This window comes from Rattus rattus, chromosome 4 (assembly GCF_011064425.1).
Source record: "Rattus rattus isolate New Zealand chromosome 4, Rrattus_CSIRO_v1, whole genome shotgun sequence".
NCBI lineage: Eukaryota > Metazoa > Chordata > Mammalia > Rodentia > Muridae > Rattus > Rattus rattus.
In genome coordinates, this window is record NC_046157.1 from 3,295,557 (window position 1) to 3,366,000 (window position 70,444).

The 70,444-nt window shown below is 50.0% G+C and overlaps 2 protein-coding genes and 1 long non-coding RNA gene across 4 annotated transcripts; 2 read left to right on the plus strand and 1 right to left on the minus strand.

The window, feature by feature from the left end:
• Positions 1-14,144: 14,144 nt before the first annotated feature.
• LOC116897782 lies at positions 14,145-17,994 on the plus strand. Its single transcript, XR_004387625.1, has 3 exons — positions 14,145-14,755; positions 16,735-16,813; positions 17,442-17,994. It is a non-coding gene; the product is annotated as an uncharacterized LOC116897782 (long non-coding RNA).
• Positions 17,995-27,439: 9,445 nt separating this feature from the next.
• On the plus strand, positions 27,440-32,513 carry LOC116898659 (protein DGCR6). Of its 2 annotated transcripts, none has more exons than XM_032899893.1 (5): positions 27,440-27,608; positions 27,693-27,853; positions 30,630-30,730; positions 31,318-31,467; positions 32,052-32,513. In XM_032899893.1, exons 1-5 carry the CDS (start codon positions 27,499-27,501, stop codon positions 32,133-32,135), a joined length of 606 nt encoding a protein of 201 aa, XP_032755784.1. In that variant the 5' UTR covers positions 27,440-27,498; the 3' UTR covers positions 32,136-32,513. The 2 variants fall into 2 exon arrangements, with proteins under 2 accessions (XP_032755784.1, XP_032755785.1); XM_032899894.1 differs by having other exon boundaries at positions 31,327-31,467.
• Positions 32,514-32,937: 424 nt separating this feature from the next.
• On the minus strand, positions 32,938-50,077 carry Prodh (proline dehydrogenase 1). Its single transcript, XM_032899895.1, has 14 exons — positions 49,797-50,077; positions 45,350-45,558; positions 42,140-42,174; positions 41,632-41,781; positions 41,165-41,229; positions 40,864-40,980; positions 40,619-40,698; positions 39,827-39,908; positions 38,459-38,551; positions 38,040-38,186; positions 36,912-37,087; positions 34,540-34,638; positions 33,573-33,661; positions 32,938-33,480 (listed from the first exon to the last, which is right to left on the minus strand). The coding sequence occupies exons 1-14, from the start codon at positions 50,064-50,066 to the stop codon at positions 33,293-33,295; spliced, it is 1,800 nt and encodes a 599-aa protein (XP_032755786.1). The 5' UTR covers positions 50,067-50,077; the 3' UTR covers positions 32,938-33,292.
• Between the last annotated feature and the right edge of the window lie 20,367 nt (positions 50,078-70,444).

The following is a 70,444-nucleotide window of genomic DNA, read 5'->3' on the forward strand; positions in this document are numbered from 1 at the left end:
TAGCTTCCCCTTGTTGCTATGGTGGTGGTGGCATGGCTAGTAAGACATATGACTGCTGCTGAGCTATCTGGAGACGGAGTGTCCGTGGGGGAGCATACCAGCATCCATCATGCTTTCATGATGTGATATGTGAGTTCTGCCATGCGCATGTGAGGACACTCTGGAAATGGCTGGAAGACTCGAAATTGCATTTCCTGAGTAGCACAGAGTGGGGGAGGTTGCCCTCAAGCCGTCGCTTCAGCTGTGTCTGTTGCCTTGTATAAGAAGACATGCAGCCTAGGCTGAGAGGGTCGCCTAGGAGAAGTTTGCTTCTGTAGGGAGGAATTACAAGGGAAAAATGGGTGCCATGGCCATGCTCCACCTTGGCCTGGGCTTGGAGGGTAAATGGAAGAGGTGTAATCCTGGATCATTTGCTGGAGGTCTGAAAGCACAGGCTAGGTCAGTGCTACAGAGCCAAAGACGTGGACGGCATGAGGGGAGCCAGGTAGTGAGAGGACAGTGGGTCAGAGCCTTGGCACGGCCAGAGGGCGCAGCGTGTTCAGACCCTGAAATAGCTCACTGCACGCTTTTTGGCTTTTGTGGTTGGAAATGGGAAACCTGGGGAGAAAAGGATATCCCTGCCTTTGTGAGTTGTTTTTCTTGTACTGATTTTAGCCTTGTTTATTTTTGTTTTCATTGAGACAGTCTTTCACCAGGTAGCTCTGGGGGTCCCGGAATTCACTAAGTAGACCATGCTGGCCTTGAACCCACGGAGATCCAATTAACTCTGCCTCCCGAGTGCTGGGATTAAGCCCAGCTTTACTTTGTGTTTCCACATCAGGACTACACTGCGTCGTGGAGAGTTTCTCCCCTGCTCTGTCTGCTCAGGGTTCTAAATGCCTCTTGCGTTTGGACGCCTACTCCATTCTCTGGGTTCAGGGCATTTTCTGTTATTTCATTGAATAGTCTGTCTATTTCTCTTGATTTTTACCTCTACTCTTTCTACACCTGAATCCTCAGGTTTGGCCTCTTGAACGTATCCCAACCCTCTTGGAAATATTGTTCACACACTCCTTAATTTCTCCCTTTATTTCTGTCTTCTGCTTACTGCCTTCATGTTGTTCTTCACCCACGGGATCCATTCTTCTGCACAGACCTATCGCCTGATATGCTTTCCGAGGTAGATTTCATTCGAGTGGCAGTTTTTCATTTCAACTATCCCTGGGTGGTTCTTCTTCAATATTTCAATCTCCTGGCTGAATTTTTCCTCAATATTTCTACTTTCTATTCAATGCTCCACTCACTTTGGCGACGGCTTTATCGAGGTCTTGAATAGAGTTTTTTGTTTTGTGCATCTGTTTGCTCGGATCTTCTACAAGATCATTAACTTATTTAAACACCAAGACTCCAAATGAACACCCACCCGCTGTCACACATCCATCTGCCAACACAGCTGTCCGTTCTCCTCCCTCACATTCCGGCTGTCTCTGTGATTCTGGCCCAGGGCAGGGCAGCTGGCTGGGAAGTCATTCTCCTTCCGGTGGTTATGTCCTGTTCTTTGCTGTGCATCTGGGGAGTGAATTCTCCTTTTGGTTTTGACTTCCCCGTCTTTTGAGTCCATCCGGATGTTCTGCTTTCCTGACCCTGCCTAATGGGATAACTACATGGAGTTCTGCAATAAGGTCTGGTGGAGGGAGCTGGCTTCCACAGAGCCCCTGAGAATATCCCAAGAATATTCCAACTTGGTCAAGAATCGAGCTGCACACTAAACACCTAGAAGACAAGACGAAGTCAGAACCCTGGCCATGGTTTGGATTATGGGATGCCACTGGGGACACTGGGGGAAGGTCAGAACCACAGGCCAATGTGGCTTCTGGAACCAGTAGAGTATAACTCTCAGTTCCACAGTATCACGATACCTCAGAAGTCAAGACGGCAGTTCCACACCGATCTCTGGGATCTCTGGGATCTCTGGACCCAGAGCTTTGGTCTCTCGGGGCACTCTAAGCCCATTGAAGCTGGAGCAACATCCCTGCCCTGACTGCTGGAGCTGCTGATACCCGGGGCCTGGTCATTTGAGATGGGAAGACCTGTCTTAACTCTGGGCCACCCCTGCCGGTGGCAGCCCACAAGGAAGGAAGCTTTTGCTTTTTGCCTGCTTGCCTTCCCTGACGCTGGCGAGCTGTCACATTAGAACTTTCTTCTCTGGGATTCCAACAGAGTCTTACAGGCGGCTCTCTAGGACCTCCTGGGACTCCAGCGCCAGACTTGCCGGAACTGCTGAGACATCCAGTGTTGTGGAATGAACAACTATGGGGTCCTTGGCCTCTCCATCAAGAGACAGCTGTTATTGGACTACTCTCTGCGTCCTGTTCATACACACACACACACACACACACACACACACACACACACACAGGGAGGGGGTGTTGGAGGGAGAGAGAGTTTATTTTGAAGAAAGAATGTCTGTCTTGGGAGTGGTGGCACGCTGCACATCCCTTTGGGGGTGTGAGCACATGTGGTTCAATGGATACATGTATGGTGATGAAGACACTCTGTACATACGTGGCCCTGTGTAAATTTGAACATGTATCCCCCTTTTGTGGAGGTAAATCTGACGAAGGGCTACCTCCTCCAGAAATGTAGGATGTTCAAGTCGCCCTGCTCACCGTCCTGCATTATATAGAGTAAAACAGGGCCGAGGTCCTGTGGGCAAATTCTGGGCAGGAATTTTCTGGTTTGACTCTGCAGCATCCCCCATGGGCTCACATGTTCAAGTCTTAGTCCTCGCCTGGCGTTCTGTTTGAGAAGGCTGTGGGAACTTTAAGAGGCAGAGCAGCCTGGCTGAAAGAAGACCGGCTGAGACACGAACAGCCTGTTCACTCTCTGCGTCCTGTTCACTTCCTGTTCACTTCCCGTGCACTTCCTGTTCACTCTCCACTTCCTGAGTATTGATGTTCTCTTTCCCCCACGTGGGTCACAGGGATGGAGCTCCACCCATTGGGCCATCTTGCCTGTCCAGTTACGTTTAGGTAGATTGACGCCTTCATACACTAGCTTAGCCACCTCTCTCACTGGATAAAATACAGCAACCTAATGAAGCTACTTAAGGGAGAAATGCTTACTACAGTTCCTGATGGATGCCGCCTATCATGGTGGAAAAGACATGGCAGCTGTCCGGAAGGAGCAGAAAGCCGTCTGTCTGGTCATGTAGCACCTATAAGCTAATGGCGGCAGCACCCCACCGTCTGAACCCTGGTCCATCCCGGTTTCTGGAAGCAGCTTGTCATCCATCTTAATCTGTGTCGTCTTTCCCAGCCTCCGTCTCCGCCGTCTCTCCACATGCACACCTCGCCGACCTCGCTGGGCACCTGCCATCTTACGCAGAAGCTCTTCCAGGACCTTCTCCGTGACCCAGGGAGTGGCGTCTTGTTTCCGTCTCCTCGCGTCTCATTCACCATTGGCTTCCTGCAACGGTCGCTACCCTTCCATAAATATTGCTAACAGCACATCATCTCCCTACAATTAGGTCATGGCGCTGTCTCTGTGGAATCAAGGAGCCTCAGGCACTGTGCACTACAGGGAGCGGAGGAAGTCCTGAGCCAGTGAAGTCCTTTGCAGTGTGTGCGGACGTGGGCACAGCCATGTGGAGGATGCTCGGGGCAAAGCCGTTACCCATAAGGCCCAGGCTCCAGAGAAGCGGCAAAGCCTTCATCCCTAGCCTGAGGGTTTGTGGGCGACTGATCACATCTACAGTGTTTGCTTCTTTCTCCTGGATGTTTGCAGTTTGCCGCTGTCCACCTCCAGTAACCCCTCCCTCTGTAAACGCACTGAGGTTCCAGGCTGTGGCGATGGCATTAGAAACTCCTACCTGATCCCAGCTTCACTGTACGCATGTCTGTCCTCTCTCTATTCCTTAGTTCTGGGGAACCGCAGCACACCGCATGCAGCAGTGCATGGTGGTACTCACCTGTAATCGAGGCATTTTGAGCTGGAGGCAGGAGGGCCAAGAGCAGGAGGCCAGCCTTGGCTCTGTTAGAGTCTGAGGTCATCCTGAGTGTCTCAGCCACTGCTCCAGTGCTGGGAAGGGACACCATGCCCACGGCAACTCCTATCCTTACAAAAGCATTTAACCGAAGGCTGGCTTACAGTTTCAGGGGTTCAGTCCACCGTCACGGCAGGGAGCCTGGCAGCACGCATGGCGCTGGAGCAGTAGCTGAGAGCTACAGCATGATCCACAAGACGAGAGAGCCTGGGCCTGGCGTGGGCCGTGAGGTTCCATCCCCAGCGACACGCTTCCTCCAACGACGCCACACCAGTCCTTCTAATTCCTTCCAAGAGTTCCACTGCCCAGAAACTAAGCATTTAAATATACGAGCCTAAGGTGATCCTTCTCTTCAAACCACCACGCTGGGCTCTGGAAGACCTTGTCTCAGAAGGAAAGGCAAAATCGGCCTTTTGGGTAGCTTCTCTTGGAGCCCAGTTTTCTTTTACCCTGTACTAAAACACCAGCTTTGTGCTGGGGCTGATGCATGGGTTTAGTTTTGTTTTAAGGAGCTGGAATCCTGTCACTAACAAGCTAGATAATAAACCCAGTTTCTGTTCCTTAGCGCAAGGGGGGCAGAGGGACAATCCCAGCGCTTGACAGGTCCTTAGAGGAGGTAAGTCAGCAAAGGAGGAGCGAGTCAGGCACAGGGTCAGGAGAATCTTGCAGCCTGACTGACTGGCAGTCAGGGTGTTTTCTTACTTATACAGAACTCAGTAGGCAGGATAGATCCATGTTGTTCCAAAACATAGACCGTATTCTTTCTGTCCCCAGACGCATGCTAACTTCCCCTTGAACATCTGAGCTCCTAAGTTTAGTCATTGATGAACCATACAGAACAGCATTGTCTTTCACAATCGACCTCCCCTATCAATCCCGTAACCCAGCCTTTAAGGATCCGGAGCCATTTTGCCAAAGTATGGCAGCCCGTTCTCAGGCTGGTAGCCCTTGTGGTCTCAAGGGCACCACCAGACGGGAAGAAAATCTCCAAGCCAGCCTGGGCAGGTTCGCTGTGTCCCGAGCAGTATATTGATTAACTCTAACGGTCAGCGTGCTGATTGTCATTAGGCCCAAGGGAAAAACTTCAGGCCAAAGCCGCTGCTGCCGCCGTTCAATTCCTGGCACGACAGGAATTGATCTGCTTGTCTTTCAGATCTTTGTAGAATTTATATGTCTCATCTCGACATTCTTTTGTTCTTGGTCATCTAACGCCACGGCGGCCTGCATGGGCCAACCTTTCTAAGAAAGAAGAGTCTTAACACTTCGTCCTTTTATCATTTCCTACGCAACTCTTTGTCCATTAGTGTAAGCCCCTCTGTAGGGCAGAGGTAACTCCAGCCAATCTAATGTCATTGCTGTCTCCTTTCCCCGCGGGGCATCCCGTATGCAGCACGCGATCCGATATGCTACATGGGCGTGTAGTAAAAGAGGCTTTAATCGCCTGCTGAATCGAGTTTACCTTTTTAAGGTTACTTTTTTTTTTTTTCCTGATTATCTTGTTCCTGAGTAAGTACAGGGGCAGATGCTCCAAGAGTATCTTGGAGCCGGAGCCGCGTAAGGAGACCTCTGGCGTCTTCACGTGAGGCACAACCTCCAGGGCGCCAGGAAGACTTTCAAGTAGTGCCAGACGACAGGTGTGTCCCTAAAAGGGGGAGGGGTCGCATGCCCGGGACTTTCCGAGGGAAGCTTAGGAGCCTTCCTGGAAGAAGGCACACATGATCCATAAAAAGAATTTCCCACCTATCCAATATCCCCAAGTTGTACAAATATTAAAAGTCCCACAGGCGTGCAACACGTGGAAATCAAGACCTCGAGTGGAAGATGGAGCCGCGGCGATTCACCATGCTTCTTGGCCTTGGCTTCAGCAAGCATCTGTACTGCCTTTATGATTGTCACAGTTCCCGTTACCTATGGCTGTGCCACCGTAGGTTGGGAGAACACTGAGCAGTTTTCAACTGTGATGTAAGAAATCCACAGTCGGGCTTGAAATGACTGTCTTCCTCCTCCTTACCACAACCGACTCCACAGTCAACGCGCCATCCGGGCTGTAAAACCCAGCACGCAGACAGCACCGCCGGCCAAAGCCAAAGCGCAGGCCTAACCCATCTGAGCCCACAGACTGGGGGAGTCTCTAAATGTCCTAACCTTGCTTTTTAGCTTCTATAGTTCTGGTTCTGGCTAACCGTGTGTTAACGGAATTCTGTCAACCCAGGACATGGTGTTTGCGCTTAAAGCTCACCCTGAGAAAGGCTCGGGGCTACACTGGGATCCTGAACACCCAGTGCAGTCACCAGCTAACAAGTAAAGACTTTTCTTGGCTTAAACGCGTGCCCAAGCAGCCTTCTGTGGTGACTACCGCACAGCATAACCATATCCTCATACCTTAAACTGGGGCGGCCTCTCCAGCTCACCAAAGCTTCCAGGAGATCTCCCACCACACAAGCACATACAGCCTCCCTTTAGCCATTCTCTGTCCTGTGCACTTGTTGACAAGAATCTTTTTTTGGGGGGGGGTATTTGCTCACTTAAAGATCATCTTTTTAATGCCAGTGGGGCTGTTCTGTGTCCACCACAACCACAGTTCTTATGATGTCTCAGAAGCACCTAGAAGGTAGCCTCCCTTGTCACTCACTGCACAAGATGTTCTGGATGCGTGAGAGCCTGCGGCGATGGCTGAGAGGGATCACGGTCAGCCCAGCCCAAACAGCACTAAATGTGTTCATTTGTTGCGGCCAGTGCTTTGTCCCGACTTTCCTCAGGGCCATCCTTTATTCCGATTAGAGGATCAGGGAAGCACTGGGCGACTCTGAGAAGCCAGGTTCTCTGGCCCAGTCTTACAAGATGGATACTCAGAGCAGGTGGGGAGCTGGAGCCAGACAGCGTCAGGTCGGAGTCCGTCTGACCAGGAGGGTCTTGACACCCGTGCTTACCTGCATTTCAGAGCCCGCCTGCCATACAGATGTGTAAGCTCTTCCCGGCTCTGTTTTGTGGTTCCTGAGGCTTCGCCTGGGCAGAGGTGGGCTTGTCTCCAAGACAAACACTTAGTTTTATGTGGTTCCTCTCCCCATTACTGAGGCAGACACCCTGAGGGGAACACCTGGCTTGTGACATGGGAGGCTTCAGCCCTCGGTGGCCATTTTACTCTGCATTCTCAGGGATGGCTCCTAGTCTTCGCAGGCCCGTGGCTGCTTTTGCGAAATGCCCACTTACGAGCTTGTCTTTTTCCGGTCAGAGTGTTCATTTATTTGATTTTTTAAAAAAAATTTATCTTGGGTTTTGTTTGGGTTTTTTTGTTTTTATGAGGAGATGAGGTCTCACTGTGTAACTGTGGCTGGCCTCTAACTCTCCATGAAGACCTGGCGGGCTTCAAATTAATGGAGACCCATCTGCCTCTGCCTCCCCAGTGCTGGAATTCAAGACATGTGCCACCATGGCCAACGTGATCATTACCTATTTAAAAATATTATCATAGTTTTGATGTCAAGCCTAATTTTTTTTTTTTACTTACCCCCAGAATCATCAAGTTTTTCTTATATTTTTGTCCTTTCCTCTCTGCTCCGCTTGTCTCTCTAGGGTGAGCCAAAGTCCCCCTATCTTAGCTCTCGCTCAGGACTCTTTTTGAGTCTTTGAGGAAAATTGGTACATGGCAGATTCACAGGAGAAATGTATTCAGGTTTCTAAATTTTAATTACTTTTATTTAAAATTTTTAAAAAGATTTTACTTTTAAAAAATTGCGTGTGGGTTTGTGCACGTGTCTGCAGTGCCCAAGGGCCAGAGAGGAGCATCAGATCTCCTGGAGCTGCAGTTACAGAAGGTTGTGAGTCAAACTCTGGTCCTCCCCAGGAAGCAGCTCCTGCTTTTAACTGCTGGGCGGCGTCTCCAGCCCTGCTTGTTTGAGACAGGTCTCAGGCGTCCCAGTCTGGCTTATATAACTGAGGAAGACCTTGAACTTCTGAACCTCCCACCTCCACCCCCCTCCACCCCAGAGTGCTGGGCTTACAGGTTTGTGCCTCTCTACCTGGTCTTATTCCGTGCTGGATGTCCAACCCAAGGCCGCGTGCTTGTTAGCCGCTCAGTTCTACCAACGGAGCTACACCCCAGCCCCATTGTCAAGAGCTATTTCTACATGCATATGGAAACCTTCACAAGCACATAGAAACAGAAATGGTCAAATCATAACACTTTTCCACAAAGATGAACAGAGGGGGGTTGGGATACGTGAAAATCTATCCTAGGGAGGTCTCCAGAAAGCAGATGGAGCCTATGAAATATTCCCGAAAGACAGGGACGACTTGAGTAAACTAGGCAGCTTTATCCCAATGGCGGTGAGTAAGGTAGTTGGCGAGCAGTGATCCAGAGCCTGAAGCTGGAGTTTTGGTCTGCGTTGGAGCGCCACCTTGTGGTCTCTTTTATGCTTTTTTTCTTTGAGGCGGTTGTCTGGTCAGCGTAGGATGGAGCCTCACCTAGTGCCCCAGGCAGAGCTGCCTGAGGTGGGCTACACTAGGTGAATGATCTGTACCACCACAAGGCATGGGTGCCCCATCTGTTCCTAAGGATTGGTGAGCAGCTAAGAAGGTTGTGAGGTTGAGCCGCCGTTGGTATCTGGCCAAGGGACACAGTTCCACACTGCCACCCTTAGCATCATGGGGACTTCCTCTACACTTTTAAGGTTATCAACTCCGGACAGAATGGGCCTTGTGACTTCAGTGCTGACAGAAATGTTCTCCCACACGTGCATTAGCCTTCATGAGAGGCGTGGAGACTTGGAAACCGCTGCCTGATCTGAGGTGTTGCCTTGAGGAACAACGTCAGGTGATGACCCGACAGGATTGACTTCTGCTTTCTGAGAAACGGTGTTGGTTTGAGGCTTGTCTTTATAAATCAGACCCCACTCAACCCATAACTGAGTTTACAGAGTGCTTTGAGGTCATTCACGGCTATACTCAATCTGCTCCTCACATGCTGTGAACCCAGCCTGTTCTGAACGAACTGACCTTTAAACAAAGCAGCCTGGGAGCTGGAGAGAAGGTTCAGCGGTGCTGTGGTGCTGTGCACCGCTCCTCCAGAGGATCCGGGTTCAACTCCAAGCACCCTTATGGCGGTTCACAGCTGTCCGAAACTCCAGTTCCAGGAGATCTGACACCACTGAGCACCAGGCATGCAGGTAATGAGCTAATGTGCATACAGACAAGACATCCGCATGCACAGAATAACACTAAAACTGAAACTAAAACCTGAAGCGAAAGGCTGCAGTGTGGAGTAATCCTACTGGGTTTTGTTCTCTGTGTTTAGTTTTTCTCTATTTACTCATTCTTCACGGCCCATCTGGGCTCTGAACGGTGAATACTTGCTTGAGGTGTGGCAGTCAGACCTAAGGCCATTTGCTGGAAGCAGTGAGACATTGAAGCAGTGCCCCTCCCACACTCACAGGGAAAGGTCAGGAATACCTGATTGTGGTTCTGTGCTCTGTTCTGAGTCAACAGGACCAGAGAAACATGGCCAGAGAAACCATTTGCTCCCTCATTAGACTCCTATAGAAGATTAACACGAAAATTCCTCATGTCCGCATCTGGCATGTTGTCCAATAGAGAGGACAGCCGTGGAAGGAGAGATCAGGATAGATCAGGATAGCTCAGGGTAAACCAGACCCACTCTTGTGTAGACACTAGCAAGGATTTGTTTCTTATTTTAGGTGGCACGGCCTCAGTCCCACTACCCTTATGAGTATAGAGACGGGGAAGAATTGCTGAGCTCACCTTTCCCAGGGTGGAAAAGCAGAATCTGAAACGCTTCTTAAATCTCCAAGCACCACCGGCAGCAAACAGTTTTTGTATTGTTTTAAGCCCAGGGTTTCCCCCACTATAGACCCGCACTGGGGTGTACATGAGCAGGCCCTCGCCTAGAGGCTGAGGCAGGACCTGCGAGCCTGCCCCACAGGGTCACACAAGCTGCTCAGAGTGAGGTGTTGGGTCAGAACCTGGGTCCTGACAGCACCGCCAAGCTAGGCTCTGCCATCTGTCCTCAGTGGACCGATTGAAGAGTCAAGAAGCATCGAGAAGCAGAGGTTTATGTAATGTGACCCTGATGGTAAAAGGGGCCATGTCTGTCTTCTGGGACATGGGAAGTGAACGGTTTGAACAGAAAACCAAGAGGCACGCATGACTGAGCAGGGCTGCTCAAATGTGTCTGTTTGCTGGTTCAGGGTGTGTCCCTTAGGTTGGTCTGACAAGTTGTCAAAACTGTGAAATCTCTTTCCCAAGACAACTTCCCCCCTCCAGATGCCACCAGGGCCCCAGCCCTTTCTGTCCCCATCATGAGACACGGGGCCCATTGCCTCACTCTGATGGCCAAAGCCAGGGACAGGACTGGATTGTTTTGGCAGATCTTAACTTCAGGAAGGTTGCAGAAGGATCTCGGGTGTGCGGAGACAGCTTGCAGTGGAGACCTCTAAATACTCTGGCCATGGCCCTAGGGACTAGGCCAGAGGATAAAGGTTGTGTCACATGTTGGCACCACAAAACAGAACTCTCACTTCTAAGAGAGAAAGGGATCTTTTTTCCTGAGGTCAAATATGAGCGACCATGTCCTGGGAACACAGATCACCCCGGATATGAAAACGGCTTTGTGAAGTTGTTACAGTGGAAAAGAGAGCCGGTGTGGAGCTTTGGATGAGAATGGAATTGTTTGAGAAGGATTAGGGTCTCGAAAGAGGCGTGTCACTGGGGACTGATTTGAGGTTTCAAAGACTCACACCATCCCCAGTGTGCTCTCTGCCTCCTGCTTGCAGATCAAGATGCAAGCTGTCGGGCTGGAGAGATGGCTCAGTGGTTAAGAGCACCGGCTGCTCTTCCAGAGGTCCTGAGTTCAAATCCCAGCAACCACATGGTGGCTCACAACCATCTGTAATGGGATCTGATGCCGTCTTCTGGTGTGTCTGAAGACAGCTACAATGTATCCTATACCTAAAATAAATAATTTCTAAAAAAAAAAAAAAAAAGATGCAAGCTGTCGGCTGTTCCTGTCAGCATGTCTTTGCCCTGCTATCCTGGACTCTAACCTTCTGTAAATGTAACTCCAAGGAGATACTTTCTTTTATAATTTGGTCACTGTTTTGTTATAGCAATAAAAACCCTAATAAAACTGTAGATCAACGCATTCTCCAATACACCAGTGAAGCACTAAGTAGATAGACTAAGGTGAAGCAGGGAAATCCCTGTGGGTTTCAGACACCACGCAGTAACATTCTTACCCTTTGGATTGCTGGGAGCTTGTTAGTACATCCCAAGGTGTTTCCCATGGCAGTAACAAGACTGTTAGGTTAGGAGAGGTGGCAAGGTAATTTAGTTTGAGATCCACAATATTCCAAAACTCACCACAGTCACAATCCATCAAACAGCCTTATAGGATCTTGAGCATGGGTGTGGCTTCTAGAAATCGTTAAGGAGCTGAGAAATGTAGGTTGGTGGTTTGCTAAAGAAGGAAACTGAATTTCCTTTCCTGTCCAAGCTTTATTAGGAGAGGGAGCCTCCACAGCTGTGAGGGTGATTAGGCCTTGAACTGGGAGAGCAAGTGGGAGGGATTGCATGACTGTGCCTTCACTAAGAGGGATAGCTTAGAGGAGCAAAAAACATGGTGGAGAAACCTAAAGAGGAAGAAATTGGAAAGAAGGGAGGGAGGGACAGGTAGAGGGACTGAGGGAAGGGCAGAGGAGGAAGCTAGGAGCCACAGGGGTCTGCTATCTAACACAACTGCCACCATTTTCAGGCTGGCATTAATACCTTCCCGTGAGGAAGAACAGTGTGCCTGCCCTAGAGACTGTCAGGGCAGGACATTGCCACACCACTCTCTTGAGCCACTGAGCCACAGCTGGAGGGAACTGCTGAAAACCAGAACTCAGGTCCCTGGTCCTGCTCACCCTGCTCTCTGAGTGCTGTCACATGTCCCTGCTCCACTCCAAGCATTCTGCTTCTTCTCTCATTTGGTGAGGTGCTCTCTGCCTCCTGCGTGTAAATCAAGATGCAAACGTCAGCTCTTCCTGTCAGCATGTCTTTGCCCTGCTATCCTGGACTCAAACCTCCTGTATATGTAACTCCTATAAATGTAACTTCTGTAAATGCGCCTAGATTAGCACCTCCACCACGTCACTGAGAAAGACAAGAACAAAAACAGCAACCTTTGCTTTAAAAGTACTCAGAACACCAATGCACACAGCAGGCCAATCCAGCTGAGGGTAAGTGGTTGTATGGGAAGGGTTGGAATCAATGTGGTCCCTAAGCCAGGCGCCACAAAGCCATCAAAGTGGTAGCCTAAAGCCTTAGTAAGATGCCTCAAAAGGAGCTGTCAAAATGGTGGCATTACAATACCTCTGCCTGAAGCTAGCCACAAGCATCTCTTTTCCTGCCTCAGCATGGGCCCTTTGTGAAATACCACCTCAGGAGCTGTCCACAGTGGCAGCACCTTCTCTTCAGCCTCCCAAGCAGTTCCCAAAAGCCATCTGTGGCCAGGAAGGATTCCCTATCCCAACTCATGGGCTGGATGCAGGGGAAAGGAGGTGGAAAAAAAAAAAAAGGCCATCAATCCCTGAGCTCCCCAAACTCAGGACTTGAAATCTCACCAATCCTCAATCTGGAAATCTCTGCCTTGAAAAGCTTCTCCCCCTAAGATGTCTGATATAAGCCCTGCCCTTTGTCCCTGCCTTGCAGTCTGCTCCTGGGAGCAGAAGGCAGTCACCCCTGGACTCATCCCTCCATATCCTGGACCCTCAAATCTCTTCTATGAAATTTGCTGCTTGGTGTGACTCTCTAGTTAGAAGGAAAAGAAGCAATGAAGAGAAAGGAAGAAGGAAGTGGGGCAGGTTTTGTGGTCGGGTGGGGGTTTGATTTGCTGTGTTAGCTGGTTTTGCGGTTGGCTGGTTGGCTGGTTGGTTGGTGTTTTGGGTACTAGTGTCATACGTAGACAAAGCTGCCTTGAACGCTCTATGTAAGGAAGGCTGTTTTCAAGCTCCACATGCTCCATCTGACTTCTCCAGAGTTGAGATGATAGGCTCTGCTCACAGTTATCATGATCATCGTTAGCAGCCTGGACCCGGGGCAATCCCAGCCTTCAGAGGACCTTCGAAAGCTCGCCTGGAGCCACTGGCTTTCGCACAGCGTTCTCGTTCTCCAAAGTCAGCAAGCGAGGACAGAGGTCTATGGTGTAGTGGCTGGGGCGGGATCTCACCAGAGACATCGGCGAGGCTAGCAAAGGGTACCAGCAGCTCATATATGCACCCACGTGATTGGCAATCACCACTATGTCTATAGAGGGTGTCCATCGGGTCAGGGTGGTCCTCGTGTCTCCATGGACAAGACACTGCCTAGTGGGGTTCTCTGAGTTCCCTGTGGAGGCCTCTAGTTCCCTACTGGTTCTGTGGCCAAAATACAGATTGCATTCAATCCTGCCATGTTTGTGAGGACAGCCCGTGGAGGTCACCAGCAAGATTCAGATGCTCAGAAAACAACCTTTAGCCTGTGGTGCACAATCTAGGCATAGATTCCCGCCTTAGGTTCCCACCACAAATCCCTTAAGTTATGTCAAGGGGTACAACCTAGGTTGCTGTCCTTGCTGGAGTATCTCTGGGAAATTTTCCCATGTCTCAAAGTGGGGCAATGAACCACACAGACTTGGAGGAGGCAGGCTTCCTATACAGGAAGTGGGTATCTGCTGGCCAATCCTCCTTAAAGGCTTCCTGGGGACTGCTTTGGTAGTGTTCCAGAAGGTGGACCGGATGATGAGAGGGAACAGTGCTACGCGAGTCATGAGGACAAAGGAGTGAAGCTGAGACTCCTCAGAATGAAGGCCAGGAGCAGGTCTGAAATGTACGACCAATGTGATTTACAGTAACTGACAGGGTTCACCCACTCCCTATGTCTACTTAACGGCAGTCACAAAAAACTCAAAAATGTATCCAAAAATGTCAGACTATAGACGATAAAAGGCAGCTTTCAGCCCTTGGAGTTTTCTAGTGCCACCCGCAAATCTCAGCGCTGCTCTGGGATGCCCAGCCACCCAGAGACCCCTGAGCATGCTCAGACGGGGACTGATCTGCAGAAGAGGAAGATCGCCCCGGCAGAAAGATGCTAATCCGTGCTTATCCATAACAAGGAACAGGTTCACAGAGACTCAGGAGTGCCACTTGGTCCTGACCTGGTACCGAAGCTGGAGCTCTCGCCACTCAGGTTTCGCTCTTCCTAATGCTCTTTCTGGGGAATGGTGCCAGGTGTGTTTTCTGAAACACCTGGCCATTTCTTGGGGGCAGTGAAGTCACAAGACAGAGAGGAATCAAGGCTTCAGTCACCTGCAGAATGTCACTGTCTGGAAGCAGGAGCCAGGTTCCTGTATGTCCCTGTGCTCCAGTAAAAGAATCCAAACAGAAATCTGGGATGCGGAAGTAGCTGGAAATGGCCGCCAGGGGGCGCGCAACAAGCCCGCAAGCATCTTCCTTGCTGGATCTGGACCAAGCTGCAGACATGGGAAAGCACCGCACGTTGCCTTTCTGAGCCTGTGAAAGAGGCTATTTGTATCAGGCCGCTGGCATCTCCCATTAGCGTGGCCTGCCAGGCGCGACCCAGGCAACAGAAGGCACAACTAGACAGCTAGATCTGACACGCCCCTCAAGGCTCCCGGACCACTCAGGAGCCAGACAGAATGTCTGTAGCTACCTATAGAGGACAAGCAGAAAGGAGTGACAGGTGGGTAACAAGGAAACAAGGGGGAGGGGGTGAATACTTTTGGGTAGACCCACTAGGTGAAGCTTATGTAGATTACAGGTCTGGATTAGCGTGTGTTTGATTAAGGTATGCTTAATTAGGTTTATAAATTCCTAAGATTATAAAGGTCTACTCAGGTTAACAGAAACTGACTTTAAAATGTGTGTCCAGCCACTTATGTCCTTGCTGACTGTGTTCAATGCCAGGCTTCTAACATTTTAGATAAGGATAAGGTATGGTTGATAAATGAGGTTTAAGAAGTCCTAAGGACTATTCAGGCTGGTACAAACTAATTTGAAAATATTCGTCCAACCTCTTTGCCTTTGCTAACTTTGTTAAGCTTTAGATATTTAGATAAATTTAGTTAGACAAGAAAATGTGATGTTCTATAATGTTGTACTGTAAAAGGATCTGTGGTTCCTGGTTCCCCCCTCTCCTCTGGGGTGTCTGGATGCCACTCACCAGGTAAAGAGGACAGGGCAAAGTGTGGAACAGGTGGGGTCTGCAGTCTGCCCTCTCCAGGGCATCAGATGCCACTGCCTGGGATGCCGGAAGGGGGAAGTGGATCCCAGGACTAGCAGGATCCCAGGAAGAGCAGGATCCTGGTCCGGCTGAGAGAAACTGCTGGGGGAAGAGGGAAATGGGGAGGAGAGAGAAGGCCTTGAAGAATCTTGGCGTTACACCTCTTTCAGGCTAAGGCCCTCTCCAACCATCTTTAACGATGCATCCCTCTGATATGTTCTTAGCTTGTTCATATTTCGTTATTTAGGGTGAACCAAGGGTTATGTAGTTTTGGGAAGGGCATGAGAATATCCAGGGAGGGAAATCATTGGCTGAAGGCTAAGACTACTCAGATGCCTTGTTTGCATGGAGAAGAATTCCAGGAGCTGTGCTATGTGACTGACTACTTGTGACCACCTGGTTGGAGGTCTTTGTGTTATATGCTCTGAGACAGGCACAGAAATAGAGAGGGGGTTAGCCCCCACTTCTGCCAGGGTTTGGACATAATCTACCTCACCCATTCTGTGCCAATTCTTCTGGTGGCATGGTTCACATACCCTACAAGGATCGGGAAAGTAAGGTTCTCAGTCTCTCTGTGGGCTGTATTTGTGGCTTAAGATTTTATTTTGGTGCTAAAGGACCTTGATTTAAACCTTCATCTTAAAATTTTTTTTTAATTTTATTGTATATGAGTACACTGTAGCTGTCTTCAGACACACCAGAAGAGGGCATCGGATCCCATTACAGATGGTTGTGAGCCACCGTGTGGTTGCTGGGATTTGAACTCAGGGCCTCTGGAAGAGCAGTCAGTGCTCTAACCACTGAGCCATCTTTCCAGCCCTCATCTTAAAACTTTAAGGCTAAAACTTGACAGGGATAAAACTATGAAATCCTAATCTTGTAAACAAGAACCTGCCACCTGGTCTTAGGGCTTCATTGATGCTAAGAGACCACAGCAGCTCCTATAAGGGACGGAGAACATGTCATCGGGGCTGCCTTACAGTCTCAGAGGTTTTGTCCACTATCAGCATGCTGGGAGGTGTGGAGGACCACATTTAGATATGGCGTCTAAAGAAGAAGGAGCTGAGAGTTCTACTCATCTGAATCAAGGCAGACCTAGCTAGGGCATCTGCCTTGCCCAAAGCCTGCCCCTCCAACAAGGCCACACCTTCTACAATGCCTCCCCCTATGGGCCAAGCCTTCAAACTCGAGAGTCTCTGGGGGCCAGTTGCATAATGCAAAAGCCCCCCCATGATAGACAGAGCTGCCAGCTCCTAGAGTTAGTCCTAAGATCTTCCCCAAAGAATATGGCAGGGCGCAGACCACCACCCACCTGGATTGTGGTACTACTAACCACTGGGCACAGAACTGCCCCAGGCCTCACCCTCTGCCAGGACTCTGTCCAAACTGCACAGGCTTGGACACTGGAGAATTGACTGCCCCTTTTTTTCCTCACCAAGGTAGGCCCTGACCTCAGACCCCCGTGAAACCATCTTGGCACCATCGTCGAGGATCCTAGGATAACCATCCAGGTAACAGGTAAGTTTCTGTCATTTGCACTGATACAGAGGCCAGTGGATTACTTTCTGCACACGTGTATCCTTCTCCGGTCTCTGATGGTGACTGGTACCTACCTGTAGCTTTATCAGTTTAGCAACAGCAAGGAGCATGTAGATCCTCCACCAAAGACTGCAGCCACCTGTCAGTCCATTTCATATGAAGAAATCAGGCCTCGCAGACTCAGGCAGCTTAAAATTCACAAAGCAGGTTTCCACATGAAAATATTCCTTTGTCTTTTCACGATTTTTTAAAAATTTTGTGTAAGCTTCAGGGAGTTGCAACTTGGATCCACTGTCACAGGTCAGACTCCAGATAAGTACTCCTGTCCGTCAAGAGCTGAAGCTTCCTACCTCTCCCTGATGGTGGGCTCGCAACAGACATTCCCTGACCCACCTCCACGTTGGGGCAGTCTAGCTGGAAATAGGCATGAGGTCAGTGGGCTTCAAAGGCAGAGTTCCTGGGGTCCTGAGGGTGGGCTCTTTCCTTCCCCTGGTCTTGGAACTCTTTTCATTGCTCCAAATACCAAGACCACAAGCCTGGAAGTTTCAAGTGTAAGATTTTCCCTTAAACTTTACCTTCTGATCCTACTCTATATCTGTTTCAGCAGATTTTCGATCAACCTTGGCCTGCAGATCACCAGTCCTGTGAAACCAGTGAGCCCTGGACTTAGCGAAAACTGATACAAACCAGATACTTCTGCAATACTCCAGGCTGCCCCAAAGCAGCCTGCACTTCCCAAGGTGGTCAGTGAGCCAGGTGTCCCCAGCATGTTGCCGGATCAGCCTTCCTGAGCCCACCCTCACCCGCAGCAACAACACCCTAATTTCAACCAAGAAGCAGCTACAGAAGAGATTACATTACCCTTATCATTAACAGATGGCTAGAGTGTCAGGTCCGAAGAAAACTCCATTTCCCCAAACTCTTGTCAGTTAAAAGCCAGCGTTCCTCAGCAATTTATGAAGAGACTGTTTCCCTCTCCCAAAGGAGCCATTTCTCTTACTGCTGGCAGAAGGGACGAATGGCTGTCTGCGGTGCCTACTGGCATCTAAAGTACATGCTGGTCTTCAAGTTCCTCCAGGATCATAACTCCCTGTTGAAAAGCAGAATTATTGACACGTATGGCAGCACACACCTTTAATCAAACCAGCACACTGGAGGCGGAGGCCAGCCTGGTCTACAGAGCAAGGTCCAGGACAGCCAGGGCTACACAGAGAAACCTTGTCTCGATGTAGAGATAGAAATGGAGATAGAGGGGCTGGGGATTTAGCTCAGCGGTAGAGCGCTTACCTAGGAAGCGCAAGGCCCTGGGTTCAGTCCCCAGCTCCGAAAAAAAGAACAAAAAAAAAAATGGAGATAGAGAGATAAAGAGATAGAGATCATATATAATATAGTATATAAGATAAGAAAGAGGGAGAGAACATTTGTTTTCCAACTGAAATTCTCCCCTTCTGCTGCTTCTGGGTGTTAACATAGTAAGTCCCCGTGTCATAAACTGGCTCCTTGCTATGGTTTGCTGTAGAGTGCCTTGGCAATTTGGGGCCAAGGCATGCCACAGAGATTACACCACATGACAGACCTCACACAAGAGACTTGTTAAGAAGAGGGAGTAGAAGGCCATCTCAGAGCAAGAGCATGAGGGAGGAGGACAGACATGTCCGTGCTGGTGAGGACCTTTTAAAGGGCATTTGGTGACTGGCAATGACATCACTGCTGGCACTGAGTCCCTGAAGATGGGCTGGGAAAGCACCCGATCTCCAAAATTCCTCCCTTATGTTTACCATAAAAGGTGGGGAAGTGGGGTTGGGGATTTAGCTCAGAGGTAGAGCGCTTGCCTAGGAAAGGCCCTGGGTTGATCCCCAGCCCTGAAAAAAAAAAAAAAAAAAAAAAAAAAAAAAAGGTGAGGAAGTTGGAAGGGGTGATCTGGTGTTAGGAGCAGCAGCAGGCAGCAGTTGCTGAGGCTGGGCAACTGGACTGGCTGCTTAGAAGCTGTCCAGGATGCAGATTTCAAGGAAAAACCTGGACCTGGCAGGATAATGTAACACACGCACACACGCACACACATACACACACGTGTACACACATATACACACATGTGCACATGCACAGGCATACACACGTGCACACGCGACAACAAAGTGCACACTAAAATAAGAAACGTTATCTCTTTACATCACTGCCTCGCCTGCCCTATCACTTTTGTATTGTGGAGTTTACTAATCATAATTCACATAAATTTTACCTATTAATATAGATGTGAACTTACCTTTGTGCCTTTTGTCTTTCAATACCTGTGGAAGAATAAGAACTGGAGTTGCGAATCAAATTACTCCGAAAGCTTTCCCTCTGTAGCTGTGTTCACGTCAGGAAGCTGACGTTGCAGTGCCGTCTTAGTAAACATCAAAACTTGAAGAACTCTTTAACACTTCTGTTGACTGACTTGGTGGAGCAGAGGCACACACCCTTAATTCCAGTAGTTGGGAGGCAGAGGTAGGTGGATCTCTGTGAGTTCAAAGCCAGCCTGGTCTACATAGCAAGTTCTAGGACAGAGCCCTGACTAAAACTTTTTTAAATTATTTTATTTTTTAAGATTATAATTATAATTACATCATTTCCTCCATCCTTTCCTGACCAAGCCAGCAATCAACAGTCAACAGGTTCTCCATGGCAGGAGTGAGGATTGAAAAGAAAAAAGACAATTAGAAAACATTAACATGACTCCAGCCAGTTCTGAGGCTGAAACCGATGTTTTATTTTCCAATCTGCTTTTATATCACTTTAACTACAGGCACGACGATAAGGTCAGTTCTGAGTAGAGGAACAAGCAAGGTGATAATCAGGTCCTGTAAACACCTTTCTGGGGCTAATCGGGTTGATCAAGACAAAAGGACACACATGCTTCAGCTGAGCCTGGTCTGAACGTTGCCTTAACTCTAATGTAAATGTTCAGCCTATTTCCTGAGTCCAGGCCCAAAGTCAGATTCCGCCTAGAAGCAAGTGGCCCCAGAAGGCTCTCCACACTTTCCCTCCTTCCAAATTCTCCTGTATGCCCTCTTTGCGCTCTTTCAAATTTATGGCCTCTTAAAATCTGGAAGATCCCTGGTGTCCCAATCATGTACATTTCTAACCACAGATACAACATTGAGCGGATGCCAAATGATTATGGAGCCCCTCGCTTCTAATTCTCACTCCACAGAATCTGCCTGCCGTTCTTGGACCAGCTTTCTCTCATCAATTAATTAAACACTCTCTGATTAAAAAAAAAAAAAAAAAGCTGTCGGACCCTCCTGGGCCCCCTCAGTGTTTGCCCCTGCTGAGCCTTGCTGATGCATGTGGAAGCCTTTGTTGTTGTTGTTGTTGTTGTTGTTGTTGTTGTTGTTGTTCTTCTTCTTCTTCTTCTTCTTCTTCTTCTTCTTCTCTCCTTCTCTTCTCCTTCTCCTTCTCCTTCTTCTTCTTCTTTTTTTTAAAAAAAAGATATTTATTCAGCGTCATGATCAGACTTATACGAAAGGAACATCCTGGCCTTGCTGTTTGGCCGATGGGCAGTAACACCTGGTGGTAACACCATCAAGTCAGTTCCTGCTTTTTGTTCTTGTTTTTTTCCTGAGGGGGTAAACTTGTTTTTCCACTCTGCTTCCTGAGATCTTCCACCTAGTGGACTTGGGGTATATATACTGTGAACCTCAGTAAAGCTTTTGCATTCTCTTAGCACGAATGACCTGAGTCTGTGTCTTTTGTTAAATCCTCCATGCCTACACCCGGTTCTCGGTTCCATGGCAGCACAGGCACCATCAAAAAATCAGAACTAGTGGCATGCACCTTTAATCCCAGCACTCAAGAGACATATCCAAGCAGATCTCTGAACCGGAGGCCAGCCTGGTCTACAGAATGAGTTCCAGGACAGCCACGGAGCTACACAGAGAAACCCTGTCTTGAACAATTTTTTTTTCATGACCTACTTTTTCATTAATTGTTGCTACGCCTGGGGCTGGGTTCCACAACTCTGTGTTGTGATTGGCTGTGGTGTTCTATAGTGTTCTCCATCTACTGCAAAGAGAAATTCCCTTGATTCAGGATGGGGACTACTCTTATCTGTGGGTATAAGGACAATTACTTATAGTTTAGATTGTGCTGGTTTAGTAAAGTGACTGTGGATTCCCCTCCTACATCCATGATTTCACTGGCCCTGGGTAGTGGCTGGATTTCAGGACCAGACATGGCTGCCCTCTTGTTAAACAGTCCAATTAGAGATTTAGCTACTCCGAGGTGTGTGTGCCGCATCTGCACCTTGAGGTTTACATTTATCCCCTTTATTCACGGTTGGTCTGTGCTGTGCCTGCAGCATTTCTTGTCCATCCTGTTTAATGGGAGCAAACGTCTCCAGCTTTTGCTTAGCTGGGGATATCCTAGTTTCCTTTCGTGGTTTTTTTTTTTTTTTTGGTTCTTTTTTTTCGGAGCTGGGGACGGAACCCAGGGCCTTGCGCTTCCTAGGCAAGCACTCTACCACTGAGCTAAATCCTCAACCCCTCCTTTCGTTTTTTAAATTTGGGTTTTTTTTGTTTTTGTTTTGTTTTGTTTTGTTTTGTTTTTTTTCGGGGCTGGGGATCGAACCCAGGGCCTTGCGCTTCCTAGGCAAGCGCTCTACCACTGAGCCAAATCCCCAACCCCTTGTTTTGGTTTTTTTTGTTCTAATGACTGAACCTAGAACCTTATGCATAGTAGGTACTGTGGTTTGAATGAGAATGGCCCCCATAGGCTCATATATATGAATGCTTAGCCACCAGGGAAAGGGACTCTGAAAGAATTAGGATTAGGAGGTATGGCCTTGTTGGAATAAGTGTCACACTCGGGTGAGCTTTGAGGTTTCAAAAGCACCCATGTCAGTCCTAGGTGCTCTCTCTGTCTGTCTCTCTCTCTTCCTCTTTCCCTCCATATATCCTTTCTGTCTGTCTCTGTCTCTATCTGTCTCTGTCTCTCTGTCTCTCTTGTCTCTCTCTCCCTCCATATATCCTCTCTGTCTCTCTTCCTCTCTCTCTCCATATATCCTTTCTGTCTGTCTCTGTCTCTACCTGTCTCTGTCTCTCTCTCTCCCTCCATATATCCTCTCTGTCTCTCTCTGTCTGTCTTTCTCTCCATATATCCTGTCTGTCTCTGTCTCTCTGTCTCTCTCCCTCCATATATCCTCTCTGTCTCTGTCTTTGTCTCTCTGTCTCTCTCTCCCTCCATATATCCTCTCTGTCTCTGTCTTTGTCTCTCTGTCTCTCTCTCCCTCCATATATCCTGTCTCTCTCTGTCTCTATCTGTCTCTGTCTCTGTCTGCCTCTGTCTCTCTGTCTCTCCATATATCCTCTGTCTGTCTCTGTCCCTCCCTCTCTCTCCCTCTCTCTCTCTCTCTCTCTCTCTCTCTCTCTCTCTGCCTACAGATCAACATGTAGCTCTCAGCTACTGTTCAGTGTCTGCCTACCTGCCTCCGTGCTCTCACCACAAGGATAACGGATCAAAGCGTAAGCCCCCGCTGGTTAAATGCTTTTTTTTTTTTTTTTATAGGAGTAGCCCTGGTCATTGTGTCTTCACAGCAACAGTGTCTAAGACAGTAGGCAAGAGCTGCATCTCCAACTGGTAATGTTTTAATTTCATCTCTAGTATAATGAAGGACTTTGTTGTAGATAGCATTCTCGGTTGGCAGGGCTTTTCCCTCTTTAAATACACCAACCTATGCCTTCCAGATCACAAGCTGCCCACTCAGCAGCCTCTGACCAGGAGGCTGTCTGGTCCAGGTGAGAAGCTGGTGCTATAGCACTTGTGTTATTGTCTACTGGAAACCGTGGGATTCTGTCACTCATACACATACGTCTGGTAGATAGCATTTAAAACAACTGTCATTGAACAAAATGTTACATCCAGCATACAATGCTCAGAAAAGTCTTTCTCAGAGATGATAATATGCTTTGTTGTTCACACACCAAGCTGTTAAAGAGAGTTAGAGCACATCCCCAAAGTATGTATTATGTGCACCACAGGTAGCTAAATACAGTGCTCCTCTGGGATAACAACAGCACCTATGTCAGCTAAGTGTAGCGGTGCTCACAGTGGGAAATTTGTGAATGCAGCACGCCTGGAGTCAGCGTTCCACTTGGGCAGTCTTGTGCATGAAGACTTCAGTACTCACACCACCTTCTGTGAGGCTGGCTTCATAGAGAAAGCGCAACATAAAGTCATTCAGAAATCTGCCCCTTAATAAACACGAAGATGAGACTGTATGGATAGACAGTGTCAGATGGAAAATGCTAATATAATGATTCACGGGGACGTGAGAGGCTCCCCTACTAATGTGGCTAATGCTGCTAAACACGGTATTTGGGAGGCCCAAGGAGTCTGAGGCCAGCCTGGACTACAGAGTGAGTTCCAGGACAGCCAGGGCCATACACAGAGGCCCTGTCTCATAATGCATAGATAGATAGATAGATAGATAGATAGATAGATAGATAGATAGATAGACAGACAGATGACAGATAGATAGATAGATGGATGGATAACGCAGTACTGGGACCCTATCTTTCTAAGCACAATGCTTCAATGTCAGTCAATCATGTACTTAAACAGACTATATTTATATGTGCATGTACATATTTATATGTATATGTATAAACATACATGCACACACACACATGACCAATGTCCTACACACATTGTATGCTGCTGAACACAATGGTTCATAGATTTAACCTGCATTTGCTCCTTCAGGAACCCTGAGGAGTACAGACTTGTCTTATGTAGACAACGTAAGCAGCGCAACTTGCATTTTCACCACCTGTGGCTGCTGTATGGTATTTCATAATGTACAGCGACCAGGTGTGCCTTCAGTCTCTGCATTCCCATTTTCACCACCTTTGGCTGCTGTATGGTATTTCATAATGTACAGTGAACAGGTGTGCTTTCAGTCTCCGCATTCCCATTAGCAGCTGCCCTACTTTTCAGTGTCATAATGCACCTGCCTTTCTGTCACATGACAACACAGCTTAAGATGAGTGGTGACTGTATCCTTTCCCATATATTGCGTGATATATATCGCGATGCACAGACATGATAAGATGCGTGTTCCCTCTTTAAGTCACTGCAGGGTTTAGTATATTCCACAGTGACACAATGAAGCTGATGTTTGTGGTTTTTGATGTTACATGACATCCTCAGTAACATTGTGAAATTAAGAATCAAGGTCTGGTTCTCTCTGTGGGGTCTTATGATAATTAGATAAACATTAGGTATTAGATATATTATGTAGTGACGAAAAATGACAAAAACGCATGCCTTAGATGCCATATATCTTATGTGACACATAGAAGCCAATTTGAGCCTTCTCCCAGTTGTCATGCAGTACCATGTGCTACAGTGACATGTAACTGATGTCTCTCTTCTCAGCTGATACATGGCATACATAATACACACACATACATATACATGTATACACATACATACATACATGTATATACACACATATACACACACATACATATACATGTATACACATACATACATACATGTATATACACACATATATACACACACACATATAAACACACATACACATACACATATACACACATACACACACATAATATATACACATGCATACACACATACACACATGTATACACACATACACACGCATATATATACACACACATATATATACACAGATACACACATATATACACACATACACATGCATATATACACACATATATATATACGCACACACACATATACACACACATATATACACTCATACACACATATATACACACATACACATGCACACACACACACACACACATATATACATGCACATGCACACATATATACACACATACACACATACACATATACATACAAACACATATATATACACACATACACACACACACACATATATATATATATATATACACACACATACACACAGTGATACAATGCATCTCAGGCCTGTATCCCAGTTCATACTGTACATGACTTTGTGTTATGTAGGATGAAGACCCAGACCTGACATGCTTGCTGCCTCCATGGTATAAAAGCTGAGAATAAACACATCCCTTATTCCCATAGGGACAGATTGCAACCCTGGCATTACATTATCACAGATGATGTCACATCATCCCTGTGGCAGACTGTGGCTCACTGCTGTCTGCATGCCATCTCTGCACTGTGAAACTAAGCAACAGGGTAAAACCATTAACTCTGGCCTCCGTTCCTGACCACCTTAAGGCACCATATATGCCCGGTGCTCTGTCCCCCTCTGGGTCGCTGTGGGGAATCGTTATGTGATACGACAGCCTCCACCCCTTCTCCCAGCTGTTGGATGACATTTACATGACTTAGTGACATGATATGGTAGAGGCATTAGCTGTCATGTGATGTTACAGGTGGCATGGTACCATGTTAAGAGTAAGTCTTCATCCTTCTCAGCCGTCATAAGCTGAAATATGTGGCCTAGGGAGCAGCTGTCACGGGACATTGTAGGGTACACACTGTGTGTCTCAGGCATGTCTCTCTGTTTGGGTTCTGTTAGTGTCTTAATCAGTGTCTTAGTCAGGGTTTCTATTCCTGCACAAACATCATGACCAAGAAGCAAGCTGGGGAGGAAAGGGTTTATTCAGCTTACACTTCCACATTGATGTTCATCACCAAAGGAAGTCAGGACTGGAACTCAAGCAGGTCAGGAGGCAGGAGCTGATGCAGAGGCCATGGAGGGATGTTACTGACTGGCTTGCTTGCTCAGCTTGCTTTCTTATAGAACCCAAAAACCACCAGCCCAGGGACGGCACCACCCACAATGGGCTGGGTCCTCCCCCCTTGAGCACTAGTTGAGAAAATGCCTTACAGCTGGGTCTCATGGAGGCATTTCCACAACTGAGGCTCCTTTTCTGTGATAACTCCAGCTGGTGTCAAGTTGACACACAAAACTAGCCAGTACAATCAGTGTGCTAAAAAAAAAAAAAAAAAAGACATTCAAGAACTGCTAACACTCCAATATCTAGAATTGAGTATGTGAACCTCTAATGACCTTCTTCTAGAGCCAGAGTCTATGCATCTCAGGCCAGCCTGAATCACTACACAGCCAGAGATGACCCTGAGCATCTGATGATGCCTGCTATTCTTGAGTACTGGGATTCCAGGCATGCACCGCCGTGCCTGGCTTCTGTGGTACTGCACATAGAGCCCCACTGCATCTTGAATGCTAGGCCACACTCTACTAACTAAGCTACATTCCCAGCTGCAGACCGTGACTTTTAAATGTATGATTAAAATGATTCACCATAATTCGGTATACTGACAACATTAAATTAGTTACTTTGGAGTATATTTATTCATGCAAATTACTTCTCCATGTACAGGTGTTTCGGTGGCTTTTCTATTGCTGTGCGGACACCGTGAACAAGGAAGGGTTTATCGGGGTCTTACAGCTTCAGAAGGTGACTTCAGGACCATTGCAGCAGGGTAGGTATGGCACCAACCAGGCAGGCATGGCCCTGGGGCAGTAGCTGATAGCTTACATCTTAATCCATAAGCATGAGGTAGTGGTGGTAGTGACGAGACAAGAGACAGAGACAGACAGTCAGACAGACAAGACACAAAGAGAGGGAGAGAGAGAGAATATATGGACAGTGCGGGTTTTAAAATCTCAAAACCAGCCACAGTGACACTCCTTCTTCAACAAAGCCACCCCTCCTAATCCTTCCTGAATAATTCCACCAACTGGGGACTAAGTTTCCAAATATCTGAGGCTATGGGGTGTTGTGGGTTGCATTTGCATTCAAACTTCACAAGGTTTGTTCACTGTAATTTATGTTATCCAGATCTGAATTCACTACTTCAGAGCTTATCGTGGCAAAAGGGAAGACAAAAAGAAAGTAACCAGAATGCCTCAACAGAGTTATATAAAAAAAATAGTAATAAAGGGAAAAAGGATTCAGGGAATGTAATTCTAGAAGCACAAACCCTTCAGAAGCAGCATAGTACAAAAAAACCTGGTGTAGGAAAGTGTCGTTTCTCTTTTTCACGCTGCAAGCTAAATTATGAACGTTGACATTGCCAGGTGCTGGCTCAGTGGGAAAAGGACTGGTGAGCCAGCATTAGTTCAACTTTGCTAGACCCTTTTTCTCGTCTATTCTCCACTTCCAGAAAGTTGCTGAGGTTTCCTTGTGGGGTTTTAACTCTGATAAAATTGTCCTAAATTCTTTTATTAATGAGACTAAGAACACTAAAGAGAAGCTGGATCTCCCCTGTACCGTTCTCCTGAGGTCCCCCAGGGTGGAGTACAACCCGCTGGCAGCGTTCGGGCCCCAGTGGCTTCAGTCTGCGCGCACTAAGCGCAAGCAGGCCTGACTGGCTTCTTTAAAACACCAGGATGCAGAGCCCCGGACGCGTACCTCCAAGGTCAGCTCCACCTGGGAGCCCAGCGAACCCCAACTTCTTTTTCCGAGGACAAAGAGCGTTTACTAAGTCTCCCTGGAGGGGTGGGACGCGCCTGATTGTGCGTGACGCACCCTGCCGAGCCAGCCTGAGACTGACCGGAGAGGCGGGGCGCATGCGTCATCCGCGCTGGAGAATGACGTAAGGGGGCGGGACACACTAAGAGACGGACTCGAGGGGCGGCGGGGGGCCGCGCTATGGACCGCTATGCGGGCGCCGGGGACGAGGCGGCGGACCGGGCCCGGCAGCAGGAGCGGCACTACCAGCTGCTGTCAGCGCTACAGAGCCTGGTCAAGGAACTGCCCAGGTGCGCGGCGACGGGCGGCGGGAGGACCGGGGCTGGGACCGGGGCCGCGCTCACCCGGCTGTCAACTCGGTGGTCTGCCCACAGCTCTTTTCAGCAGCGCCTGTCCTACACCACGCTCAGCGACTTGGCCCTGGCGCTGCTCGACGGAACGGTGTTTGAGATCGTACAGGGGCTTCTGGAGATCCAGCACCTCACCGAGAAGAGCCTCTACAACCAACGACTGCGGCTGCAGAACGAACACAGAGGTGCAGGGGGCCGTGGGACCTTTCTAGGGCGTCCCTAGCCGCAGGATCCTCGGGTTATGGGGTGCATAGCCATACTTGCCCTTTTAGTCTGACGTCCAGAAACTTCTTACTCGCATTCCTTAGAGTGTCCTCAGCCTCCTATATATGATGGACCTCGTTGCTTGTAGGTCTATTGACAGCTCTGTGTTACCGGTTAGATAACCCGTTATTCCAGCACCTTCCCATTTGAGTATCAGACTTGATCACCTCCGCCTATAAATTATACTAGGCATCTACCTTTGTTCCATCAGATTTCCTTCCCATTTTATTTGTTCAAGCTTGACTCTAGGAAAGAATAGTGTGATGATGCCCCCGTGCTCACCACTAATACTACACTATAGTTTTTTGAGCTTTTTTTTTTTTTTTTTCTTGCTTTGGATTTTGATACTGAGGACTGAACCTAGGACCTCTCACCTGCAAGTTTTCTTTATTGAGCTACATTTACGGGCAAAAACATACTCTGCCTTTCTGGCAATGCCTGTGTACTGCCAGGATTTCCCCCATTAGAAGTAGATGTTGGATTTTGTTGAAATCTTTTCCAGTTCCCGTGGAGATGATCAGGTGGTTTTTCTGTTAACTCCCGTGAGACATTGATTTCTAAATTCCAGAAATGAATCGTATTCTGGGAATGTATCCTGTATGGTCTTGACACATTGTTCTTTTACGTATGTGGTTTAGTTGTATGTGTAGTGTACATGTGAATGTGTGCACGTGTATGTGGACACCTGTGTGTTCATGCTTGTGGAGGCCAGAGGTAGGTGTCCTAGGTAGGGCTACTATTGCTGTGATCAAACACCATGACTAAAAGCAGCTTGAGGAAAGGGTTTAATTGGCTTACACTTCCATAACGCATCATCATTGAAGGAAGTCAGGGCAGGAACCCGGAGACAGGAGTTGATGCAGAGCCCATGGTGCTGCTTAGAGGATTGCTCCCCATGGCTTGTTCAGCCTGTTTTCTTACAGAACTTAGGACCACCAGCCCAGGAATGACACCACCCAACAATGGGCAGGGCCCTCTCCCATAGTCACTTTAAACGCCCCACAGGTTTACCTACAGCTCCATCTTATAGAGGCCTTCTCTTACTTGAGGTTCCTTCCTCTCAGATGACTTTAGGTTGTGTCAAGCTGACATAAGACCAGCCAGCACAGCCCAGGGTATCTTCCTGTATTTCTCTCCACTTTATTTTTTGATTTGGTCATGCGGCTGGCTGGCCAGTGAGCCATGAGCGATCAGCCTGTCTCTGCACACTGCTGTGCTCAGCTTTTGACATGGGCACTTGGGATTCATACTCATCCTACTGAGTCATGTCCCATCCTTGTCTGTTGAACTCGGTTCAGGAAAATTTTAGGGGTTTTGCTTTATTTCTGATATATATGGCAGTCTGTAGTTTTCTTGTAAATTTTTTTTGTGGGGGTGAAGGTAATGCTGGCCTCAGAATTGTTGAGAAGTCCCTTGTTTTCCAAGATCTTTATTTCTTCACCAAATGTTTGAGGGGCTGTGCTTTTCTTTACTCATTTTAATGTTTTTGTGGAGGTATGTGGTGTCTCTCGTTCACAAGTCTAAAGTACATGGCTCAATTCACTCTTTTCCCGTTTGGTTTTCTGAGGCTGTCCCTCTGTGTTGTGTAGAGCTGGCTGTCCTCCTGTCTCAGCCTCTCCAGTGGTGGGATTCCAAGTCTGGCCAGGCCCCACTTTGCTTGTTCTTTCCAGTAAGCAGGAGGAGGCTTTGCTGGCTCCTTCTGTTATATCCATCATTCTTCCAGAACTTCCTTCCGTCACCAGGAAGGAAAGGTGTTCACTCCGACTGCTGCTGCTTCTTCCCCTGACGTCACTGTGGAGCTGGCCATTATCCTATAGAGCCCTTTTGGGTGGGGCGTTCTTGGTACCTGCTTCGAGACTTTGCTAGTTGTCCTTCAGAAGGCTTGGACTAGGCGGGTACACCTGGCAGTGAGCGCCGCTGCTGCCTTCAGCCAGATCCAGAAGGTGATGTCTGGCATGTGCCACCTTGCCTAGGCTTTGTCAGAGCCGGCCAGCCACACTCCTGCTTATGCTCTGATGGGTGTGGTGTGCCCTATTTTGTGATAGTGATTCCTTCTCATCCTGTGCCCCCGTCTCTCTCTGCCCATTAGGGCAGACGGTCTGTGAATGTTTATGTGTGTAGCAGTTTACCAGGGACCAGTACTTTGCTTGCTGGCAGACGGTAAGGACTTCCCAGAGCAGAACCCTGTAGGCTCACACTATGGGCCTGTGTACACCTTCACCTCCTGGCTGCTGACCGAGTAGGGGCTGCTCTGCTTACCCACAGGGTAGCAGCAAGCTCGATTTGACACACTGCACTGATGGCAGACAGAGCCCTCTTCCTCCTTTTATGGGCTGTTGGCTCTTGAATACTTCAGTATTTACCCAGAGTCCCTGCGTGATGTCCTATGGAAGATGTCCAAGACAGCACAGCTAGAACTAGGCCACCTGGTCCCAAAGACCGCCTGCCTCAGGCCACCTGCCTGCCTCCTGTCCCTGCCCTGGGTGTACTGAGCTCTGATCTTTGCTGTACCTGCCTAACATACACAGCCCTGTCAGCACTGGAGGCGAAGGAAGGTGCTGGCCGAGAGCAGTCCTCCAGAGTCTAAAACAACCCACAGCTGTCTGGGAAGGGCTTCCTTAGAGACCCTTGAACTAGACCTCTCGCCCAGCTGCCCGTCTTCCCAACGCCTGCTCTTCCTCCCTCCCTCCCTCCCAGTGCTCAGACAGACTCTGAGGCAGAAGCATCTGGAAGCCCAGCAGTCCTGCCGGCCCCACAACTTGCCAGTGCTCCAGGCAGCCCAGCAGCGTGAGCTGGAGGTAGGAGTTGGGACGGGATACCTGGGCCTGACTCCTCATGGGTACCAGCTGGCTTGGTGGTGGGGCTGAGGGTGGCTCAGAAGCTGAGCTAATGGGTGCCAGAGATCTGGTGAGTTCTAGCTCATGACTTTTCCCCATGGTTACTGAGGTGTGCCCTAGCTAGGAGAGCCACGATCCATCTGTCACTCCCCTGTCCTGTCAACCAAGCATCTCTGTGGACTAGAGCTTCGTATACAGTCACTGAGTCAGGACACTGTCCCTTTTGTCTCAGGTGATGAAGCACAATGTTGGGATGACGAGACCAGTCAGGAAGAGGCTTATCTTACCAGGGAACCCCAGGAAATCAACAAGCTGGTGTTGGGGGTGAGGGCGGTGGCTCCAAGGGTTGAATGACAGAGGTCTCAAAAGCATTTCCAGCTGGGACTGTTGGGGAGTCTTATGGAGCCCCTCTGCTGAGCTATGAGCAAGGATACCCTGTACCCAGAACCACTGTGGTGGGCAGGGCAGCCAGGAGGAAGTAGCAGGTGGGAGCTTGTGTCTAAGGCATCCCTGGGCGGAAGCCCGAGCAGAAGCCATCCTCACTCAAGCCCTGGCAGGCCTTGGAACACCGGATCCGGGAGGAGCAGCAGGCAATGGACCGAAAGATTGTCCTGGAGCTGGACCGGAAGGTTGCTGACCAGCAGAGCACGCTGGAGAAGGCAGGGGTAGCTGGTTTCTATGTGACCACTAATCCTCAGGTCAGCACCTCAACCAGCCCTGCCACAACCTGTGTCCTTGGTCCCTGAGGGGGCCCTCTCTGGAACTTGTGTTTTCTTTTCTTTTGGTTGGGGGTGATATTTTGCTTGATTTATTTTTGAGACAAGTTCAGCTATGGCCTTAAACTTGAGGTTCTCCTGCCTCAGCTTTTAAGTGCAGGGATTATGGGCATATGTCAATACAAGTCCATCTGGAGTCTTAGCACATTGGTTCCTAGTGAAGCCTAGAGTTATAGTTTAGGTGAAAGACCCTGTGAAGAGCAGAGTCTGGTCCCCATGCCCACAGGAAGGTGAGCATGCTAGCCCTGGGGTAGTACCCACCTGTCCAACCTTGCAGAGGTTTCTCCAACATGCTAGCCTCCCATTCCACTCTAAGTCAGTCAGAGACTGCTGGCCCGAGCAGGCACAAAGACCCAGATTCTCCCTTCTGCCATGGCCAGCATCCACAGGAAAACCGCCCCCTTAGCCTCATTCCCTGCCATCTTGGCCCTCGCATCTGTCTTAGTCAAGGCAGAAGGGCATGAGGTGTCATGCTGGTCCTCATGGGGGCATTTGTTACATCCCAGGAGCTGACGCTGCAGATGAACTTACTGGAACTCATCAGGAAGCTGCAACAGAGGGGCTGCCAAATGGGAAAGCCGGCTCTGTGACCAAGTGGGTGGTCCTCGCTGTCCTCTGTTGTCTAGGATGGCTGGCACCACAGCCTTGTCTGTGTGGGGGCTACTGACTGTCCGGCTGCCAACAGGCCTGATCTCTCTGAGGAGCTGATTAGACCCTGGCTATGCCTGCTGCCACCCACTGATCAGATCTGGAGGGGAAAGGTCCAAGCAATAGGAATGGTGTCATGAGAAGGCCCCATGACTGAATGTTGAGTGGGAATGTGGGTCCCTCTGGGTATATCCCTCCAGGCTTGGGCTTTGCCTTGTTCCTGTGTAGCCCCTCCCTTGACAGCCCCCACCCTCGGTGGAAGAAGCTACAAAACCCAAGCCCAGTATGGCCTAGAAAAATAAAGAACCCAGGACGTGGTTTGTGTCTGTGCTACCTAGCATCCTTTTAGTGGCTCTGGCCATGTTGGAGCCAGCAGAGTGGCAGCCACCATATGACAGTGCTCTTCCAGGATACCCCAAGCCCTTAGGACTTGCATTGTCAGGTCCCTAATTAGTACAGACCCCAAACTGCTGTATGAAACCGAAGGGCTTGGCAGGACGCATGCCACAGACCCAGCTAAGACTTTAGTTACTGGAGTGAAGGGCACAGAGGGGCCGGAAGGGAGCTGGGCCTCAGTACCTGTGTGCTGCCTGCAGTCATGCAGAGCCCAATGCAGCTGGGGTGTGGAATAAAAGTGGCCGGGTGTCACTGCAGCCTGGCAGAGGTGTTATCCCCAGTGTCTGGATTGGAATGACCTCTTGTGACCAGAGCTGGTTTCATGTGCAGGGACCCAGAGAAAGGTGATGACTCTTGACAAGATGATTTATTGACTAAACAGGCTTCCCAGTCTGTCCTCTGCCCAGTGCAGGGAAGATGGGTTAGACCCTGGCAGAAGGTTAGTTCTAGATGAGGGCTCTGCAGCTTGCAGAGGTGCTCAGTGCTTACTCAGAGGATTAGTGAGGCAGCTCCCAGGGGTTCTAGCTGACTCCATTCTTGAGTGTTTGCTCCTTGGGGGTGCAGGAAGGCAGCCCCTACCTCAGCACCCCGAAGGCTTGGGCATAAAAAGGTGAACCGTGTCTGGGCAGGTTGGACTAAGCCCTGCCTGGAGCCGCAGAGGTAACAAGTTGAGTGGAGTAGGTGGGCATGGCCCCTGCAGTGACTAGGCCGGATGGTGGAAGAGGCTGCCCGTGCGCAGCCGCCTGCAGAGCTCCTGCCATAGCAGCTGCCTCTCTCGCTGAGCACCCTTCATGATGCTGCTGTTCTCCAGGGCACGGCGGGACAGGTACGGGAGCACCTCCATCACAGGCCCGTAGGGTACATACTTGTACACAGGGAAGCCTGCCTGGCCTGCACATGGCACATGGGGGTAGCAATGAGTTCCTCCCCCCACAACATGGCGTGCCCTGCTGCCACACACCCTCCAGGACAGCCCAGTTCACCTAGTGGGAAGCTGATCTGGTCACACATCCCCAGCAGCTGTCCGAAGCACACCTGACCATCAGCAGGATGCAGGCCTAACTCCTTCATCCTGTGAAGAGGGGCCAGGCTGGTGAGGGTCCACCCGACACAGCCCCTGGTGTACCTCAGCCCTTTGCCCCTTCAGCCATTCTAGCCACTGCCCATGGGGTGGGTGGGAGTGTGGGCTCTGCTCTAGCTATCTAGGTCTTCCCAGCACAGCCCCATGGTGTATCTCAGCCCTTTACCCCTTCAGCCATTCTAGCCACTGCCAATGGGGTTGGTGGGAGTGTGGGCTCTGCTCTAGCTATCTAGGTCTTCCCAGCACAACTTCCCTGCACACAAGGAAGGCTGGGGCACCAAACTTGTCCTTTCCTGTGCCACTGCCTGACACCCCTTCTCCATGCCCCTCCTGTGGACCAATGAGTGCACGTGTGTGTGCGCACACACATAACACACACGCATGTATGTAGCACTCAGCCTTTGCTCTAAAGGCTGACATCCTAGCCCTGCCTCATAGCCATTTCCTCAGAACGGAAAGTGGACCACAGCTTCAAATGCGATCAACATATTGAAGACTGAAAAAATACTGAAATAACCTCATTTTAAACCTTGCTAACTAGAAAGTTTACAGCTCTGACTGGATTACATTGCATCTTATGTATCTGTGCTTGCTGTGTTAGTGTATGTCCATGCAGAGCTCACTAATGAGGCTAAGCTGGCGGGCCAGCAAGCCCAGAAATCCCACCTGTTTCCCCAGTACTGGGAGAAGTCTCACTGCCACAGCTAGCTTTTCACATGGGCTCTGTGAGTCAAACTAGGGGCCTCATGCTTGCTGGGCAAGCACTTCTCAGTCGCTGCCCCAGCCCTCTTGCACTACATTTTATTAGCACTCCTTAGACTGGAATGTGGGGCAGTTGTCACCCCCCACAGCAGGCTGGCAGAACCTACCTGCACAACGTAAAGCTCACGGTGTCCTCATTGTGGGAAGCCACCATCACCTCGGCCTTCGTGCTGTGCTTCAGCTCCTCCAGAACATAGTTAAGGCACCTGGGATAGGGACAGTCCTACCTAAGCTTGGCGCCAGGCCAACCACCACCTGAGCCCCTGCTGGCTCTGCAGAGAAAAGAGGCATTGCAGGACCCAGGCTGAGGAGCAAAGGGAGGAGGAGGAGGTGGTGGTGGTGAATCTCAAAAAAGGAGGGTAGCATCTGGTCTCCCAGCTGTTGCAGGGAATCACTGCTGCCTGGAAGGAGGGAGGCTCCGGAGATTCAAGACGATAAGGACATTTACCGTAGGAACTCACTGAACCAGTGTAAGAAACCCAGACAGTGAGAGTCATAAGGCTCCTTTCAAGGTTAGAAAAGCAGTAAACAACTGCTGGGAGCAGGGGCCCTGTGGAGCTGCCCGCAGGCTGTTAGGGAGCTCTAAGGATGCAGGTTCTGCAGGTCAGCTGTCCTTTCTGCTAGGGCAGACTTCTCACTGATGCCACTGCTTTTGAGTCACCCCTTTTCACGAAAGTGACTTCCAAAATCCACTGGCTGAGCAAACTAGCTTGGATGGAGTCCACCATCATTGATGTTGCATCTGGGGTGGACTGGGATTGCTCACATCCCCTTAGCAGCGGTGCTCTGTAAAAAGGCAAGCCTAACACCACCCACCAGGGTGCACAGGGCCTGCCTGACCTGCAACTTTACTTCTGGGAAGGAGCTAAGCACACTCCTGGCTCTTCAAGAAATAAAAGGAAGAAGAGGCCTCAGGTGGGGTGGGCGTCCTTGAGTACCACAGAGTCTCAGTGTTACTGTCACCAAGGACTATGCCAGGCTGGACAACACAGGTGCTCTCAGCCAACATGCTTCAGCTGTGCCCTCAGAGACAACCTGGAGCCGCACATGCATCTAACACAGCATGGGATGTTCAGTGAGTCCCTGTCAGACCAACCAGAGAAGAGCACGAGTCTGAGCGTACACCCTTGGGTATCCGGTACTGACACAGGAGATGAAGTAATTAAACGACGAGACAAGGGGCAGAGGACAGAGCACATGTGTAAACGTAGGCATGTGGCACAGCTGGATACGCAGTGGACTTCTGATATGGAACAGCACGAAAGAAGGGGGGGCCAAGGAGACAGGGCCTCAGGTGTGCAATAAGCAAACATGGCATCTGCGGGAAGCGCACATGAGCTGGACTGCGTGCACAGGTAATAAAAGCCATGGAGGTAAGCTGTCACGTGTTGTTTGACTTCACCAAGATGCTGGCTCTGGAAGTGGAGTTGTCCCGATACACTCCAGATCAAACCGTACTTCTGTCTGGAAGTCCTCTAAAACCCCATTACCTTTCAGGCTGGCTCCTTGATTCTGTTACCGTGGAGGGGAGAACAGTGAGTGGCTAATGGTGTTAAAAACAGGATGTCCTCAAGAACAGCTAGAAGTTAAAGATTTCCAACAGAGGTTGACATCATTTACCATAATATAAAACGTTTACAGTGGGAAGGGCAGAAGCTGGTCCTGCAGAGAACTTGGCTGTGTCCAGCATTCTCCATCAGGGCCACAGCATGAAAGTCATCTCTGCTGTGGTGCACCCACCCCACCTTGCCAGTACCTTGTGTTTGCTCTCTTGAATGGCTTACTCCAGCTGTCTCTGCTCGACATTGCAAGCCCGTGATTTGGTAATGTTTTACTTTCTCTCTGCTGCTTCTCTCTACCTGTAATTTGCTGTTGCTTCTTTGTTCACTCGCTGTATGCTTAAATAAACTCATCCAAAACCGAAAGCACAGCAGCAGAGATCGTTTTCCACAGTACAGAACAGCTGCACTAAAGATCCAGCGATAAGCAGCAGAAAGAACAGGGGAGCCACTGTTGACTGCCGTGGGAGTTGAGAATCTGATAGGTTACACCAGCCACATACAGCAAGCCAGGTACCTGGGATAGGGATCTCTCTCCCAGCTCATGTATCCCAGGCTGATGTCAAACCTACTTTGAAGCCAAGGATGGCTTTGAACTACTGATCTTCCTGCCTCCTCCCAAGTGCTGGGATTAAAGGTGGTGCTGGGGCTCAAATCCAGGGAGGATTCAGGTGTGTTAGGCAAGCCACATGAGCTGTATCTGTTGTTTTATGTGTCCATAGGAACCAACTGGGAGCACAGAGAGAGGCCTGTACTCCATATTGAAAAGAGGAGAAATGTGATGTTTTGGAAAAAGTATATAACAGCAGAAGAAATAGCACCTTTGCCCTCAGGAAATTGGCTTCTGCCTAATGGAGTCACTCACACTCGGAGCAAAGGTTCCCATGCGTTGCTCCAAGAAGGCACAGGAGGCCTCTCACCTGTGGTACATGGCATTGGTGGCTTCATACGTAGGGTTGATGGGGTCCTCATAGCCGATCTCCACAGCCCTGGCTCGCTCCTGGGCCATGTATGCACCACGTACCAGCTTGGCCCCAAAACACCAGCCCTCACGGCGAGCCAGTTCCATATCTATGGTCACATTGTCATAGGCATCCTGCAAAGCCAAGCCCCAAAGTCACAGGGAGCCTGACTGGTGGCAGCATAGGAACCGCCTGTTTCATGTGTACATCAGCTTCAAGTGCCTACCTAGGCCAGCCAGTGACTGCCTGAGAGACATGACAAAGGATCTGGGAGAAAAATGGGATGAATCTGGACCTCTAACCTCTGCCACCAACAGCCTCTGTGTTGCCTGAGATAGCCCTGTGGGTGATTAGCCCAGATGCCTGGAGTTACTGTGTATTTTGGAGTCACCTTGGCCAGTTAGGAGCAAGTTGCCACCTGTCTGGGACTGCCCCATACACATCATGTCCTCTTGGTACTTAAGAAGATGTGTGTCCCCATGAGACTCCCCACCCCCAGCAACTTAGCAGCCTCAGGCTGAGGGGCTAGGGTTGGGGATTTTCTGGGCTCCCACTTTGGCCCTATCAAGTCTCCCAGGAGAGTCTACTGCTTTTGTTCAGATTCTTAAGGCCCTGTGCTAAAAAAGAACAGGCAGAATCAGCTTTGAACTCTTCAGAAGGGCCCAGCACATCCTGAGAGAGCTCCTTGCATTTAGTCCCCATACACTTTTATTTGCACTGTTAGTACTTGGGGGGCAGAGCATGCAGGGTACCATGCGCAGGTGGAAATCACAGGGCACCTTGGAGGCGGAAATCAAACTCAGGGTGGTGGGCTGGCAGAGCAGGTGTTCTAACTGAGCCATCTTGCCAGACCACTCTGGACTGGGAGTGGCCACTGGGCAGGGCCTGTTTTCTAGATAGTTGAACTGGGTATAGAGTTAGTAGTCTGTTTGCTCCTTTACCTGTGCTGCTGTGGCCTCTGCATAAAGCAGGGCCAAACAGATACTGCATGGCTCCATGAAAAGGAATCTCCCTGAGGATGGTGGATCACATAGCCAAGCGCTGGGGACAGGCAGGGAGATGGAGGCAGGAGACAGATGGCTATACCTTGAGGTAGCACTGGAACGTGTTGAAGATGAACGGCTTATCCACATTGAACTTGCGCTGCATCTCCAGGGTCAGGCGGCTGATGGCCGGCTGGAAGTAGCTCTGCTCGGCGTCAATCATCAGCCGCACGCCTGCCTCTCTTGCTCTCTGAGAGGTTCACAGGGAGGAAGAATCTATGGCTTCAAGTTGATGATGCCCACCCCCTGCTCAGGGGCTAGTGCCCCTAATGCTCACCCCAGTAGGGCTGTTCACATCTCTCTCAGCACACCCATCCCCCCCCCCACACGCACACACACACGCACACACACACACACACACACAGAGCTGCTCACACCTTGGCCAGCACGCCCATCCTCCCCCACTGCACACGCACACACACACACACGCTCGCACACACACACACGCAGAGCGGCTCACACCTTGGCCAGCACATCCATCCTCTGCAGCATCCTCTTCATCTGCTGCTCTTCCTCCTCAGTGAACCGTGACAGCAGGGGCTCCAGCTGGCCAGTCTGAGAGCACAGCAGAAGTCAGACCACTAGGGGCCACGATGCTCCACTTTGAGGCCAACATTACCTTTCAGGAAGGCTGTCTCTTGCCCACCCTCCTGCCCCCCATGGACCAGAGAAGACACTTCTTAGTACCTTGCCTTAAGCAAGTTAGATATGATGACAAAATGCCCCAAACTGAGTGCCAGCCAGCCCACTGTCCTACACGTGAGAAAAGCTGCACCCATGGAAGTAGCAGGCCCAGGCCTGTACCACCAGGAACTTACTTCTATGACCTCCCTAGGACTGAGAGTTTTACCACTGTAGGGAGCAGGCAGAGAAAGGCAAAGGAAGGGAGCCTAGACCCCCGACCAACCAGGCACCACTTGGAATAGTAAAGGCTCAGGAGGGGGAACCATGCTATGGGCACTACCCAACTTGCAGCACGGGACCACAATATGGCCTTCAAGGAGCCAGGAAGACTTCTGCATAAGCAGCAGGGTACTGTTGGTGGAAACCCCATGCAGCCGGCACAGAGTCTCCCGCTCAGCCTGCAGCCAGCCCAGGATGCTCCTGCAATGCTGATGGGCCATTACTGCACTGGTCCCAGCAGCCTTGCCTCACGGACCACAACCACCCATGCCGAAGTCTGCCGATGACACACTGCACCCTGAGGGTCCAGGACAGTGGCTCAAAGTTGGGGTGGGCCCTCAGTCTCTGGGGCTGCGAACATCACGGGAGAAACATCTGCAGGACACTTTCCTCAGCTATGATTTCTGTTCTCCTTCATAACCTAGAGCAGACGGGGTTCCACACAACCTCGTTCCCCTGAGTCCAGGCCATGCTAGCAGCTCACTTGGCCAGACTGAACCTGGCACGACTCCTAAAGCTGATGTAGCTGTAGCTGGCCTTCGTCCCAGGGGACACTTGCTTTGGGAATCCGCCATCATGTTTGGGAGAGAGCCCATCTGACAGCTAGCATCGCCTTTAACACATGTGAGTGCCTGGCCCTGCCACCTCTGAGTATAAGTGACCAGGAGACCCCAGGTGAGCACTACCCAGGTGGACCGTGTTCGTCCCTAAAGACTTGTGGTGAGTGGACACACAGGGCTAGGTGGGCTGAGGAAGACCTCCCTCTAGACACCCATTTTCCTCGTGCGTAAAGGTGCACATGGGTCCCTGCCCTACTGAGCACTGTGGACACTGGGTTTGTCTTCGTGGGCAGGTCAGAAAGAACGGCGCCTCAGTCACAATGAGTCCCCTGGGTGGGCAGACAATAGAATCGGGGTGGGGAGGTACCTGTACATTGGGGACCACCAGGTGCCTGGAGAGCTGGGTCCGGCTGTCAATGAGGCTGTTCCAGTCCAGTAGGTCCACAGTGCTGAGAGAAGAGGCACGTCAGCAGAGTCGACTACCAGAAATTCTGGGTCCAGTCACCCAGCTTTACCCACAGGTAGTAGGGTATTTGGGGGTCTTCGACACACTAGCCATACTTCAAAAGACTGCTCCTGAACTCAGCCTTCATGAACTACCCTAGAGTTTGATTTTAAGACTGAGTGCTGCTCTCAGTTAACCAAAGCACGACCACGTTTGCAATGGGTCAGTAGCAATAAAAACACAAAGGACGCAGAGAATTCATTCCATAGCCAGGTCAGCCTTAAGGGAGAGCAAAAGACGCGGGGCTGGCAGAACGCAGGCGTCTCTTCAGGAGGCTGGTGACTGGACACACAGGGCTAGGTAACGTGCAGGGATAGCCAGAGCTATCTGAGAGCCAGCAGATCGACCTCGAGCCCACATCCTGACTTGACTAGGAGACACTGGTGGCATTAGTCCCAGGCTCTGACCCTAAGGATGGGACGTGGGACGCTGTCTTCACCTGCCAGTGTGACTTAGGAAGATGCTCTGGGACCCAGGTCATTTTCTAAGAAGTCCTGCGTCCAGAATGCCAATACCTGAGACCCCAGCTTGCTACCAACTCTGCTCAGGAACTTGGGAAAGCAGTTCTCTCGACACTGTCGCTCCCTTGGCCCATTCTGGGAAATGGTGAGGAGTACAGGCCACTGGGGCTCAGCTGAGATTGTCAGTGCTTACCCAGACACTCCCAGCGTCTCTGGTGTGAACCACCTCTCGATCTCAGCCCTGGATGAGATGCCCATCTTGGCGATGCTCTCCTTAAGACGTAAGAAAGAGTCAATACTGCCACCCTCACTGTCCACTGGCGCTCACCCCATACAGCATCGCACCATCTACGACGGCAGGACTCATTCCCGGCCCCCATTTCTATTCCGTCTTTGCGGTTTCCCACATAAGCCAGGAGAAGATGAAGGGCCGCTCACCTGGAGCACCGCCACCTCCAGCTTCGTGTCCACAGCAGGACGCCCAGCCTGCCCCTGCTCTGCAGCCATTTGATGAAAAAACCGTCTCCACCTGGTCAGCACGTCTGAGAACTGCAGCTGTCAGTGCAGGTGTGAGCCTTACTGCGGCGTGCGTGCGCCCAGCTTCTCCATCCAGCCCTGGGACAACCTCTGTAGCCCCAGCTCACGGCCGCCCAGACCTGAGCACATCTGCAGTCTCTCAGTGCACATAGCAGCCCCAGGATCTGCAGAGCCTCTGCAGATCCAATGCGCCACCACTTACCAGAAACTGTGGTCTCCCCAGTGCCGTGAGCTTAATGGCTGAAAAACCACCGTCACTGGCTCCACCTGTCAGAATCCAAAGGAAGGGCCATGAGTGTCTGAGGAGATGGATGACCGGGTGCAGCTTGCAGCTCCCTGTTCTTCAAAAGCAGCCCAATAGCTGGCTCCTCCCCGTAACTATAACCAGGTCCCTAAATGCCCTTCCACACGGGGAGGGTTGATGAAATAGCCGTGGTACTCAAGAAGACACCAGGCAAGGAAGCCAGAGAGCTCTGCGCATTGCTGGTGGCCTCCTCCTGATGCCTTTAGCACCATAGCCATCCACGGATGGGCCACAGAACACAGAAGTGCCAAGTGGAGTAGGTGCTAGGGCACACAACTCCGGGGAGAGCAGTCAGGAACAACGTGCAGTGCCCTGACTGCACAAGCCCGAGGCTCTGTTTAGCAGCCTGAAGCAGGGGACCCCACCTGAGGCCTCGATGCACTGCAGTAAGTTCTCCATGTAGTTGTCACACTTGGCTTCGCTGGCATAGAAGTAGGTGCGGGCACTGATGACGCCATCTCTGCGGTCTCCGAAGGCGGGGTGGACCTGATACTGCTTCTCCCTCTTATTTGCTCCTGCGAAGGTAGATGCATGGCCCTATTAGACAGGCCAACCTGGCGCTCCTTTCACTTGGACCCCCCCCCCCCCCGGCTAAACCTCATCCTAGGGCAAACCAGGCCAGGCGAATAGAGCCTCCGTCACGAAGGCCTGGACTGTGGCCTAATGAAGGACAGGGACACTGGGTCTGCCTGGACGGGCTCTTAAAACCACAAGGAGCCTGTATCTCACCAGGCATGTGAAGGTACAAAGCCATAGGAAGCAGCCTCTAGCACTGTCCCTCGCCCAAAGACTGCCACAGGCCCTGAGCCCAGATGTCTCCTGGGCCACCAGACTGTGTGCTGGAGCGAGGAGAGCACTGGTTCCGAAACTCACCACTGCCATCTCTTTCAGCTTCAGAGGTGCATGACCTGCAGGACAGAGGAGGCAAAGGTCGGTTATGCTACCTGAGGTCACCAGGGGGTCACTGAACACTGGACCCGATCACAAACTTGATACAAGGCTGGCTCAAGGAAACAGACCAACCTGCATTAACCCAGTCCGTCCTCTGGCCTGGCATGACCGCCTGCACCAGGGAGGGCTCACCCCTCATGGAACCTCAGGCCTCCTGTGTGTCCAGCATCCCTTACTGGGGAGGTCAGACCAGGGGCAGTAGCCACCCTGTACAAAGGACTCCTCCAGTCCCGCAACAGTGCATCCTTGCTCTGGCCTCCGTCCCAACACCTATGGTGTCCAGGACAGAGTCCCATATACCTTGGCTTCTTCCACTCTAAGGCCCAGGCCCTGCTAAAACGCTTAGTCCTGTTTTCGAAATAGCAACCAGGAATTTCCTTAGAAGATGAAAACGAGGGCTGGAGGGATGGCTCAGGGGTTAAGAGCACCGACTGCTCTTCCAGAGGTCCTGAGTTCAAATCCCAGCAACCACATGGTGGCTCACAACCATCTGTAATGAGATCAGATGCCCTCTTCTGGTGCGTCTGAAGATAGCAACAGGGTACTCACATATATAAAATAAATCTTTAAAAAAATAAAAAGTAAATAAATCTTGTTGTGCTGAGCCACCTCTTTAGCTCCTAAATAAATCTTTAAAAAAAAAATAAGATGAACACAAGCCCTTCATGTCATCGAACTGAGGACCTCAAGTCAGGGAGTGGTGGCGCACGCCTCTAATCTCAGCGGTAGGCAGATCTCTGTGAGTTCCACAACAGCCAAGGCTACACAGAAGAGACCTTGCCTTGAAAAACAAAAACAAACAGAGAAGAAAAGAAAACCTCACAGGTTCCCACCACGCTGGGAGCACCCAAGTCCTCAAGAGGGCAGGGCAGGATGCAGAGGCCCCAAGGAAGGAGCCCTGCCGTGTTTCTTGCCCAGCGTTCTTCAGAGAAGTGGAGACGGGCAATGACGGCACCTTCCAGGTCTTACCATCAATGAGCTGTATTCACTACTCCTCCAGTAAATCTGGGCTACCAAGCAACGTGCCGAGAAGCCTTGTCCTGGGCCCTCCTCTCCTGGACCAGGGCCTTATCTGGAGAGTTTGGGCCATAAGCTACAGTGAGGCTGGGCCATATATCCTTGAGTGTCTGGGGCTCCCACAAGCACCTCGGCCCACAAGGCCACGGCCCAGGGGACAAAAGCTAGGCAGACAGCTATTGCTTCATTGACCTCATGCTGATAACACGTAGCAAGAAAAGAGGACCCAAGGTGACAATGTGACAATGTTCTGAGTCTGTAATAAGGAAGTAGGTAATCCCCATGTGTCACCTCCCCTCAGAGACAGAGAGCCAAAGTCCCTGGAGGGTAGGGGTTCCATAAGAGCAGTGTCAGGCACAACCACACCAAAGTCCCCTGAGGGCTATCAGCGCAGAGCCTGGTAGGCACAGTGACTCTCTAAGCAGAAATCCTGTCAGGTCCTCAGTGATCCATGATAGCAGAGCTGGTCGTAGAACTCCACAGCCCACAGTGCGGATAACCAAAGGCATGACTGCCAGGTCTGGTCTCCATGCATTCTGTGCTTTCTTCCATTAGCCAGGGACAGGCCTCAGTGACTCCGTACCTCCCTGCCATGAACCCTCAAGGCTGCCCTCAAGGGTCTGTGGGGCTGGTCACTCCTGATCAGGCATAACCAGTGGGCTCTGTAAGCTCTTCTCCCTTTGGGGAAGTGACATGTGGGGACTGCCAGCCATCCCTTTAGAGACTCAGAACTTTGTCAGACCATGACACTTCACCCTCTTCTAAGGCTACGGCCAAAGGCAGGCAGAGAGCTACGCCTGCAGCCCCACCACTTGCTTGTTGGCACTGGAGGGTGGGCACTGTTAGGTCTGGAGGGGTCTATTTCTGATGCCTTTAGAGCCCAAGCAAAGCTCCTGTGGGACAAACAGCCATGACAAGCTGAGCAGCCAACAGAAAGGCACAGATAAGAGTAAATCCTTCAGGCAGGCAGGCAGGCCTACCATCCATTCTCACAGCAAGGCAGTCCTGGGTGAGAGCCCTCTGTGCTCATCCTATCTAGGCTGAGGATGTGGAATCCATTTAGGTTATTCAACAGCAGCCTTGGTGAAGGCCTGCAGCCAAATCCCCAAGGAATCAGTGAGGATCACAAGAGGATGCTGGGGCTGGATGACCCCGCCTCCAGAATGGCCAATCACAAAGCAGGGGCTGGGCTCCCCAGGCCAGGCCAGGCTCGGACATTCTGTTCTCAGCCAGTGGCCTCACATGACTGCCTTTCCCCCAGCCCTGTGTTAGTTACCTGGGGAGGAGCAGGGGCAAGCCAAAGGTCTGACCTGGCCTGTCCTAAGCTTCACACAGTTTGAACGGCTGCAGCCAGAGACCCGGGACCCCCAACCTAAGCAAGGGCCTGGGGAAACCCAGCAGTAACACTTTGCAAAGAAAGGGCTGGTTTTGCACAGGCCTCCAGTGAGTCAGCTACTACCCCAGGGGGGCAGAACGAGGCCACTCTGTCCTGTTGCCAAGAAGGCAGGTCCGTGAGCTGCCTAGGGAAGGGCCGTGCAGGGAGTTGGTGCCAGTGGGAGGAGACTCCAGGCCGCCTGTCACACTACACTGCTGCCTGCTACAATCCTCCCCACCAGGAGCGCCTAGCTGAACCCAGTCAGCAAAGTTCTATGCCCTGCAGGCACAGCCACCTTCAGATCAGGAAACTATTTGAGGACTAGTTGGAGCCTGCAGGTCCAATCAGGAATCCTTAGAAAGGCAGACTGGAGCAGGAAGCCAGGGCCACCACATGCTTCTGTGAGTGGAAGGTAGCACGCGTTCTCAGCCTTAAAAGACATACAATTACACCACTCTGCCCTTGCAAAGTGAAAAGGCAATTTGAACTTTATATAGTTTTGGGGAGCTGGATGTGGGCCCCGGGGCAGTGGTTTGCAGATCTACCCCTCAGCCTTCTGCTGGTGCAGGCCCACCAAAGCACAGCGCTCCTATCTGCAGGAAGCAGGAATTCCAGGCACAACCCATGAGGGCTGCTGGCAATCCGGTCAAAGTCTTGGCCACCACCCAGCTGAAGCTGAAACCCTGGGTGCCCTTCAGGGTCACACCTGCGCCTTGCAACACCAGAAAAGCGGGTCTTACTCCATCTCTTTGCGCTCCGCCTCCTCGGGGCTCAGATCTTCCTCCACGCCATAGTCCAGGATAAAACCAACGCCAAAGGCTTTGTTGTGCCGAATCAGAGGCCTGATAGACTCCTGGTCCTCGCCAGCCACAAAATGGCCGTAGAAGGTCATCTTCATCAGTCTCTCGAACATCCTCTGCCCCAGAAGCTTCCTGGCAACTTGGAACAACTGAAAGGCGAAAGGAAGCAACTGTCTGAGCACCCGTCTCCCGTGCTATACCTGTGCACAGCATATTCTATAGAGACCTCTGAGAGCAGGCTGCTTCTGCTTTCACAGCTGCTGTGAACAATCCTCTGTCCAGGGCAGTGTGGGGTGGGGGGGACCAAGGCGCCGCCCTTCAAGCTACTGGCTCTCTGAAGCTCTGAGCACATTGTTCCCCTGAAGACTCTTCCCCCAGGGCCTGGCTCGTGGACCGCCCCGGGGATTGCCAATCACCCCTTGGTGGGTAAAGGGGGATCCAACCAGTCTCCCCAGAGACAGCAGTAGGCATTTCTGTGACATTTATTGGTCTCTTGGGGGTGCGGTGGGGAGAAGCACAGAGCTAATTCTCTAGTATGGTATCTTTCTCCATGACTTGTTCTCTCAGTCAAGCACACCAGAACAGGGCTTGCTGTGAGGCCAACCCTCACACAGCTGCTGAGCAGGGACCACACACAAAGTTCAGATGGCAGGAGAGAGGGACACAGTGACATGAGAGTCCACTTCACAGCCTTATCCAGGACTGACCAGCTACCATGCCAGATGTGCGCTGAAGAGGATGGCCCCAAGCAGCTGGCCCATGCAGCTGGCCCCATGCAGCTGGCCCCCTTTTCCTTGTCCACATCTTACTCCACCTCACACTATGTAAGCCTTCCTTAAACCCCAGGGGAAAGGGAAGGAAGTAGACATCAAGAGAGACACCCAAGGAGAAGAAACAACAACTCCTCACATAATTAAGGCAGGCGGATCATGGCCTGGGAGGGGGGACATTTGCTAACCTAGACTCAGGAAAGAGGGTGCTCGGCATGGGGAAGAGGGGAGAGCTACGGCAGTAGGGAGTGGTGACATGCAGACGCTTGGCGCTCAGAAGCAACCCCACACGCACACTGTAGAAACCCGTACCTACTGCCCACTCAACTCCAGGAAAGGAAAAGCCTGGGGTGCCTCAAGCCCATGGACAATGAGTCCTCTTGACAAGGGGGGCCCACTTTGACACCTTGGCCAGCATGACCCTGCCACAGGCAGATGGGGCTCCATGGAGATGCCTCTTGATAACACATGCAGTCTCCATGCAGGAGTTGAGATTTATGAATTTTGTTCTTTTATCAAGAAAGTTATAACCTCTGATTAAAAAAAAAAAAAACACCTTGACATTCTTTCCATGGGAGGGGGTACACTAGGGAATGGCCACCTATGGAAGTCACATGCACTCACCCTGGTCACTGAGAATGGTGGACACACACAGGCAGGGCTGGCAGCTTTAAAGTAGACTCTAGAGCCAAGACACCACTTCAAATCCATCTCGATGTCACTATCTTCCTATCCAGGTGACACAAATTTGTCCCAGTAATAGAAACACCTATTTTCACTGTAGATTCAAAAAAAGCCAGGCTTGGTGACACACTTCTGTAATTCGGAGTATCACAAGTTCAAGGCCAGCCTAAGCTATGTAACAACACCTTATCTCACAAGGAAAGATAGCTGGGGAGATGGCTCAGCTATAATGTGCCTGCCTGCCTTGAGTGTGATCCCAGGAACCCAGACAAGGTGGTAACGCTTGTACCCCAGCCTAGGGAGGGTCGAGTTCCTGAAGCTCACCGGTCAGCCAGCCTAACTACTTGACCAGATCCAGCCAGTTTAAATAAATAAAACAAACCTACCTTAAAAGGGGCAGACGGACATGATAGAACACCCTTTAATCACAATATTCAGAAGGCAGAGGGAGGTAGGTTTTTGGTTATGTAGTGAGTTCTAAGCCAGGGTTGCATACTGAGAAACTGGCGCTCGTTTGTGTGCTTGCTTGCTCTCTCTCTCTCTCTCTCTCTCTCTCTCTCTCTCTCTCTCTCTCTCTAACACACACAGATACACAGATACACACACACACACACACACACACACACACACACACACACACGGGAGGGGAGATAAATACTAAAGCAAGTAAAGAAGTGGACCTGAGGCAGCACACACACGTGTGTCCTTGGGCTCCCCTATATGCACGTACATGCATGTGTACACATCCACCAAAGAAAAGTCTCAAACAATATCCAGAAGATGGTGACAGTAAGGTGAATTCTCCCCCATTTAAATGCAACCAATCTCTTCTTTGAACAGGAGAGCCCAGCTTTTTCTCAATCCTTGTCAAATGGGAAGCTTCATGGTCCCCAGCAGAGCTCCAGTCCCAGACAGAAGTTCCAGTCTCAGTTCCTACAGTCTACAGCCCCTCAAACCCAGCCTGGCGACCCACTATCCCAGCTAGAGCCGCAGAGCCTCACAAGACTGGGTGACTCAGTGGAAGTCTTCCTCTAGCCAGAGAAATGGGGACTGTTCCCAGTCTAGCCCACCAATCTAGGACAGCCATTCTTAACCTGTGATTTCTCAAACCCCTTGGGAGTCAAACAACCCTTTCAGAGGGGTCCCATATCAAATATCCTGCATATCAGACTTATAGTATGATTCATAACAGTAGCAAAATTACAGTTATGAAGTAGCAATGGAAATAACTTTATACTTGGGGTCACGACAACACGAGGAACTGTATTAGAGGGCCTCATGCAGCATTACGGAAGGCTGGGAACCTCTCTCAGGAGCTCTTCGGCTCGGGGCTTGGCTTCTGAATGCCATTTTCCTTCAGCACCGGGGACTGAGGCCACCAGCGAAGATCTCAGCACGGATGCCACAGAAAGAAAGGCTCCTGGGGCACCGGCTGGACAGACAGAGCCTTGGTGGGGCTGGGGTTTGCTGTTTTCTCCAGGAATCCAGAGCTATCTAGAGTAGGCTCCAGAAAACCAGAAGAGGTGGCATGGCATGGCCTTTCCCTGGTCACTACACTACCCTGATTGGTGCAGAGAGCATCCTCCTTAGACCCAAACCCCAGGCCGGGGGACACTGCTTCTCAGCTGGACAGCAGTGGCAAATGCAGGGTGAAGCACAAAATGGTCCTACAGACTGTCTTCCCCTCCTCCTCCCTGCTAGCCTCTGGGTTGCTCATCCTGTCCTAAAGGTGAGAGAGAGCAGCCATCGAAGATACCCAAGGGAGGTGGTCCAGTTCGCGCTCTGCGTAGGGTCCCGAGATTGACCACTCTTTTCTAGTTCTCCCCCGCTTGCCACATCATCCCTCCAGGCTGCAGTGAAGAGCTTCCCACTGCTAGGGCTCCTTCACCTGTGCACCCTGCTTCCTGCTGGGCTTTTCTCAGCGCATTAGGACCCCACCTACTTACCACACACATTCCTGGCTCCAGGGCCTCACACACACAGGCCAGAGCCTTTCTCCTACTGCCCATCCCTCCCAGGCTCCAAGGCTTACAATGAAATTCTTCCAGGGGATTCAGGGCAGCACCTTGAACCCATCTCAACAAGGTTATGGAGCGAGAGCCACCCCCTACCTGTTTGCCTCAGCTACTTTCTAAGTGTGGCTCCAACAGTCTCACCTGAGAAGTTACCACCCCCCCCCCCATCCCCGTTGAGATTTCTTCCAGCTCTGTATCCTCACAGACATGGAAGGTCACCTTGAGATAACTCATCACTAACCCCTCAAGACTGGCTGAAGTGGTGCTCTGTTTTGCCCAAACGCCCTCAAGTTGCCAGGTTACAGTTTAAAGTGGTAAGCTTGCTAGTCTCTGAGACCCTCCAACTTCTTCCCTGCATCCCAGTTTGTGCTGGCAGCAGGCAGACATAGGCTATGGTGCTGTCTGGACTACAGGTGAGGACTAGCTCTCATGTCTGTAATTATAGAGAGCACTTGGATCAAAAGTTTCTGAATCCAGGCTCTTCGACTGTATTTATAATAAATGTAAGCATGGGAGAAAATGAAGTTAGGAGTTTGTCCCCTCCCTTCCCAAAACTGCTCGGAGCAGCTGCCTTTGGGAATAGCTGGCCACACTTGTGGAATTCTAAAGTCCTAGCCTAAATAAGCGCTTCAATCTTCACAAACTTAGAGCTGCATGGAGGGTATAGATATCACATGTGACAATACAAATAGTACATGTCTTAGACACTATAAGCCTTTGTTTCTAATTGGTAGTGATTCTAAGTAGGAAACTTCACGAAGTCCGAAAAAGTACGCAGCAAACGGCCCCCTTCCTCGCCTGCTCAGCCTGACCATGCTTGAGTGGCCCTACCCGACACTTCCGACCTCCGTCACCCTCTGGCCCCGCCAATGTCCCCGCGCGGCTCCTGCCTATCTGGTCACCCACCCACCAGCGCACCTGCTCGTGGTGCGCTAGCAGCACCGGCGACGCACACAGCCGCAGCACTAGCAGGTTGCGCGCCAGTTCCCAGCTTCGACGGCTGCGGTACGCCTCCTGTGTGTTGGTGAAGTCCACGGCTGGCACAGGCGGCCGCACAGCCTCAGCCGCTCCACATCCCCGCACAACCTCAGGGTTCGCGGGAGGCTGCTCCTGGGCTCGCGGTTTGGTTGAGAGGGCAGCGACGCGTGGTGCCACCGAGCGCAGCAGAAAGACCCGCTTCAGAGCCATGGCGGAGCCGGTAAGCGCGCTCAGGAAGCTTAAGTACGTTGGGCTAGCCACGCCTTGGATCACGCCCTGATCACGCCCCATTCCCGGAAGCCCCACCTACCACTCTGTGGCTCTGCTCCCATTTTAAGAAGCCTTGTCCAGCACAGAAAGCAGCTCCATCTTCTCCCAAGCCTTCCCTGGCGCTCTGGTTTGGCGTATTTCCCGTGGTTGACCACGCCTCCCCAGCCTACAGACCCTATTCCTCCAGAGCCCACTTCCAGCTCTGCCTTCCCCGACCCCCGAGACCCCGCCCCTTGGAAACCGGGCTTTTTAACTCTAGGATTTTCCTGTCCCCAAGCTAACCAGGTAGGTCCAGAGTCCGCCAGTCAGGGCCATGACACCCTGGCACACCCGGATGCTCGGTTCCAGAGTTGCGGGGCCTCGCAACTGAGGCTAGGCCTGTGAGAATTCTGTCCTGAAAGGTGGCTCCCCCATCACTCTCCCCATCATTACGACACTCCTGCTAAAGTTTCCTTAAAGCCGCACTTTCCAGTTGCCTTAGACCGGCATTCTGCCCTCGGGGAAAGCAAGAGATCCTCTGTTCCACTGTGAACTCTTGGAGCTCTAGCGGTTCCTTCCTCCCTAACGTCTCCACATTCAGTATCTCCCCGCTCTGACATTCCCATACTCCTGCAGAGACCTAGTCTGATTGTGCATGGCAACATGACTCCCAGGATCCCCCCCCCCATAGGCTTGACCCTGCCTTCCCTACACCTCTGCGGAAAAGTTTTGGAGCCTTAAACTCCCCAGTCTATCTTAGACCATGGATATTTAGAGCTATAGGTAGCTTCGTGGTGGAGAATGTTTATCACCATCTCCGTACTCACACACTTGAAATAACCTACAACATACAATTCCCACGCATCTTGGCTGAGACAACTTCCTAAGGCAGGATCTGGGTTTTTTCTACTGGAGCCGAAAAGGAAAAAGCAGAGCACGTCAGGGGCAGTAGAGTTCAGAGGCAGAAGTCAAGAGTACCCTACAGCAGCTCAGAAACTTAACTCATAGGAAGTAGGCTAGCCTTGAAAACGTCCCAACGACTATCCACCCATCCTTCAGGGGCTAGCCTACACTCTCCACATTGGCCAGCCCCAGGCTGCCCCACGTGGCTGTGAGACATCCACCCCTCCTACTGCGCTGCCTGTGTCCTCTTCTACATTCCTTCTTAGGCTCAGGGGGTCCCTGCCATCCTCCACAGCAGCCAAGAACCTGGTTCCTTTCATTGGCTGGTCACTGCTGCACTCCGGCTACACTCATTGACACTTTATGTGGCTTTGTTGAGAGAAGGAAGGACAGAAGTGATACAAAATATCCCATCATACGCTCTAGATGGCTGGCTCCTCCTCCTGGCCCTACCCTAGTATCTGAGTCATCCTGGACCGCCCCTGGCCCTCCCCCAGCCCTCCCCCAGCACCTGAAGGCCAAGTGACTGATTTAGATAATTGAGACCTTCCTTGGGCACAGGTAGGGCTTGAACCCAGTGGCTTCCAAATAGCTCTGTTCCTGTGTTGGACACCCCTTTGATGCCATGTGTCCTCTAGCAGTCACATCCGGTGCTTGGGCTGCATTCTGGCTCTGCACCTGGTGACCAATATTGGACCCCAAATTCCCAAGCCCCATTTTTGCCAGATCACATTTGGCAGGAGAGATGCAGGAACGCACCAGCTGGTTAAGAAACTTACTCCCAGCAAAAGAAGCCATGGTATGAATGTACCGATTTGCTGTTGGCCTTCCTGGCCTACCAGGAAGCCCACTCTTAGGAGCTAATGTGAGTGTAGAGGAGAGGGGCCTTATCCTCTAGCTATGCCACCCCTCACTGCCCCATACCAGGAGAGACTGGGGGTTTCCGCATTATATATACTTACGGCAAAACGAGACCAAGCCATGTGTTACAAGCAGAATGGACATGCCTTCTTCATTGGAACCCCAGTTACATACAGCTGGCTGATCAAGCACAAGACACCTACCACTGACCAGACGGGAACACTTCAGAAAAGCTGCAGTCTTGATTTTCTGGGATGGGCTAACATTTGGTATCTCTCCACTGGTTATGGACAGTTTCTTAACACCAGGTCTGTTGCTGGAATTGTTATTCTTGTCTAAGAAAGGGGCTCATGTATCCTAGGCTGCTTCAGACTCACTGAGTAGCCAAGGATGGCCTCGATCCTCCTGCTTCCTCCTCCCAGCTGCTAGAATTGCATACGGATGCTTACTGCCATCTTGGTTTGTGTGGTGCTAGAGGTCAAACCCAGGGCTTTGTATACACTAGGCTAGCACTCTACCAACAGAGCCACATCCCCACCCTTCAAAGTGTGTGAGTGTGTGTGTATGTGTGACTGTGTGTGTGTGAGTGAGTGTGAGTGTGTGAGTGAATGTGGGTGTGAGTGTGGGTGTGTGTGTGTGAGTGTGTGTGAGTGAGTGTGAGTGTGTGGTGTGTGAGTGAGTGTGGGTGTGTGAGTGTGTGAGTGTGAGTGTGTGAGAGTGTGTATCTGTGTGTGCATGCTCACACACACATGCACACACGCACGCACGTACACACTCGTTTATGTTTTAGCTTGGCTTTGCACCAAGGATGAAATATATTAAGGAAATATATTTCTTATTTGCAACTTTCCTGAGCATGTGCAGATTGTCTTTATTCCCCAAACAACGCATCTAGCCATTGCTGTAGTATTCACATTGCACTAGGTATGGTAAATGTGCTGGTTTGCATGAAAATGGCCCCCACAGACTCATATGCTTAAATGCTTGGCCCACAGTTAGCAGAACTGCTTGAAGGAAAATAGAGGAATTAGGAGGGTGGCCTTGTTGGAAAAGGTGTGTCACTGGAAGTGGGGTTTGAGGCATCAAAAATTCATGCCATGGGGAAGGGAACACCCTTATAGAAGGGGAGGGGGAGGGGTTAGGGGGATGTTGGCCTGGAAACCGGGAAAAGGATTAACAATTGTAATGTAAATAAGAAATACCCAATTTAATAAAGATGGAGAAAAAAAAAAACCAAAGCTATGCCAGTCTCAGCACTCTCTCTCTCTCTCTCTCTCTCTCTCTCTCTCTCTCTCTCTCTCTCTCTCTCTCTGTGTGTGTGTGTCCACTGTCGTGGATCAGTAGGTAACACTCTCAGCTACTGCTCCAGCATCCTGCCATGATGATGATAATGGACTGAACCTCTGAAACTGTAAGCCAGCTCCACTGCTCCACTGAAATGTTTCCCTTACAAGACTCGCCTTGGTCATGCTGTCTATTCACAGCAATAGAACAATAACTAAGAAAAATAGTAATTTTTACAAATTAAAAAAATTACTTTACGTGTATGGGTGTTTTGCCCACATGTATACCAGTGTGCCAGATGTTGTTTAAATCTCGGCCCGTGCCCGGACAGAACACACCAAGCCAACATGGTTCCACGTGGAGAGGTTTAATGAGAGAAGAAGAGAGGAGAGGAAAGGAGGCAGACCATGGACACGTGGTGGGAAGGGGGAAGGGGTCAAGAACAGAGAAGAACAAAGAGCAAAGAGCAAGAGAGAGTAAGAGGGAGAGGAGGGGGCGAGCAGCCCCCCTTTATAGTCAGGCACAGCTGGCTGTTGCCAGGCAACTGTGGGGCGGAGCATACCTGGCTGCTGCCAGGTAGCTGTGGGGGTGGAGCTTAGACAGAATACCAACATTTCCCCATTTTGGTTTAATTAAAAAAAAAAAAATTAGAAAGGCAATCGTAGAGCAAGAATAGGGTTGTCGTGTTCTCTGACTACTTCCTGCTCGCTTTGGGGCGACGTGTCTCTAGGGAACCTAGAGAAGTGGGTATTGGGTCGTTTGTCCAGTCTTAGAAGTTGGCTCTTTCCTTGTTGTCCAGGGTGCGTGGAACCTTCTGAGGATGGGTCAGAAGGGACAGGTCCAATAGAAGCGTCTGTGTCTGTGAGAGGAGATTGGAACATCTGGAGGTCACTTCTCTGGAGCTGTCCTGGGTGTAGTAAGCACCTGGACCTGAGAAGATGCTGGAACACACATATCTATTTATTATAGGTAGAGAATAAGATTAAGTGTATTTGGAATAAAAGAAAATTTTCTCTTAGATGGATATTTGAAACCCAGAGGAATCACACCCTTTGGAATAGGTACTAAGTGGGAACTTTAGGCAGATGTACTTATCTGGGTGAAGTCTATTTGGTCCATGAGAAGTAGGTCTGAGTGGGTTTCCTGTAGCCTATGAATTTACATTCTTTAAGATCTGCAGAGCAAGGGAGAAGTAGAGCTTATGTAGCTGGGACATTGTGTGCACAGCTGATGCACGGCAAGCAGGTGGCCATGTGAGCGCGCTGGAGCAAAGTCCTGGACAGAAAGAGAGAGCTCGCTTGTACGAGGGTCTTAGGGTCGCACACACGTGGGAAAGCAGGCCTCACAGAGAGAGTTCCTTTGGAACTGGGCCAGACCTGCTTTTCACCAGCCCAAACCCGGGAGCTATAGCAACGAGGAGGGGGAGGCCTGGGGATGGGGTCAGACAGAGATATCGTTTTCTGCTTAGTGTAAATTAGACCAAAACACCCCAGGAAATGGGGACAGGCAGTGGGTGAGAATAGGGATTAATTGCCCCCAGCAGTGCTGGGGCTACATTTAGAGCCGGTGCTCCTGAGCCAGAGAGCAGCTTATCCAGGCCTGGCCTGGCATTAAACTGCCTCCAAAAAGGAGAGAAGGAAAGTCTCACCCAAGGGAAAAGGTCCTAAAACGAGGGTCAGTGAAAGGATCCATCCCCAGGGGCAGCACAGGGGTAGCTCCAAGCTCAACGCTCCCCTGAGACCATGTGTGCACCATGGAAAGTCAAGCTCAGGTAAAGAAAGTGCACAGAGGTTGAGTAGGTACCGCTAACCATGCTTGAAGAGGGCGCTCTCCTTGATGGGCAACTGTAAGCAGGGCATCATGGTGATGGGAAGGCCTGCTGGAGTGGTGAAGTCCTTAGTCCCACAGCAGCCCCAGGTGGTGGTGGTGGTTGGATGACGGTAGAAGGTGTGGCAGAGGCAGCAGCTGCGATCGAATTCAGGGCCCAATGGTAGTGTGTGCAGAAGTGGTATGTCCAGTGTGCCTCCCGCAGCGAGCGATCGCGACTGAGCCCTGGGTGGATGGCAGGCGATGCGGCGGGAGCACACAGTTTAATCCATTCCACAGCTCTGTGCAAGCGCATGACCGCACCCGGGCCCAAGGCAGGCTGGGGGCCGTGGTGAGCGGCAGAGGCACGCTGTGGGAAAGGCAGGCCATGTAGGCACGGGGGAGATCAAAATCCTCACACGAGGCACCAACGTTAGGGTTTAAATCTCGTCCTGTGCCCAAACAGAACACACCATGTGGAGAAGTTTAATGAGAGAAGAAGAGTAGAAGAGAGGAAAGGCCGGGTCATGAGCACGTTGGGGGAAGGGGTGGGGAGGATAGAGAGAGAAGGGACAGAGGGGAAGAGCAGAGAAGAACAAAGAACAGAAAGAGGGAGAGGAGGGGGCAAGCAGCCCCCTTTATAGTCAGGCACAGCTGGCTGTTGCTAGGCAACTGTGGGACAGAGCATACCTGGCTGTTCCCAGGTAGCTGAGGGGGTGGAACTTAGACAGAATATCAATACCAGATACTTGCCTGGTGTCCACAAAGGCCAGAAGAGGCTATCGGCTTCCCTGAGGCTTGAGTTATGGGTAGTTGTGAACTCCTTATATTTTGGGCTGGGAATTGAACCTAGTCCTCTGAAAGATTGATCAGCCAGTGCTATTAACTCTGGGACATCTCAAGTCACATGATGAGTACACTTGAACTGAGTTGATGTATATGGGAAGTTGCCAATGGCCAGTTTTGGCATCCATGTTGTGGGTAAACTGAGGCAGGCAGTCTTTGGTGGTCAGTGGTTACAGCCACTGATCGGGGTGAGCCCAGATACCTACAGGGGCTGCTGCCAATGGCAGACAACGATTAGAGAAGGTATTCAGCAGACTTTTCTCCGAGGGGACAAAGCTTAATTTACTGGGGCTGGCACTCTCTGTTGCTAGTGGAAAAACTATGAACTATTTTAACTCTTTGGGGCCAGCGAGAAAGAGAAGGAAAGAGAGAAAATACACACACACACACACACACACACACACACACACACACACACTGAGTGGATAACACAAAAGGCAAAATCCAATCACTTCATGCATACAAACACATACATATATGCATACATTAATACATACATACATACATACTTCACACATGCATACAGACCTATAGATAAACATATACACATTCACACATAGAATATGGTACAGGGTATTGCTGTGATAGACCTGACCAGGCTTTTGTTTGAAAGAATGTGGATTTGAGGACTTTGGATTTGTAAAGCAGTGGAATGCTTTAACTGGGGCTTAATGGGCTACCCTGGTAGGAATATGGAAGACTTTGTTGCTGAGGGTGATTTGAACTGTGATTTAATATGTGGCTGAGAGGCTGTTTTTTCCAATATTTTTTTTTTTTTTTTTTTTTTTTTTGGAGCTGGGGACCGAACCCCAGGGCCTTAAACGCTTGCTAGGCAAGCGCTCTACCACTGAGCTAAATCCCCAACCCCTTTTTCCAATATTTTGGTGAAGAGTGTGGCTGCTTTTTGCCCTTGTCTGAAGAGACTACCTGAAGCTAAGGTAAAGAGATTTATGTTGCGTTGACAAAGGAAGTCTCAAAAAAGCCCAACAGAGACTTTGTTCTCTGGGTAAAGCTCACGAAGAGCATTCTGAACAAGTGTAGCAAGCATAGAAAGGAAAAATATAAAATGTATGATTCGAATAATAAAGGGGTACAGGAAGTGAAATGGAACTGAATCCTGTGTTCAAGGAGATAACAGGTTAAGGGAGTGGTGACTGTGACAAGATCCCACCCAGCTAAGCTTATCGTTATACGTTTGCCATTGAAATGAAAATACATTAAGTGGGGTTGGGGATTTAGCTCAGTGGTAGAGGGCTTGCCTAACGAGCACAAGGCCCTGGGTTCGGTCCCCAGCTCTGAAAAAAAAAAAAAAAAAGAAATACATTAAGCGTTATTATTACTTGGTTATTGTTTCCCCTTGATTTATTATCTGGAATGAACAGTGGTCATGAAAAGTTTAGGCCCAGGCATTGTAGTACACACCTTTAATCCCAGGAGATAAAGCCAAGCAGATCTCAAGAGTTCAAGGCCAGCCTGGGACAGAATAAGTTCTAGGTGAAGAAAAGCTTGAGTCCAGGATTGGTGATATACACCTATAATCCCAAGAGATAGGCATGAAGATCTTTGAGTTCAAGGTCAATCGACAGAGCAAGATCCAGGTCGACCAAGCTTAGGCCTGAGGTATTTAAAAATCAGAAAGCTGGTAATATAATAAGGAGGACCATGGTCCAGTCCCAGCAAGCAGCAGAACTGGGCAGCTTTGGCCATGTGGCTCTAGCTTTAGATTCAACAGTAGAAGGCACCACTGGGACAATTGATGCTGGTCAGCTGGAGCTAAGAAATTACTGGTGGTTAAGAAGAGACCAGCATCTGGGTTGGGGATTTAGCTCAGCGGTGAGCGCTTGCCTAGCAAACGCAAAGGCCCTGGGTTGGTCCCCAGCTCCGAAAAAAAAAAAAAAAAAAAAAAAAAAGAGACCAGCATCAGTGAGGTGAAATCTTCTGAGAAGTGTTTTCTAAGATCACAAAGAAGCTGTGTTCCAGAGAGAGCCACGGTTGTACCTCATGCTGTGGCTGGACTTGGTAATGTGTAAGAGTCACCCAGGTGGTACTGGCTTTGAAGGCATGAAGGGGTCACGAAGAGCAGCTGAGATTTGGCACTGTGAGAAGCTATGGAAGGCCACTGGTGAAGGTGCAGCCTCGGGTGCAGTTGATTGCCCAGGACTGAAGGGGTCATGCAAAGGATTTGAGGCTGCACCATGAAGAGAGCCTACGAGAGGTTATTGGTGAAGCCTAGTTGCAGCAGAAGGTCCCAGTGTATTGGAGACGCCAGTATCATGGGATGATGACCAAGAACAGCAGCATCAGTGGAGTGGATCAACCTGAGCTTAGAGTGAGTGCTACAGAGGGCAGAGCTGGAGAAGTGACACCAGCCCTTTGGAGGAGCCCAGAAGATCATGTGTGGATCCCAAACATTGGAACAAGGAGCTGTAACATTGAAGTTGCCTTGGAGACCCCAAGATGTTCCAGATGCCAGAGCTGTGGGCTCTCTGCTGAGGAAAGCTGCTAACAAGGAATGAAGACAGCCCAGGAGAAAGAAGTTTGTCACAGTCAACAAAAATGAAAAGGGAGTTAGAGATTTGAAAACTGCTTTGTCATCAGATATGGAGATGCAGAGTTTGGAGTTTGTCCAGCTGGTTTCCTGTCTTGATTTGGGAATCTCAGAAGAGAACTTGAACTTTTAACATTGACGAGACTGCCATAGACTATGGAGACTTTGGAAGTTGAACTAAATGTATTTTTCATTATTCTATGTTTAGGTATGACCCCCATAGATTCATATGTTTGAAGAAGCGTATGAAGGCCAGGGAGTGGAATGCGATGGTTTGATTCTGCTTGGCCCATGGAGAGGCACTATTTGGAGGTGTGAACTTGTTGAAGTAGGTGTGACCTTGTTGGAGGAAGTCTTGTCACTGTGGGCATGGGCTATAAGACCCTTGTCCTAGCTCCCTGGAAGACAATCTTCCCGTGGCAGCCTTCGGATGAAGATGTAGAACTCTCAGCTCCTCCTATGCCATGTCTTCCTGGATGCTGCCATGTTCCTGCTTTGATGGTAATGGATTGAACCTCTGAACATGTAAGCCAGCCCCTATTAAATGTTGTCCTTATAAGAGTTGCCTTGGTCATGGTGTCTGTTCACAGCAGTAACACTCTAACTAAGACAGTTAGAGGAAAGCTCCAGCAAGCAGGCTCCAAACATTTCACACATACACATACACACATACATACATACATACATACATACATACATACATACATACATACATACACACACACACACAAGTGGTGGATGGAGCAAGATCCAACACACACACAAACAAGCTTTACACATATACGTGCATATACGTCGTTGGTGGCGGAAGGAACAATGTTCCAACCCCCACACTTTATTCTTTCTTCCACCGCTTATATATCCCAGCGAAATCTTTCAAGAGGTATAAAATTACAATGTGATTATGTTTTAGTTTTCTTCTAGTGGATGATTATGAAAAAACGATGTGTTCTTCAAAACATGCACAAGAAATAACATTACGTAGTATGGGTAAAGAAAACAAATTATTCTCTAAAACCCATGTACATTCACAACTAAGCAACATGTTAGAGATTAACAGAGTATAAGCAAGCAGGGGAGTTTGCTCAGCCAGTTCCTCTTACTGGCAGCCAGCAAATTGGGTTTACAACGAAAGGAGTAATTCTTTTATTATTTTTAAAGATTTATTTATTTATTTATTTATTTATTTATTTATTTATTTATTATATGTAAGTACACTGTAGCTGTCCTCAGACACATCAGAAGAGGGCAACAGATCTCATTACAGATGGTTGTGAGCCACCATGTGGTTGCTGGGATTTGAACTCAGGACCTCTGGAAGAGCAGCCAGTGCTCTTAATGACTGAGCCATCTCTCCACCCCCCCCCAAACTTTTATATAAAACTCAGTCATATCTACCTTAAGTCCTCAGAATACGTCTCTACTCATCGGCAAATCTGAATAACTCGCATCAGGAAATGGGCAGAAAATGGGTACGAGAGATCTATTATCACCAGTGCAGCCTCAGTGAGAGTCACGTCAGCCAGTGCTGCCATTGTTCCCGTTCCCCGACCATAAAGGGTCCCCAGCTGAACTAATAAGAGTGCGCCTTTCTGAACTTCCTATCGTCCCCTAAGATGTTCTACATCAGAGCCAGTAGTAAAAGCCTCTCAACCTAGTTTCCCCAACAGCTGTATTTTTCCAGATGTTTTCTGAGGGAGGTGGTGCCATGTGGCTGACCCTCGGTCTCTACATTCTTTTCTAGGGTGGTGATTGAGTCATTAATGTGCTCCAGCAGTAGTACCTGAAAGAGATCAAGCATTATAATTGTGAGTGCTAGAGACACTGCCCAGTGAGGGGCTGCAAACCCCTTAGAGTTTTCATGTGATTCTTAGATTAAGAGAGAGCAAGCAGAGCAGAACTCCACAACAGCCTGGAGTCCTCAGGACACAGAGTCCTCTGCGGTGCCACGCTGAGGCTCACCCGTGTGGCTGTGGTAACTGGTGGGCTGCATTCCATGAGTTCTAAAGCCATTTATCCTTCCTCCTGCATGGCCCTTGACAGGAAGGAGGTAGTGCTTGGATTATATGCAAATACTATACCATTTTATGAAGGAACTTGAGAAGCCTTGGAGGTTTGTAGCCACAGACCCCAAGTAATGACTCCTGTAATCCCAAGCACATGACAATCCCTCCCTGTTCCAGGCTAGTGGTACACACTTGTAATCCCAACACTTGGGAGGCTGAGGCAGGAGGATTTCAGGTTTGGAGACTTGGCCACATAGCAAGAGCATTTAAAACAAATATTAGATTTTTATTTTATTTTATTTTTTTTGATACAGCGTCTATTATCCAGCTCTAGCTGGCCTGGAATTTGCTATGTAGATCAAGATGGCCTCCAACTCAAGACCCACTTGTTTCTCCTCAAGTGCTGGGATCAAAGCCACATTCCATGCATGTGACATAATTTAAATTTAATGAAAGAAGCCCGATTCAGAAGACCATATGTTGTATGATTCCATATATATGAAGTCTTTGGAGCAGGCCAATTCATGGGGACAATACTGCAGAGACAAAGCTGTAGAAGAGGCTGGCAGTTGTATGGAAAGGGTGGTGTGGGTAGGAAGGGGAGGGACTGGGACTATCCATGGGTCTAACGTTTCTTTTAGATGTGAAAATATTCAAGGAGTAGACACAGCCTTTAGACACAGTCATCTCAAGGCAGCCTCAGCAGATGGATGCCAAACCCTCCTTGGATATCAGAATGGAGGGTTGCTGAAATCCCATAACTGAAATGCCATAGAGTTTGCATATAACCTGTGTGTGTCCTCCCAAATACATTAGGTGGCCTCTAGGTGACTTACTGCACCTCATTCACTGTAATGCTGTGTGAGTACCTGATACACTGTGTCACTTAGGGCACGATGACAAGGAAAGTCTCTTCCTGTTCAGAATACATGCAAAATTTTCAGCTACATTTGGTCTCTGGTTGCTTAAGTCTACAGATCCAGAAAACAGGATACAGATGGCCAGCCGTGTAATAAACGCAGCTCGACCGTGCCCTATAATGAATGTATGTTATATGAATTGCACCTCAGTAAAGCTGGTGTATGTGTATCTGTGAGTCCAAGTCACCCTAATGGCTTCAAAGCACACTGGCTGGAAATATCAGCAAGGAAAATAGTTGAGAGCCTTGACCCCTCCATAAACATTGTAAAGCTGGGTCTGCCTGCTGCTGGGAACCCTGGGCAGTTGGCCCCTGCTGTGCTGGGAGCTGCCCAAAGGCAAGGAGGCTCCTGTAGAAGGACAGAAGAATGGGGTTCCACCCTGCAGCTCCAGAGGCTGAAGGCCACCTAAGCAACAGATTCTGGTACATAAGGAACCTCAGGGGCTGGTCAGTTCAGGGGCTGGTCAGCTCAGGGGCTGGTCAGCTCAGGGGCTGGTCAGCTCAGGGGCTGGCCCACTTCCAGCACCATAGGCTCCTGAGGAAGAAGCTGCCTGAGAACAGACGCTATAGAGCACAGCATAGGGGCATATTGTCTCTAGTTCACTGATCTCAGTACCTATGCAGGAAGCCTTCTGGTCCTTCCTTCCTTCTTCCCCTCCCTCCTCCTCCTCCCTCCCTCCTCCTCCCTCCCTCCCCCTCCCTTTATTTCTTCCTTGAGACAGGGTTTCATGTACCTAGGCTAGTCTAAACTCTCTATGTGCTGATGTAAGCCGAGGATGAGTTTGAACTTCTGCTCCTACTGCATCCATTTCCCAAATGCTGGTGTGGGCTTGAACCAGGCTCAGTCTATGCACTGCTAGGGATCAAACCCAGGGGTTTCATGCACTCTAGGCAAATAGTCCACCAATGGGACACGCCCCCAGGCCTGGTTCTCCATCTACCAACACTCAGGAATGTACAATTTCTCCTCAGCCTTGGGCATCACTGTTTCATCGCTGTGAGGAGGCAACACAGCAAAGGCAACTCTTGCAAGAAAAGCACTAACTGGAGGCTGGCTTAGAGTTTTAGAGGGTTGGTCCATGATCATCATGGCAGGAAGCAGGCAGGCATGGTGCCGGAGCAGTAGCTGAGTGAGAGTTTTACATCCTGATCCATAGGCAGCAGGCAGAGAGAGAGAGAGAGAGAGAGAGAGAGAGAGAGAGAGAGAGAGAGACAGAGAGAGAGAAGAGAGAGACACACAGAGAAAACAGAGACAGAGAGAGAGATAAAGACTGGACCTGCTGTGGGCCTCAAAGCCCACCTCCAGTAGCACGCTTCCTAATCCTTTGCAAACAGTTCCATTATTTGTGGACCCAACCAACGTTCAAACATGTGAGCCATTCTCATTCAAGCACCACATGTCACTCCCTGACCCCCATTAGCTTGTAGCCATATCACAGTGCAAAATGCATTAAATCCAACTTCGAAAGCCCCCACGATGGCATCAGCGTTTAAAAGCCCACAGTCTCTTCTGAGACTCACGGCAATCTCTCAACTGAAAGGCCTGTAAAAGCAAAATAGAAAAATCAGATGATACACTTTCAACATAATGTCACAGTATACATCACCGTTCCAAGGAGGAAGGGGGCATATGAGGAAATATTGGACCAAAAAGCAAAACCAAAAATCAGCAAGGGAAACTCTAAATTCTGCATCTCCATGCCTTCAGCACAGCTCAGATCTTCCCACTCCTTCCAAATTTGTTCATCACAACACACTCCCCTCTCTTGGGCTGGTTCCACACTCCGTCTGCGTCTCTCCTTGGCAGGTACCCCACAGCTCTGGCATCTCTAACGACTTGAAATCTCCAACCCGATCCAGGCCTCACCTTCACAGCTTCGCACAACGGCTCTCAGGGCCTCCATGCAGGGACGTCTCTGCCACACGCCTGACCTCAGCAGCTTTCCTTAGTCACAGAGAGATATTATTCCATAACCCACTGTGGACCACGAATTCAAGCATATGAACCCATAGGGGCTGTTCTCGCCGAAACCACCCCAGGGCTCCATCGAAGTTAAACTCTTGTCTGTGTTCTGTTCCTGCATTGCTCAACGATCCGTCTGCCCTGTGCCCATTCCGATCTGTGACATTTTGCTCCTTGTTCTGGACGCACTTCTTCTGGTAGATGCCTCTGTCTGCAGGGAGAGACAGGTGTTCACATTTGTTTAATTTGGGGTTTGTCTTCTTGATATCGACCCACACCGAAACTTGGGCATGCCTTTGCTACCCTACGGCAATTCTTCATCACACTTATCCTTCCCGTGGCGGAGCTCAGAAACCCCGCTACAGTCCCATTTAGCTGCATCATTCCGTTTATTTTTTCAGAGCTGGTAAAATATGATTGTGTTTCCTTAGGTTTAGATTGCCTGTGTGAACGCAATCACATTTCGCCACTTTGTATAGTCTGTGCACATTAGAGAAAGTATCTTAACTCCCCCCAGATCTTTTCCTTGTAAGATTGTGTACACACAGCATCTACTGACATAAGCTGCATTCCCAGTCTTCCCACACAGACTGTATGATTGCCACCCCATTTGTACAGGGGAAATTGAGGCTCATAGGAACTCATGGCTTACCTAAGGCCTCACGGCAAGATTAGGGGCAAAGGTCCCTGTCCTGAGATTCCCGGGCTTTTTTCCCAGGGTCTGGTGTATGCTAGGTTCATCGGCCTCCTTGGGGTAGACAGCTCCATCCCAGGGACTCACAGGCCCAAAGGCAAGGCTATGAAAGCTGCAGGGCTAACGGAAACAGCAATGGGAAGATGGGAATGTGTGAGCTGGGCACGTGGGCCTCTGTGGTGAGTATGGAGGAGGAGGACTTGAAGTGTAGGTGCCTTATTGGATGGAGCCGCCCTGGATAACACCATAAGGACAGCATGCTGACCTTGGTTTCCACTGTCTCCTGAGACAGCTTGTGAGGAACCCACAAGCTACAGACTAAGGCTATAAGCAACAGCTCCCAGCAAGACGAGGTTCCAAACTTCCTCGGGGAAGGGACAATAATAAAGTACCTATCCCTACCCTGTGAGGCTGTCACTAGGGTGTGGTGTACTGAAGGGGCTTCCTTGGAACCAATATCCACTCAGGGCTCACTAGCCCAGAGCCAGGGCCCTTCTAACTGGTGAGATGTTGTGGGAAGACTAAGGAAAGCATACTTTAGAGATAGAAGTAGTGGTGGGGGAGGTGGTGGGGAGGTGGTGGGGAGGGTGCAGGCTATTAATGATGCATTTGATTTTCTCTTTTGAGAGAAGGTCTCTTATAGCCCAGTCTGTCCTCCAGCTAACTAAGGATGAGGTGTCTTGTGTGGAAGGGGATCAGTCCCTAGGGCTGTGATGTAGCCCGAATGCTGGTTCATAGTCTGGGAATGGGGTTTGCAGGGACTTCATTGAGAGGGATGACAAGTCCTCAGCAAAACTGAAGGAGCAGGACCATTCCAAGAAGCCATTATTTTAATCTCCCTGAAGCACTTCCGTCACACACACACACCCACCCCCACACCCCCACACCCCCACACCCACACACGGATGTCAGAGACAATCTCATGTGGGCTCATCCTGTGGGGCACACCAGAAACTGGAGTTAGCAGGCTAGGATGGCCTATGTCCTAACTTGACTCTCTCCTCTCTGATTCAGCCCATCTGAGGCATCATGTCCCTCTGGATGAGACAGATAACACCTGAAGTCCTCTCAGAAGGGCAGAGCTGGCCTCCCGCAAGACCTCTCTGGCCTCCAGAGGGTGGACATTGGAGTTAGCGGGGTCTTCTAGCATGCCGCTCCAAAAGAATGGAGGCAGAGAAAGAGAGAGGCTGGGTCTGAAGTGCTCTTAACCTCGAAGCCCACCCCCCGTGACACGCCTCCCCCAGAAAGACCACACCTCCTAAGTCTTCCTAAGGACTCTACCACCTGGGAACCACACATTGAAAAGTCTGAGCCTCTGGGGACCACTCTCATTCAAACACCACACTCAACCCACCGACCCCCATAGGCTTGTAACCATATCATCATGAGAAACGAATTTAGTCCAACTTCAAGTCCCCCTAGTCTTCCACACTCTCAACACTGTTCAAAGTCCCTTCTGAGACTCAGTACATCTTCGCTGCAACCCCCTATAAAGGCAAATTTAAAAAGCAGACTACTATACCCAGCATGTGATGGGACGGACTGTACGTGAGCACCCCAAAAGGGAGGATTAGGGGCATGGAGAGGAAATGCTGGACCGAAGCAAGACTGGAATGAGGCGGAAACTCCTGGTTTCTTTGGGAAATGAGTTATGTCAAATGACGGTTTGCTGGAACACACAGGTGAAAGGACGTTGTCCTGATGCAGACACAGGTGAAAGCATGTTTTTATAGCAGACACGCGAAGGGATGCGTGATGTTTAGAAGGAGTATATATATATATATATATATACACACACATATATATATATATATATATATATATATATATATATATATATATAACCCCACAGACAGTGAGCTGGAGCATGGGTTAACTTTTCCTTGCTGTTCTCACTGACATCATGCATGGATTGGTTAACTATTCTCCACTTTGCTGTTCTTGACTGACAGCATGCATGGATTGGTCCTCCTTACGCTGCATTGCTGTACTTTACTTGTGGTGATGTCTTAGAGAGAAAGTCGCCAAAGAACTTCTGGTGAGTTTCCTGCGCGTCTTGCCAATTCCAAGGCGGACTCGGGCTGGTTGGTGAGTTTCAGAGATCCTTCTGCCCTTGCTGATCCCTGTGAGGTGTCTGCTAAGCGGACTGGACTGCAGCTGCTGGTTCGTGAGTGGTGATTGATTGCTGACAGGGCTGGACTGCAGCTGCTGGTTCGTGAGTGGTGATTGATTGCTGACAGGGCTGGACTGCAGCTGCTGGTTCGTGAGTGGTGTTTGCTACTGGACTAAACTGCTGTTATCCTGACAACAAACATTGGACTCACCTCCAAAGAACTATTTCTAAACACGTCTACTTCCCCTGGGTCCTAATAGCTTTTCTTTTCCACTACCTGTGGTGGGTGATGGGCTAGAGGGGGAGGTTGGACGTTTATTAAAGTAGGTTGGAAAAAAATGTATGCCTACACTGAAACCCAGCAGAACAAACTCCAGATCCTGTAGCTCCGTGTCTGATGTCCAAGAGCTTACATGATTCTTCAGGTCTCCAACTCCTTCCAGCTTTATTGACTGCAACACACTTGGGCTAGCTCCACATCTGTCTGCATCTCTCCTCGGCAGGGACCCCACAGCTCTGGCATCTCCAACAATTTGGGGTCTCCAACCCAATGCAGGCTTCTTCTTCTCAGCTTCATATAATGCCTCTCTGGGCCCCCATGCAAGGACACCGCTGACAGCACCTGGTCTCGGTGGCATTCCTTAACTGGAGGATGACTCCATAACCCCTTTCCTTCTGTATCTCCCTTGACTCTAATTCCAGAACCACACGGCTGAAGCGGCCAAGTTCTTCTGCCTGTGAGGGCTGAAACCCGGCCCCTCCTTGCTTTGTGCTTGCATTAAGTTTCCTTTGAGGATGCTCTTCTCAGATCACTCCTCAGGCCTGTTCTTTTCACAAGTTGCAGCTTAGCTGGGCGGGGTCTCACCTGAGTGTACCACACCCTTTATTTTGTTTCCCATCAGGCTTTTCTTTAGATGTCTCATCTCCTTGAGCACAAGCCTTGGCTCCAACATTACATTTCCTGGTGCTCTCTTTCTCCTCAAACTGTACATTTTTTATGTTTATTTTTGCCCTGCTTCCTCATTTTTTTTTAATTGTAGATCTGCCAAAGAGTGATCGCTAATAATCACATGATGCAGTCAGTACCAGGCTACGTGGAAATATCCTCTGCCAAAGATGGTTGTTCAAAACTCTTCAATTCAGCATCTGGCAGACCTTTTGGACAAGGGCAGGAAGCAGCCACACTCTTTGCCAACATACCGTAAGAATGGGTTCTAGGTCAATTGCTAATAGTGCACCCCATCTGAAACCTCTTTAGCTGTGTTTCTATAGTCCACGTTGCTCTTAGTGATGCTGTCTCTCAAGATCCTACTGGAATGGCCCACTCAGCCCTGTTTGCAGCATTTAACTGCTTTTCCAGTCAAAGGTCCCGGTGTCTTCAATGTTCCTCCAGGAAGCAGCACGGTCAGGCTTGCCACCATGTACCCCAGTCCCTGGTACCAAGTTCTGCCTTAGGTACTGTCTAACAGCTGTGAAGAGACACCCTGACCGAGGCAAGTTATGAAAGAGAGCATTTAACTAACGTCTTCCTTAGTTTCAGAAAGTGGTCAATAATCATGAAGGCAGGGATCATGGTGGCAGCTGTGGTGCTGGAGCCAGAGCTAGAGCTTGCATATGATCCACAAGATGGAGGGAGGGAGAGGGAGAGAGAGAAGAGATGGGGTTGGGGATTTGGCTCAGTGGTAGGCGCTTGCCTAGGGAGCAAGGTCCTGGGTTAGGTCCCCAGCCCGGAAAAAAAAAAAAAAAAAAAAAGAGAACAGCCCAGGAAAAAGAGGTAAGTTAAGAGAGCAGCACACACACACCACACACACTTAGAGAGAGTGAAAGGGAGAGGGAGGGGGAGAGGGAGAGGGAGAGGGAGAGCAAGACTGTTCCTGGTGTGGGCTTTTGAAACCTCCAAACCCACCCCCCCAATGACACACCTCCTAATCCTTCCTAAATGATCTACCATCTGGGAATCAAACATCCAAATATAAAAGCCTGCTGGCCGGGGCTGGAGAGATGGCTCAGTGGTTAAGAGCACCGACTGCTCTTCCTGAGGTCCTGAGTTCAAATCCCAGCAACCACATGGTGGCTCACAACCATCTGTAATAAGATCTGATGACCGCTTCTGGTGTGTCTGAAGACAGCTACAGTGTACTCATATATAATAAATAAATAAAATATTTAAAAAAAAAAAAGCCTGCAGGCCTCCCTGAGCCACAAAGACTGCCTTGCAGGAATAGGATAAAGAGCAGCATGGGCTGCTATGGGTAGGTGGAGGAGGGTGTGCCCCTCTGGAGAACACTGGCCAATGTAGAGCTGTCACAGGAAGCACAGAGTAAGTCAAGAGGCCTCCTGCTCCTGCAGCTGGAGAGTAGCAGCAAGCCTGGTGGTGGAGGGTAGGGAGATGCTGTCCTGCCCTCCTGACGCTGCAGCCTGGAGAACTAACAGAACAGTGGTGTTAGGGTCTCTGCACGGCAGTGTTCTTGGGCTTGGCGGTAGTTTGAATGTGAGTGCTTCACATAGTCTCATATGTTTACACGCTTGGTCCCCACTGGACTGTTTGGAAGGATTAGGTGTGTCCATGTTAGCGGAGTCTTGTTGCTAGGAGTGAGGTTTCAAAGGCCCACAGCAAACCCAGTCCAACCCCCCACCCTCCACATCCAACCCCCACCTGTCTGTCTTTCTGTCTCCATCTGCCTGCCTGTCTGCCTGACTGCCTTGGATCAGGATGTAGCTCTCAGCTGCTTCTTCAGCATGTGTCTGCCTGCATGCCGGCCATGGTGATAATGGACTAAACCTCTGAACCTGTAAGCCAGCCTCCAATGAAATGCTTCCTCTATAAGGGTTGCCTTGGTCCTGGTGTCTCTTCACAGCAATGGACTAGTAACTAATACAGAACCGAAACACTTCATGAGGGGAGGCTCATGCTGTAGGTGGACAAAGAGTCACATTTCTGAGAAATCAGAAACTTGGAAGGTTCTAAATAGCCCCTCCAGCTTTATCAGAGCGAACAACCGCTAAGGGGGGGAGGCGCTCACCAGCCTAGCTTCGGAGCGCAGAGATTTCTCAGACCTGTGGAGCAGCCCGTAAGTTATGCAGAGAGCCCCAGGGTTGTAGTTTGGGGGGAGGGGTTGATATCAGCACACTGGATGGGTCTTTACAATGATGTGGCTGCTTTCGAGTCATCCCGCCCCAGTAAATGACCCCTCACCCACAGTCCCATCAGCAGCCCCAGTAAACTCTCATTGCTTCATCAGGTTGGATTTCCGTGCAAGCGTTACCTTAGTTTGTCATGGTTCCTGCTCTGGGTTGAGTAGATGTGTGTGTCATGTCTCCCTTGGAAACCTTTCACACACAGCCCTTCCCAGGGATCCAGACAAGCCCATGAGAATTTGGGGTCACTGCTGGAAGTTATAGCAGGATGCCCACTCTGCTGTGGAGCTCTGAAGAAGTCAGTCAGGAGAGGCACAGGGGCAGACTCCCCCTATAGCCATGGGTACCTGTGTGCATCACACACACCACACCCCCCCACACACACATACACACACACACACACCACACACCACACACACACACACACACACACACACACACACACACACACACACATCAGAATATAGTACCCCAGGACTCTGAGGATATTTTCACATTAAGGCCCTTGGCTGTAGTTGTATATATTTATTTCTGGGTTCTCAATTCTGCTCCATGGGTCTATGTGCTTATTTTGAGGCCGGAACAATGTGTTGGCTCCTGTGACTTTGTTGTGTATATAGTATAGTGTGATATCTGCAGCTTTGGTCTTTTGTTCTGGGTCCTTTGCTGTTCCACAGGAATTTAAAGTCTAGATTCATCCATTACTGGATCTATATCTGATAGAAATGACAACGGCCTATTCCTGTTTACAAGACAGTGTTCACAAGAGCCGGCTTGTAGAGTAAACCTCCTTATTCATCCCAGATGAATGGATAAGGTGCATGCCATTTGTAATGCTATTTGGACATTTAAGAAAACGAAATCCTATCATTTGCGGCAACGTGGATGAATCCAGAGGATGTTCTACTGAAGGAGGTGAGCCCAGGGGATGCTCTACTGAAGGAGGTGAGCCCAGGGGATGTTCTACTGAAGGAGGTGAGCCCAGGGGATGCTCTACTGAAGGAGGTGAGCCCAGGGGATGCTCTACTGAAGGAGGTGAGCCCAGGGGATGCTCTACTGAAGGAGGAGAGCCCAGGGGATGCTCTACTGAAGGAGGTGAGCCCAGGGGATGCTCTACTGAAGGAGGTGAGCCCAGGGGATGCTCTACTGAAGGAGGTGAGCCCAGGGGATGCTCTACTGAAGGAGGTGAGCCCAGGGGATGCTCTATTGAAGGAGGTGAGCCCAGGGGATGCTCTACTGAAGGAGGTGAGCCCAGGGG

What these genes read in the sequence shown, in the direction of transcription:
- Prodh (XM_032899895.1), bottom strand. Translation starts at nt 50,066, where the DNA reads ATGGCTCTGAAGCGGGTCTTTCTGCTGCGCTCGGTGGCACCACGCGTC. An exon ending in GCGGAGCGCAAAGAGATGGA is followed by an intron (nt 42,175 to 45,349) that starts GTAAGACCCGCT and finishes TCTGTCCTGCAG; the next exon opens with GTCATGCACCTCTGAAGCTG. An exon ending in TGGAGGTGGCGGTGCTCCAG is followed by an intron (nt 40,699 to 40,863) that starts GTGAGCGGCCCT and finishes TTACGTCTTAAG; the next exon opens with GAGAGCATCGCCAAGATGGG.
- LOC116898659 (XM_032899893.1), top strand. Translation starts at nt 27,499, where the DNA reads ATGGACCGCTATGCGGGCGCCGGGGACGAGGCGGCGGACCGGGCCCGG. An exon ending in CTGGTCAAGGAACTGCCCAG is followed by an intron (nt 27,609 to 27,692) that starts GTGCGCGGCGAC and finishes GTCTGCCCACAG; the next exon opens with CTCTTTTCAGCAGCGCCTGT. An exon ending in ATGTGACCACTAATCCTCAG is followed by an intron (nt 31,468 to 32,051) that starts GTCAGCACCTCA and finishes GTTACATCCCAG; the next exon opens with GAGCTGACGCTGCAGATGAA.